The sequence below is a fragment of the Passer domesticus genome, chromosome 6 (assembly GCF_036417665.1).
Source record: "Passer domesticus isolate bPasDom1 chromosome 6, bPasDom1.hap1, whole genome shotgun sequence".
Lineage (NCBI taxonomy): Eukaryota > Metazoa > Chordata > Aves > Passeriformes > Passeridae > Passer > Passer domesticus.
In genome coordinates, this window is record NC_087479.1 from 3,331,594 (window position 1) to 3,402,016 (window position 70,423).

At 45.9% G+C, this 70,423-nt stretch overlaps 2 protein-coding genes and 2 long non-coding RNA genes across 10 annotated transcripts in view; 1 reads left to right on the forward strand and 3 right to left on the reverse strand.

Moving 5' to 3' along the window:
- Nucleotides 1–13,896: 13,896 nt before the first annotated feature.
- On the reverse strand, nt 13,897–19,266 carry LOC135302439 (inositol 1,4,5-trisphosphate receptor-interacting protein-like 1). 4 transcript variants are annotated; one of them, XM_064422869.1, is made up of 2 exons: nt 18,934–19,266; nt 13,897–15,821 (listed from the first exon to the last, which is right to left on the reverse strand). In XM_064422869.1, the coding sequence occupies exons 1-2, from the start codon at nt 19,192–19,194 to the stop codon at nt 14,385–14,387; spliced, it is 1,698 nt and encodes a 565-aa protein (XP_064278939.1). In that variant the 5' UTR covers nt 19,195–19,266; the 3' UTR covers nt 13,897–14,384. The 4 variants fall into 4 exon arrangements, 3 of the variants coding, with proteins under 3 accessions (XP_064278939.1, XP_064278941.1, XP_064278940.1); XM_064422871.1 differs by having other exon boundaries at nt 18,660–19,043; XM_064422870.1 differs by lacking the exon at nt 18,934–19,266 and adding an exon at nt 16,257–16,426.
- Nucleotides 19,267–19,344: 78 nt separating this feature from the next.
- Nucleotides 19,345–25,265, reverse strand: LOC135302441 (inositol 1,4,5-trisphosphate receptor-interacting protein-like 1). Of its 2 annotated transcripts, XM_064422872.1 has the most exons (3): nt 24,668–25,265; nt 24,157–24,259; nt 19,345–21,816 (listed from the first exon to the last, which is right to left on the reverse strand). In XM_064422872.1, the coding sequence occupies exons 2-3, from the start codon at nt 24,166–24,168 to the stop codon at nt 20,668–20,670; spliced, it is 1,161 nt and encodes a 386-aa protein (XP_064278942.1). In that variant the 5' UTR covers nt 24,169–24,259; nt 24,668–25,265; the 3' UTR covers nt 19,345–20,667. The 2 variants fall into 2 exon arrangements, with proteins under 2 accessions (XP_064278942.1, XP_064278943.1); XM_064422873.1 differs by lacking the exon at nt 24,157–24,259 and having other exon boundaries at nt 24,668–25,264.
- A 9,283-nt stretch (nt 25,266–34,548) lies between these two features.
- On the forward strand, nt 34,549–49,395 carry LOC135302024 (uncharacterized). Of its 3 annotated transcripts, none has more exons than XR_010363712.1 (4): nt 34,549–34,689; nt 35,788–35,992; nt 39,790–39,855; nt 49,192–49,395. It is a non-coding gene; the product is annotated as an uncharacterized LOC135302024 (long non-coding RNA). The 3 variants fall into 3 exon arrangements; XR_010363713.1 differs by lacking the exon at nt 49,192–49,395 and adding an exon at nt 41,607–41,952; XR_010363711.1 differs by lacking the exon at nt 49,192–49,395 and adding an exon at nt 40,933–41,596.
- A 17,366-nt stretch (nt 49,396–66,761) lies between these two features.
- Nucleotides 66,762–70,423, reverse strand: part of LOC135302442 (uncharacterized) — an 8,854-nt gene continuing 5,192 nt past the window's right edge. The window contains exons 2-3 of the long non-coding RNA XR_010364051.1: nt 69,866–70,098; nt 66,762–69,106 (exon numbers count right to left, since the gene is read on the reverse strand). This is a non-coding gene — a long non-coding RNA (uncharacterized LOC135302442). The remainder of the gene's footprint in view (nt 69,107–69,865; nt 70,099–70,423) is intronic.

Here is a 70,423-nt window from a genome sequence, read left to right on the forward strand (position 1 = left end):
GCGTAATGAGTTTGGCCAGTGTTGTTGAAGGAATAAAGTATCTGAGATTTACAAGTCAACACTGGAATGTTGGTGTACCCCTCCAATTTCTCAAGCTTGGCTGAGAAACCACAAGAGACCCAGCCAGATGTTCAATAGGCACAAAGCTGAGGATAGAAACACCTGCTTGGGGGCTGAAATAAGTAAAATCATTAACATTCAGAATCAATTTAATGGGAGAAGCCACAATAAACTCCAACATTAGGAAACCATTGGGGGTATATGCCTTGTGAAGTGTAAAAAACACTCCACAGGATGTTCCTTGGGGTTTCTCTTAGTCCTCTCTAAGGGGCACAACCTTCTAATCTGGGCCTGACCCACAACTCTTTTCCCATCACCTGTGGCAGGTGATTTTTTTCCATGCTGCACACGTCTAGCAGGACAGTACACTTGGTGTACATGGGCAAAGTCTTCTGTTTTGCAGTGTGATGGCAGCAAGTGCTGGACCTCCACTGGTGTACTAGAACAGAGTGGTTTTTTGCAGGCTTATAGTTGAGACTGCAGGCAATTAGCAACCTTCCTACAGCCCAAAAGGAATGTGTTTTATTAGTGTGGAAGGGTGCCCTGGGCTATAACTTTGCTCATCTCTGCCACAATGCAAAGAGAAAGAGAGTGGAGAAGGAGTATTCAGACAAGGTTCCTATTGAAATATCGATGGTTTTAAGCCATTGGTCCATGCTGATGGGAATACAGCCATAGCCTTCTGTCTCCCTAAAGTTAGTCACTCCTGGTTTACAATGATAAAATTTTCCTCAAGCCCATCTCTGCATAGTTCCTACACTGCCTCCCACTTTCCATGTTTCCACTGTTGCCCCTTGGAGCCACTTGCCCTGGCTTCTGCTGAGCATTGAGGCAAATGCTCATTCTTGCCCCTTGCTCACCTCCACCACTGAGATTCACTGCAGCTTCAGAGCACCAAACCTCCCTCCCACTGCCACTGATAACAGCCAGGAGCTGAGCTCTCTTTTCAGCACCAAGAGGATGCCACTTGCTCTGCTCTCGGAGGATCGGAGATAGCGAGTGTGTTACTGCTGCCTGCCATGCTCTGAGGTGGTTTTTCTAAACTTGTTCTGATTATTCACAAGCCACGTGCTCACATCTTTTGCATGCAATGGTTTACTTCTTCTGCTTAATGGAAGCTGATGCTTTACATGGAAAAGGGCCCTTTTATTTTGTGAATCATGCAGAGTGTTCAAGACACAATTTGCCTGTGAGAAATCCCGGAGTTAATGTGACCTGACAACAGAAAAGTTTGGTTCTTCATGCCTAGCTCCCAAAAATTTGCAAACATGAATGCTACTTTATGGCTAGTGTTGGTGCAATCCAGCCTTTGAAGAAAAAAATCAATTAGTTGACATAAACAGAAAACTCTAATTTATGTATTATCAAAGTAAGATGTTCTGGAGCTGGAAAAAGTTTGGTACTGCAGAGAGACAGCACTTTCCAGACCTGTGGCACTAATTCAGTGACAAAGAAGGGAGTGACATGAGCAGGCTGTAATTTCCCCACAGAACTTGTGTGGGAGTTCAGCTGCGTGCGTGCGTCTGTGTGTGTGAGAAAGAGAAAGGGACAGGCAGAGAGAGGAAGAAACTTGCTGCATTATGCATTAATTTGAATATATGTAGGCAGAGTACCAGCCAGAATTTTCTCTCTTGGGGGCTCTGAATGAGGTCCTAATTTCATGTCAAGGTGCTTATGTAGCAATGGTTCAAATGAATTTCCAGTTTGCAACAGCTGCCCACTGCTTTAATTATGATCATACTAAAACCACAGCATCCACTTGCATGGGTTAGTCCTCTTCTGGCTCTGAATGGCTTAGGATAGTAGAAAATTGTATTTTTATCCTTCAGCCCAAATTTGACCCAAGTCCTTTTTTTCTGACTCCTTTTCAGACACCAGAAAACTTGCAGCCCAGACAAGCACACAGACAAGCAAAACCCCAAACAGTCTTCCACCCCTCAATAGATCAGAAGATATATTTGGTTTACCTCCTACCAGGCAAGAAGAGGAATCTTATGAGGGCATGAACTCCCTTAACATGTCCAGCCTGGCTCTTTCCCCATGGGTGACAGGGAGGTTTAGACTCAGTCACCACCTTCTCTTGATAACAGAGCTGAGAAGTTCTCAGCACCGTGCAGCAGTGTGCCAGAGAGGAAGCCTGCTCAGACCCTCTCTACTCATCCCTCCTGGTTGTCAAAACTTGGGGCAGCAAAAGAAAACCCACAGAGGAATGAGACCCACTTTTGGCAGGTGGCAGTGGCTCACACTGACTCCTGGCAGGACTGTGTTCTGCACTCAGCCTCACAGGCTCCTAAAATCCCAGTTGAAGGGGAGTTTGCAGAAGGGCTCTTCCATGCCTTAAGAAGGCTGGCAAGGTTTCCAGAGCTGCTTGCCTTTAGTGGGATCTGGCTCTGAAGGCGGGGCCTCAGACATACTGTGAATTAGAAATATTTCATTAGAAAGCCCAGCTGTTGCTTCAGAGGCTCAGGCTGTGGCTGTGGCTGTGGCTCTGCTGTCCCTAGCCCAGCTGCCCTGCTCTGGACACAACCCTCCCATCGGGCAGCTCCAGCTTGTGTCCCACTGCAGCAGCTCTGCTCCAACTCTTCCCTGCCTCTCCAGCACATTGAGTGCTCCCAAACCCTCCTGCCAAGCCCCATTAAATTGTACAAGGGGCTTGACTTTTATGCAAATTGTCATAATTATATCCACAGCCTCTGAACTAAAAAAAAACCAATCCCCATCCGAAGCTTTCAACCTGACAGCTTCTCTTGAAATGACAGATCCTCCATGTGCCATGTCTCTAACACCCCAGCTGTATCTCTGTACAGCTCTGTCACCTCCTCTCAGGCTCACAAGACCCAGAGCCTGGTACTTTCACGGTTATCATTTTGCCAACCCCCATCTCCAGTGCTATCTCTACCACAGGGCCATGCTGATTATTTCTTTGATTCTCCTGCGTGCTCAAAACCACTTGCTCTTTTCTCTCTTGCTGTTTCTGATCTGGCTGCACCAGCTTTGAGAAGTGCTTAGATGCACACTTAATATGTCTTTTCCTGAAATAAGCTGATTTTCTGGGTCAAGGTCCCCTTCATCAAGACCATTCTTAAACAGTGTTTTTGAAGGAATTGGGCACTTAAATGTTCCACTTCCTAAATGGTTCTCCAGGGCAAATTAAGACAGCTTTTTGTCTTGCACCTTGAAGATGACAACAGTCTGCTACAGTTTAGTAGCTCCACTCCTGCTATTTTTGGAGAGGGAGAAACAAAATGGACTCAGAAAGGAGGAAGTTCCTTATTCACCAGAAGTAAAAACACTTGCTGTCATAGCCTGCATCACATACATCAAGTAGCCCTGGCCTATTCCAGTTCATCCACTTCTGAGCCATCCCAAAATACTGTGCCTACATACATCTGCACCTATTTGTGTGTTGTCATACACACAGGGGAGATTTAAGCCCTGCAGCATCACAATGCTAGTCACCTTTACAGAGGAAAAAGTAGGGCAGAGTTATGTTGTTTGTCATGATCATGAGGGGAATCCACAGACCTGAGACTGAAGGATTATCTCCAACCTGCTCCTTCAGAGCTGCCCCCCTTGTCTGTGTCTAACAGCTTTTCCTAGGGATGCTGAGTGTTTCATGATAACGACAAACAAAAATCTTCCATGGCACATTTTCTGTCTTTATGGTGATCGTATATTTACCACCTCTTGCCAGTATTCTTTTTTTCCTCTATTTTCTTCATCAACATTACTTTTTAAAAGGTGCAAGATGTTTCTTCACCCTTAAAAGTCACCTCAAATGCAATCAAGCCATAGCCCCAGATGACTTAAAATTTTCAATTATTTTCCTGGAATCCCCTTGTAAGTCAGTGCTGGGAGGGAAGATGGAGTACTTCAGTTTCTTCAAGAACCAGTGTCAAAACAATTCTATCAGCCCATGGCGCTAAATACGTTAATTACTGTTTCTTAATTTCAAGAGACAAAACTTCAATTGTAATAACAGAAACATCCATCAGAAAAGGCATCATTGCCACATGATTAGCAGCTGTCCTGACACAACTCTGAGTTCGACATATTTGCAGGACTATATGTTAAAAACATCGTCAGAGGGAGATGAGTGAAGACAGTGAGAGGAATATTTAGTGCTTTTCCTATTGCTGCAGGGTTGGTATGGAAATTAGGGACTCTTCTTGGCATGATAGCCCATAGCGTTTATGGGATTAGAGCAATGAATGTCTGGATTAGCCAGTATGATTCTTAGAATATTCTCCAAAATTCTGCCCCTGTAGCCACCATTTCAGCCTCTTTAATTACAGCAGCAGGCTGTGCAGACACAGGTCAGCTATTCAACCATTGTCAGAGCTGAGTGTTAGAAGTGGTGACACAAAAGCAGAGCAAATCTTGTACTAGAAGAGCTTCAAAGATCTGTACACATAGAAACAGACATTTTTATCACTAGCATAATAAGACTATTTTTATTTCCCCCTGGAGAAGCTCTGTGCACAGTCGTATATCCCTCTGCTTCGAAATTAGCTCTGTGCAAAACTGTTCCAGGGGTTGAAGACAGATCCAGTCCCTACTACACTCCAATTTTTTTTTTCCACTATATAGAGATACTTTGGCAAAATTCAGGCTTAGTTACTCTAGGAGCCATTGGCCAAACTTTGGTTCAGCTCTTGGTAATTCTGCTCCCTGCTACAGGGGAGTCTTGTAGCTGCACTTCCCCAGCCAATCACCAACCAAAAATATCCTGAGGAATCACTGTCAGACAGGTTTAAGCACTTGCTAAGTGAGGCAAGGCATTTCAAGAGGGACCTTCTGAACCTCTGACACATGACTTCACTGACGACTTTGCAAATTTAGACCACTGTGATCCCCACCTTTCTGCCTTGCCATAACAAACCTGTCTCATTTTTGAGGTCAAATGATTTAATTCCCAGCATGAACATTGTCACATTTGGAGGGGAGCAGTCCCCTTGCATCTGCATTGAAACATCATTTTTTGAAACACATGTTCAGCAGGTGGTGAAAAAGATGCTACCAATGTGTAACAGGGCAAGTAATCCAGAAATTAACACTGCAGCTCCTCAGCTCCATGTCTGGGGTGAACTCTGTGCAGAAAGCACAGGCAAAAGAGCAAACTGGACTGCTGGCCTGGGGCTGAAAATATCAGGATTCAGTTTTCTTCATTAACATGATGTTATTATACTATTGTACCTCATTGACCTTTACAGTAAACCCTTGTTGTAGCTTGGTTTTTAGTTATTGTTTGTAAGACGTCCCTATACAAGACTGAAGGGAATGTCTCAGGTCACTATCAAAACTTTGGGAATGAATGTAATTCATTCCAGTGCCAGCCTGACTGGGGAAATGAACAATTATTCAACCCTGTTGATAAATTTCCAAGTAAAAAATTAGTAATCATCAGTTATGGGCACATATTTAAGACCTAAGTGTTTCAAGCGTTGCAGGAATTTGTAGTTAATATGCCCAGGCTGATTAAATGCAGCAAAGGCGGCCCTGGCTGAACTCTCTGCAGCCAGGGAAGGATGTGAAGGATGGGAGTTTGTAATAATAGGAACAAAATACTAATCAAAGTCCTGTCTGAACAGAAACCTTTAATAATTTGCACAGTGCTCTAGCACTAAACTCTTTAACACTGGAGACAATTTCTGGGCCTGTGTGGCAAACCATTCTACCAGTGTAGCTAAATTTGAGAGATGATGGTCAAAAAAGCTTTTACCTACTCTTGTCTATCATCTCCCTTTGGCCTGTAGGCCCTGTTTCACTCACACGACCTGTGCAAGTAGTTTTGGACCTCATGACTGAGCAATAATTTGTTGTTATTAAAGCAAAGCTTTAACAGTCATAAGATCATAGGGGAGCAGGGCAGCAAGTCACCCTCGAGACACATTTGCTGTGTGAGACAGGGGACGGGATGTGGCTCCTGGAAAGGAGCCTGTTTAAAGGCTCTGAGCCATGAGATCCATCCCTTTCTCCCCAGCAAGTATTGCCTTTGCCTGCAGGGGACTGCAGTTCCCCAGTGCTGTGGCTTGAGACCCACAGAGGTGCAGCCCTGGTAAGACCTCACTTGATGCAGGGGAGAGCAAGGCACCAATGCTGCATCACACAGATCCATCCCCAGCACTCCTGAATCTACAGCTCAGACCTGGATGGAGGGACTCAATGAACTGCCCTCAGCTCGAGCCAGTGCTGGAGACCAAGAACAGCTCTACATAACAAACATTTCAGGAAAGATCAGAAATATAAGCCATCAGTGTAACCAAACATCCTTGCTGAAGAGGGTCTGGGCAGCTCCTTTTCTCTCTGTCCTGTAGAAAGTTAGGGTAATTAGGAAGATCACTTCAACCATTAAAAATCTGCAAAGATCCATCATCCCAGGCACACACCTGAAACCCCAGGACCTCGCTTTATCTCAGTAACTGACAGAGATAAGTGTGTGTTAATCATCTGAGCCTGTAAAAGTCCTTTCTTTGCTGAAAGCCAGAAGACTTTCCTCTCTCACAGTTTCATTAAATTTTAGAAATCAAACAACCAGCTTTGAACTGTCTGCTGGGACACACAGATTTGTGAACTTCCCACAAACAGGGGGATGCCCTCTTTGCATCTCTGTTACATGGGGATTAAATGTGTCTGTTTTCTAAGAGTGACAAGATTTTCAGTCTCTGCAGGCTGTGGTTTTGTAAGGGTCCTCACACCAGCATTGCCTCTCCTGTCACACTGACAGATCAGGATCAGCTTCCCAGGAGAACAGTGGGTGATGGCCTTGAAAGATCCTAGCCTTGGGAGTGTTATCAAAGAGCTGGAAAAGTGAAACAAATGGAAGAGACTCCTAGCAGAGCACAAGCTCCCCTGCTCCAGGCTCAGTCTCCCACCCAATGAAGTGCACGGCAGCTCCTGACTGAATCCAGAGGGAAGAAATGTTTTTCCCCGGTATCTGCAATGATCAATGAGGAACTGGAGCAGACTGCCTGCAGCTCTTGCTGAAGAAAGCAGACTGAACTGGACTATCAAGAACTGTTGGCTTTTATATGGGCTCAGCAAGGTCGTTCATCACCACTGCAGATGCTGACTGCTTTCAGCAGCATGGAAAAGAAATTAAAAGTAGGCGAAAAAACCATCTTGTTTAGCTGGAAGATAAGCAATAGATCAAAAATGTTTAAAATATTAACATATCACTGCAGCTCAGACACACACATGGGGGTTCCTGCAGTTTAACACATGGCAAAGTTGTCACCTGGGCTGTGGTGGCTGTGTTGGTGGATGGTTGCCAAGAGAAAAGTGTGGTCTCAGAATTAATTATTGTGAGTGTTCTCTGGTAGCTCTCTGCCATTGCCCCAGTGTCAAGCTCTTGTCCAAGCTCTAGAGCTGGCTAGGGAGAATAGCTATCCTGAGAGGTGGAACTGCTTTCCAGGTCAGTCTTCTAGTGGATTTGAGGGGGGTGTAGGCTCACTATAGTAAATATTGCCTTGAAAAGGTGGATCTGCTTTCCAGGACAGTGGATTTGAGGGGGTTTTAAGTTCACTACAGTAAATATTGCCATTCATGGAATATTAATTTTTTTTTCAGTATTGAGGCTATGCAGAGGATGTTTACATATTGAATAGAGCCACAATGCTCTCACTGCTGGCCAGGAAAAAGAGGGAGTAAGAAGCAGTCCCTGCTTACTATGACCAATTTCTACCATCAGAATGCTGCTTAGCTTATTCCACTTGCAAGGAAATCAAGCACTACATCAGGTCAAGAACTACAGAGATTAAAGTGAGTTCAGAGCAACCAAAGGAGACAAACTCAACACCATGTGTCTTCTCCAGCCAAGGTGCACCTGCAGCACTCAGCAGCAAGTCCCTGGTGTCACATATGGAGGTGTCAAGGCTGTTTGGAAAAGGAGCATTGCCCATGCCACAGTTCCAGTGAGACAGGCCCTTGCTGGTCTTGCACTGACCTTCTCCAATTCTTCTCACAAGGACTGAGCAGAAAAGCCAGTTTCACATTTGTGTGATGCTTTCACAGTTTTTTGAATTAAAGGTATTAAAAGATTACCAGATCCATGCAGCTGGCTGGAGCCAATGGAAAAGGAAATGCTATCTGGAGAGCTGCTTCTCTGTGGGCTGGTCTGTGCCCACAGGGCATCCTCTGATGTGCACCAAGGGGAGGCCATCACAGTAGCTATCTTCCACACTGGAACAGGGATACAAATAAAAATGTCCTTGTTTACATGTAACTGTTCTGTAACTGATCCCAAAGCTGAACTTCCATTTAAAAGCCATTTAGCCAAAAGCTTGCTATCAAAATTGTTACCAGTGTTTCCTCATCTGGCACATCATATCTCTGCGAAATTTTTCTCTCTGTGTGTGGGTATGGGCATAGAAAACCCCTCAAGACAGCAGATAAACAGGATTTTCAAATATGTCTCCACTCTGTAAGTCCATTTATTGCAGAGCAAGAAAAGGAGGGGATCTCCAACTCCTCATGATACACCTGATCTAAGTCAAATCCACTGCTGCAACCAGCACAGCTGAGCATGGGCTCAGGACTGATTTATTTCCCTACCCTTGTGGCAGCTGCTCACCATGCTCTCTTCTGCATGGACCCACTGCCAGCTGGGTTTGGGCGGGTATCATCTGAGCTGAGCTTGTTTATGTTCACCTGAACTGCAGTCACAGCAGTAACCACCTTGCAGAACCTCTCTTTCCTTAGCTGACTGCCAGCCTGCTAAATTCACGAAAATAAATAGTATTTGTACATAGAATGCACATCTATGCATAAACCAAATTGTCTGGGGAATGCAAGCTTTGAGGTTTATTGGTGAGTTGAGCTGTGACTCAGGGAGCACGTACAGACCTTGCAAAATTATCCTGTAAGTGCATCAAAGTGGCCAGAAAAGGGAAAAACAGCTGTGCATGTTTTTCTCTCTCCTCCTCTCACTTTGGGACTAAGCCTATAAAATAATAATATGCCTTTCCAGTATTATCATTTGTCTTGATTTTCTGTAGAGAATTGCATAACAGCAATAGCCCTATTAGCATTCAGCCCTCAGTTCTTTGCTTTGTGCTTTCTCCCTTTTTCCTTTTGCTTAATAAAATAATGAATTTTGCATTTGATGGATGCCCGACAGCTTGGGGGACTGGGCTGTCCTGTGTTTAGCCATTAAATAGGAAAACTTGGAACTCTCCTGCGTGACAGTCCCTTTGCAATGTGCCAGCTCTGTCCACACATTAGGGAGAATTCAGGTAAATTCAGATCACACTAAGCCAGTGATGCTGATGAGAACCTAATAGAGCAAGAGGGACTGAAAGTTATCACTGCCAGGGGCAATTAGTGACCAGATAGTCCCATTTGCAATTGCTAGGATATGAATAGGTTGATAAGTGCTGTGTGCAAGGGCTGCATGTGCAGGCTTAGAGCATTCTATAAGGCAATTGTACCTGGAGCTGTAACATATTAAGGCAAACAATACTTCCTCACCTGCATTTCTGATAATCTCCTTTCCTTCCCTGCAGGGGAAAACCCTCAGGAAGGTACCTGTCCAGAAGGAAAACATGGGACTGCCTCCCTAGAGTAGGGAAGGAGGAGCTGCTGCAATGCCTCACTGTGCTCTGGAGCCATCAGCTGAGAGAGTAAAGCTGGGCTGTGAGAGCCACAGGAGCAAAGCACACCTCAGTCCTTGATTCCCTGCCTGTCCCTAACCCACTGTGACGAGGTGCAGCTCCAGTGCTGCACCCAGGCCACAGCTCAGTGGTGCAGGGGGATGACCACAGCAAATGCAATCCTTGGGCAGCAGCAGGCACCAGGCCAGCGTGGCTGTCACACACAGCTGTGGTGCTTGCAGTGCACAGCTGCTGCTCAGGGGCCAGACTCTGCCTTGGTTGGAACAGAAAGAGGCAGCAATTCCCCTGCCATGAGTCAGCAGGGGATTTGAGTCCCAGGGATGTAGGTCTGTCTGTCCAGAGCAGCAGCTGCAGCAGAAACCAGCAAAAGCTTCATTTAATCTGGTTACACTGTTGTAAAGGTCACAGATGGGTCAGAAATGCTGCTCCAAGAGCGTGAAATCTGGCGTGGACTTGTGCCTCTCCCTCCCTCTTCAGGTAATGTTATGGCATAAAATATTTTTATTTGTAGAGCTGAGATAGAGGAAAGGCAAACTCTGATGTCTTTTCAAGGGAATGGTGGTGTTTATTGAACTTTCTGGCTCAGCCACTAGATGCCCCTGTTTTCTGATGACTGCTCCAGAGTGGGGCATCTGCCACGATGCAGCAGCCAGAGCCAGAATTTGGGGCTCACCCCATAGAGAAATCCTGACTGCTTTAGCCTCCTCTTCCCTAATGACCTTAGAGTTAGCTGAGTCTGTTGTTCTAGGTGTGGAATTTAGGAGAGAGAGTGCTGGTCACTAAGGGGGGTGTTGTCGTCCATCTGCCTTTTCTTGCTCCTGTTTTGTGATGGCTCTGGAGGAGGTGACACAAAGCTCAGCCACCTGTACCTGCAGGCCCGGTTCCTGTGACCACACAGCTCATTCCAAGCCGTGGAGCAGCCCTCTTGGACCCCACTGCCTCTTGGGGGTGAATCAATCCAAACCAGTCTCCTGGCAAAGCTGTTAACCCAGGCAAAAACATTTCCCAGATGAACCCTGAAGTGTTTCCTTGTGTACAGGTCCAGCAAGGAGACTGATTCAAATGGGAATGTGGCACTCGGTGAAGGCAAGGGAACTTTTGTGGCTGCTGAAATAGTTCTGCATCCAGAAGATTAATGCTAGCACCATGTGATTCCAGCCCCACAGGCACCCACAGTCAGCATAGAAAGTCACATTTTCTCCATCTGAAGTGATCTCTCCCCCAAAATGAACTTGGCTTAAGTAAGGATTTACTTGAGAGTCTCTTAAGATAAGCAGATGTTCCTGCTTCAGTTATTTCTTGACCAGGCTTTATGGGGCCTGCAGAGTCCACTTACCAAAGTCCATACTAGGCCCTAAGGTAAGTGTGTGATAAATATTGCGGTCAGATACCCAACTCAGAACTCCTGTGGAACACAGCAGTGATTTATGGATTTGGAGTAAAAAGTCCTTGTTTGTGTCTGGGCATTCACTCTCAGGAACACAGGAAATGTTAAGACATCTTGCTTGAGTTTTTTTCTTAACAAGGTGAGTAAAGAGATGGGAAACCTTTAGAAGAGAAAAGAGAGTGGGCTCTCAGGATGAGAACATTTATAAAGGGCTTCTGCTATCTAATTCTTCCTGTTTCCAGGAGTAAGGGGCCTAAGTAGCACTCCTGAGTGTGATGTGAGCTTAGATCTCTGAGTCATCTGGGTAGAAGTACTTTTTCAGTTGTCACTGCTGGAGAATCTGAGGAGCTCCAAGGAAGAAGCACTAGAAATTCCTAGTGACCTAGTATCACAAAAATTTCTTGTGTCTAAAATACCTTTGCAGACACTTAGAAACTAGTATTTACTCCATCCATCACCTACTAAAATGAAAAGTTCTTCCTGCTTCCCTTCAGGATTCTGGGTTAGGATGTAAAACTCATGACTCATGTAAAACTCATCCTGCTGGCAGTACCTATTTAGAGAGGTTTGATCCACTAGGTTTTGGCTATGAGACATAAAAGCCTGGTAACCAGCCTTAGGTTTACAGGAATGTATCAGGTTTACAGGAATGTAAACCAGGAAGGTTTACAGAGATGTATCCCACAGCATGTAGCACAGGCAACCCTGGAGCTGGTGTTCCCCAAGACTGACACTCTGCAGGCCAAGCCACTTCTCTGGAAGCCACACACCATCTGCCATTTTTTCATAAATTTAAAAAAAACCCAAGGTCTCAAACATACAATAGCAAATGAAGCCTGGATTAACTGATATCTCTCTTCTCTCAGTGATTTCCTTGTGTTTTCCCTTGGGCCTGTGCTGCTCTGTAGGATTATGGCATTCCAGAGTCATTGGCATAATGATAACATGACTAAGAAATATGGAGACTCCCCTCTCCACATTAATCTGTGCCAAGAGAATACTGAAGGAAACAGATAAAGGAGTCACTAACGCTGAGTTACATTTTGCTTCTAAGAATTGCCTTCCAGAGGCTGTAGCCATTTTGCAACCTCTTTAATTTTCAGAGAAAATGCCTCCTGTGCCATAATTAAGAGTTTAATATGCCACAGGGTCCTGTTTATCATGATAACGTATTTTGCTAGAGAACAGACAGACTTTTTGTATGTAGGTCCTTCCAATATCTTTCAGCCAGTCCATTAGATGGGGCTGTGATACTGGGATTTTAATCACAGATATTCATTATTCAGTTATTATTCATTCATTTTAATAAGAAAGATGCATATTTCCTTTGTTCCACGGGCAGCAAGATATGGTGAGGGAATTCAAAGTGTGGAATAGTTTGGTTATCTTCAGTGTTGGCTAGCTACACCCACAAATTTGCAGGGAGAACATCAGGCCCACCTTTTTCTTCTCCTCTTACAGAAGGCAGGGGCATCCAAGGCAAAGACACCTGTAAATGTGGCAATCATCAGAAGATGTATGGGAAGCAGTCTTTTATCATGTGATGAGTAATAGCATGTTTCCAGCTGGAACATAGTTTGAGACCTCTATGCAGTTCTTCAGTAGGAAAAACAAAAAGATCTGTGTAATTTTTTTAATAATGGTGTGCAGAAGGCCCTAGAAATGGAACACAGCATCAGCATACCATCCCATTAAGACAGGACATCAGATGTTCTGGCAAAAAGTCAGATTGCTCTAGTGCCTACCTGATGCAGGAAGATTCAAAGGGCAAAAGTAACTTCTCTGCAAACTGCTTTGCCTCAAGCAAGAGGAAATGCTGTATGTTGAGCAGAGATTATCACATACAGTATGTATGTGTTAGCATATTTTAATATATAGTGACGGCTCCTTTGACAAAAATAGTACTTAAATCATGGAGTTGTTAAGGTTGGAAATGATCTTTAAGATCACCAAGTCCAACAACCAGCCCAGTGCCATCACCTTGGTCACTACTAACCAATGTCCTCAAGTGCTACATCCAGGCACTTGAAGCATCTCTTAAAAATTTCCAGGGATGGTGACTCCACCACTTCCCTGGGGTGCCTGTTCCTACGCTTGGCAACCCTTTCCAGGAAGAAACCTTTCCCAAACAGCTCATCTAAACCATGCCCCCATGTAACTTGAGGCCATTTCCTCTTGTCCTGTAACTTATTACCTGGGAGAAAGGGCCAACCCTTACCTTGCTACCACCTTTCAGGGAGTTGTTGAGAGCAATGAGGTTCCCTAGACCCTCCTTTTCTCCAGGCTACACACCCCCAGCACCCTCAGATTTGTGTTGCAGAGCCTTCCCCAGCTCCTCTGTGCATGGCTGTGCACAGGCAGCCTTTGGAACCCCTGAACCAGCTGCCCCAGGATGCTGAACCCCACAGAAACAGGCTCCCCTCCTGCTCCTGTTTCAGGCCCATGTCCAAAGACACCATACAAGATCACAGAATCCTGGAGTGGTTGGGAAGGGAGGGACCTTAAAGTTCATGGGCAGGGACACCTTCCACCACACCAGGTTGCTCAAATCCCCATCCAACCTGTCCTTGAACACTCCCAGGGACGGGGCAGCCACAGCTGCTCTGGGCAGCCTGTGCCAGGGCCTCAGCAGCATGACAGTAAAAAGCTTCTTTCTAACATGTAATCTAAATCTCCTCTTTTAGTACAAAACTGCCTTGTCCTACACTATTCTGACAGTGTAAAAAGTCACTCTCTTTTGGATTTTTGTAAGATCCTTTCCAAGTACTGGAAGGCTTCAATGAGGTTTCCCTGAAGCCTTCTCTTCTCCAGAATGAACAGGGAGACTCACAGATGAAGTATTTTCTCAAATATATTATTTATTGCCATCTTTGTACCCAGTAAAACTCACAGGAGGAGTGGACTCTCTCAAAAAGGGCATTTGCAGGAGCTGCTGGAAGGCAGCAACATTAAATACCACTTGGCAGCAAGCACAGCTGTGGAGGGTGACCAATTATTCTTATTTCTCCAGTGCAGGAGCATGGACAGTGGGGGAGTGGTAGCCAGGGAATCAGAGAAACCAGAGCCTACCGCCTCAGGTCTTATACCAAATAATCTCCAATCTGTGGTAGCTGAGCAGCCGCATTCCATGCCAAGGTGATGCATGGACGCCCAGAGATCCAGTGTTCATTCAAACACATAACTTGTTGTAAACTACATCAACTAAAGCTCCCAGAAGGTCAAAGTACCATTAGGATGATATTGGAAGTATTTTCCTATAAACCTAACAATTCTACTTTTCTACAGTACTACAATTCTATGATTCAGTGATTCTACAGTTGTCTCACTCAGAACCCAAAGTAGAAGTGATATTGCCGGTCATCAAACTTCTTCAAAGTCTCAGCGTGAGCAGCTGGATCCTGTTCCAGGTGCTGGAAGAGGTTCCAGGGCTGTGCCCCTTGGAAGGCTGGGGGCAAGGAAATCTCTTGGGGCATGTCCTCGTTGTCAAAGAAGAAGTGCACGAGGCGTTTCTCCTCTAGGCAACAGTGCAGGTAGTGCATGGTGTCATCCACCCGCATCAGGAGATACTTGCTCTGCCATTCTGACAGAGGGATCAAGGTCAGGAGGTGCATGACCGCGGTTTTCAAGGCATAGATGGAAAAGCCTGAGCCCTCCAGAAGGCGAGCACAGAGCCTCAGGCATTTGAGGTGGCAGCTGCGGGGTGGGGCCTGCATGGCGACATGCCTGAAGAACTTTGCCTCTGCCACGGCATAGCTCTCCAGCCATGTCGTGCTTGGAGGGAGCTGGGACTCTGGAGGCTGGCTGCTCAGGAAGATGTCCGAGTCACCTTGCTGCACACTAAAAACCGTCTCCACAAAGAGGCTTCTCCCAGAGGCTTTCACCAGCTTCATCTTGCAGGAGCGGCAGGAGGGCAGCACCTTCATGCTGTAGCGACGGGACTGAGGCACCGCCGACCAGGCTGAGATCACAAACGTCTGGAACCAGAGGGCAATTTTCTCCCCATCGAGGTAAGAGCCAGTGCAAAGGGTGTGTAGAAGGCTGGCCACCTGATTTCTCTTCAGCTCCTCCTCAGAGTGGTGGAGGAAGCACAGCATGTTCTGGTCAGGCTGTGCCCCGGTGCAAGTGCACACCAGCTCCACGCGGATGCGCATGCTCGTTTGTGGCATCTCCCCCGTGGGGTCTGGTTCCAGGTGGAAGGCATGCCCACGGGGGGGCTTCAGGGGCACAAACATGCAGTAGACAACGTCCTCCTCCTTATGGGGACTCCATCCTTCACAGGCACAGCCCACCCCAATGACTGGTTCCAGCACCGGGAAGAAGCTGTCTGAAAACAGACTGTGGGAGACTCGGAGAAGGTCACTCAGCAGCTCCTGCACCACCCGTCTCCTAGAAGCCAGCTTCGGCACTGACAGCTGGAAGCGTCGCGAAAAGATCCAGGTCATATTCATCTCAGGAGGATTTTCTTCCTCACTTTCTTCACTCTCTGAATCCCTTCTGTTGTCCACCTCAAGGACCTCTTTCCTGAGCCACCAGTAGAGTGCCAAGAGCACCATCAGGCCTCCAGCAAGGGACCAGAACAGGCATTTCTGCATGACACTCCAGAGCACGGCTTCCCAGGACCCAACACTCTGCTCCATGGTCCTGTAGGCCAACTCCTGCAACATCTCAGTCCTCTGCTGGTCAAGGTCCTCATCCAGATACATATTGAAGTAATGGCGGATGCATTGCTCAAGCCAGAGGAGGAATAGTATGAGCATTATGACCTGCAAGAGAGGGGAGAGGAGTGCAGCAGTGCTGAGAGGGGAGGGAAGGAAGAAAAGAGAAATGAAGGGTGCTGGCAGTGAGGGAAGAAGGGATGAGAGACAGCAGGCAGGAAGGAGAGGGGGCTAGGCAGCTGGCAGGCAACAAAGCCTGTGCCCAGTCCCAGTGGTGGCACTGTGCCCTTTGCAAGGTGTGCCTGGAAGGGGCTGGGCCCTGGATGCAGGGTCGGAAGCACTCTCTTGGGTGCCCGTGTTTGGGGTCCTGCCCTCATCCAGTGCAGCATCTAGCTGTGTGTGCACACTTGATGTCATCCAGGCTGCCCTGGGGCAGTGCTGCTTCCTGCTCTCATTCATACCTGCCCCTCATTGTGACATCCCTTGTGATGTCACTCATACCAGTGACATCACAGCTAGGCCAGCCCCGCCCTTCATGCTCACCTCTTGCTTCGACAAGAACCCCTTGTGTGAGGACACGAGGCTTGACTCCATTTTCATCAGAAGGCTGATTTATTATGTTATATATTATATTAAAATACTACATTAAAACTGTACTAAAAGAACAGAGAGAAGAAGATCAGAAGGCTGCAAAGACAAGAATAGAATAGGAATCAATAACAAAAATCCTGTGACTGCTCACAGCCTTGGCACAGGTGGCTGTGATTGGTCACTGATTGTGGACAAATGGAAGATGCACCTGTGGCACTCTACAGCAGCAGATAGTTATCGTTTACATTTCTTTCCTGAGGCTCTCAGCTCCTCAGGACAGGAAAAATCCTAGCAGAGGCTTTTTCACTAAAATATCATGGCTACACTCACCCCAGCTCAGACCCTTATGATGGCCCCAAGAAACCCACCAAACACAGACCCACTGCTCCTCTGAGCCCATTCCAACAGCTCCACATCTTTCTTGGGCTGAGGAGCCCAGGCCTGGATGCTGGGCTCCAGGTGGGGCCTCCTGAGGGCAGAAGCATCTCCCTCAACCTGCTGCCCAGGTTTCTTTGGAAGCAGCCCAGGATTTCACTGGCTTTCTGGGCTGTGAGTGCTCACTGTTAGCTCATGGCCAGTTTTTCATCCACAGAAACCCCCAAGTCCTTCTCTGCACCCCACACACAGGGATGTCACAAAGGCCCCAAGAGCATTCCCACATGGACAGAAATGAGTGCCAAGGGAACTGATCCCATCTCACCACAAGGGATCTCAAGGAAAAAAGCACCCAGGAATTGTATCATCCAATTTTATGTTTGCCAAGGGTTCAGGGGAGCTTTGTCCTGCTTTGTAAAGGGAGGCTCTGGGGGCCATTCCAGAGCAGTGGGTCTGCATTTGTTGGATGTCGGGACTCAGGTTTCTTGGGGCCATTGTGAGGGTCTGTCATGGTTTGACCCTGGCACAGTGCCAGTGCCTCCATGAAAATACACTTTTTCTAGTGGCTTTGGTGAGATGTGATCAGGAACAGAGCAAAGCAGGCTCCAACTTAGGAATAAAGGAAACAAACTTTATTAATTACAATATCTAAAAAGGAACTAACACAAAACTAAGAATGAAAACCCTCAAAATACATTCCTCCTCCTCCCCTCCATTTTCTCCACAGAATGAAATAACACCATAGATTCCCACCCCGTCATCATCTCTCACATAATCAACTTTCAGTCCATCATCACCCCTCAAATAATCAACCCTCAAATCCATCGGGGAGAGAGGAGTCCTCTCTTGCACCATAGGCTTCCCCCAGAAACACAATTGAAACCTCCTGTGCTTCCGTGTCACTCATGGCACTGCCCAGAGAACATCGGTTCTCCTGACTTCTCCCCCCGCCTCCATGTCCAGTGCTCTCACCACTGGACACGGGCCAGGACTGCTTTTAGGGTTCCCCATTTAAAGATGCTCCACCCAGTTCCAAAAGCAGCAGTCTCTCAACTTCGGGACACCAATCCCCCCCCCACATTTCACCCCCTGGGGCCGAGGGGCCTCATGAACAGAGATCTCAAATCCTCTCTGAAGACAGAGGGCATTTCACACCCTTCTCACCCATCTCTGTTCTCGCCACTGTTTCACCTCTCAACTTCAGGACACCAGTCCCCCCCAGATTTCACCCCCTGGGGCCGAGGGGCCTCATGAACAGAGATCTTCCTCTTCGTAGAGACAGAGGGCATCTCACACCCTCCTCAGCTGCCTCTGTTCACTCTACTGCTTCACTCTTGACTCCAAGGCATTGCCTCCCCCTAAATACAATCTCTGAGTCACAGGGAAAAACACGGGTCTGTCCATGGCCATACAAGAAAGAGTCCAGCCCAAGGCCACTCCATCATCTCTTCCCACCTAGGATTCTTCTCACCTCTTCTGACATCTCTCACATGCACCATCTTTCCTCACACTTGCCCATTTCGTCATGCTTCATCTTTCTCTCCTCATTCTGATTCAGGAAGGTTTCCATTATTCTAAAAAGGGGTTAAAATCTTCACCTCTGTCTGCCCAGAACTCCCACAGCTCCCGGGCACTTTCTCCCCACATCTCCCACTTCTGGCCGGCCCTGCTGCCAGTCCATGATATCAAATTCCAAGGCAGCACAGGCACTGGCTCTCTCTCTATCTCCTGGGGGGTAGGGGTGGGGGAACAGGGGCCCGATGCTTCTCAGGGCTCCTCCACCCTTCCATCTTGCAAGGCCTTCACCCCCTGCTCTGCCCAAGGCTCCGGCCTACCTCACCCGGCCGAATGGCTTCCCCCAGCCAGCCCCAGCTGGGCAGGGGAGCTCTGAGCTCCTTTACAGACTGAAACTAAGAGAGAGTTCTGCTGGGAGTTCTTGCTTTTAACCCACTGTGTTCTCCACAGTTAAAAGGTCCATACCTTCAGTGGCCAAACCAGGTGCCAATATTCAAATCCAAGCACTGATTGGTTTGACCACAACCTCCCAAAAAACTCACTTCCTTCTTAACCTACGGGCATGAAGGGCAGGGCTGGGGTGGGCATGAAGGGCAGGGCTGGCCTGGCTGTGATGTCTCTGGTGTCAGTGACATCACAAGGGACATCACAATGAGGGGCCAGGTATAAATAAGAGCAGCACGCAGTGCTGTCCACAGGCCGGAGACTGCGGTGGATCAGAGAATCAGAGGTGCCAAACCTTTCTCTCTGTCCTCGTGAAGGCTGTGTCTGTCCTGATGTGGCTGGTCACGCTGGTGAAGACCATCGTCCAGAAGGCGAAGAGGGTCAACGATGAGCTGGATGAGGACACGCGGCAGCGCATGCAGCGCCGTTCTGAGTTCCTCAGCCAGCAGATGACTCGGATGCTGGAGGAGCTGGAGCACAAGGCTATGGAGCAGACTGGCGGATCGTGGGGATCTATGCTCTGGGCTGCCTTGCTACAGTGGCAGTTCTGGGCCATTGCTGGAATCTTGGTGCTGCTCGTGGCGCTCTGCTGGCAGCTCAGGAAAAGAGGCTATGAGGTGCTGCCCAGCTGGCGACTGAGCACTTCAAAGCTTGTTGCCCCCACACCCCATGCTCCCACACGCCGTACCCCCATCCCCACCCCCAGACGCCTAAACCCCGTTACTTTACGACTGGAGTTGACAGTGAGGTTGAACTCTAAGTGTAGACTAGTAAGATTAGATAAGAATAGGTTAATAATTGAAAGTAGTAGGTAGATTAGAAGAATTTATAAGATTGAAGAATAAAAAAATAAAAAAACAAACTGTGCATAATTCAGTTGATCGCCACATGCTGACCAATGTCAAACCCTTTCCCAAACACCCATCAGCTCTCCTTCCAGGTAACTCTCCCATTTGATAAACTGGCCATCACCGTGTATGGGATATTCCTTTGGCCAGTTTGGGCCACCTTCCCAACTATGCTCCTCCCTCACAGCTTTTTGGGTTTGTGTTTTTTGTACCTCCTCACTGGCAGAGCATGAGGCACAAAAAAGTCCTTGATTTTGGATAAACATGACACTTGGCATCAACCAGAACATCAGTGTGTTACCAACATCATTGTCATACTGAATCCAAAACGCAGCACTGCACCAGCTACTGGCAAGAAATTAAACGTATCCCAGCTGAAACCAGAACAATATCCACTCCTTAACCCACAGCATTTACATCATGGCAAGTCTCCCACTTCCCAATGCTTTATCAGCTTCCCCATTTATCTGGCAGACATACAGACAGCCATCACACCCTTAGTCTGTGGAACACCTCTGTCAAATGTCCATACAATTGCCAGCAAAACCTTGACCATGCATGTTGCTGACTATTTCCCTGTCCCTGTCTTTCAGCTCAGGGGTCTGGGTACCCACAGAACAACTGGTCTTAGTATTAAAGACTGAGGCAAAAGACATCAAGAACCTCAACCTTTTCCTCATCTTTTGTCATTATGTCTCCCCATACATCCAGTGAAGGATGAAGATTTTCCTTAGCTCTGCTTTTGTTCTTGTAGAAACATCTTTTATTGCTCGTGACTGTAGTAGCCAAATTAAATTTCAGTTAGGCTTTTTCTATTTCTGATGCTTTTCTAACTTCAATTCTAATTTTGACCCTGATAACCTCGTGATATCACTGTAGTCTTCCTGAATTGCCTGTCCCTTCTTCAAAAGGTCATGAACTCTTTTATTTTTTTCCTGAGTTTCAGCCAGCTTTCAGCTCCTAGAGTTAGCATACTCCTGCACCTTTAGGATTTCCTTCTTGAGGAATCTCCAGCCTTCCTGAACTCCTTTGCCCTTTCTGAACTCCTTGGCACTGCTTCCCAAAGGACTCTGTGAATTGATCTCTTAAACAGGAAAAAAAATCTGCTGCCTGGAAGTCCAGGATAGCAGTTCTGCTAGCTACCGTCCTTACTTCTCCAAAAAAACAAAAACTCTATCATTTTATAATTTTATAAATTTTATAATTTTATAAATTTTATAAATTTTATCATTTTTATGCCTCAGGCATTTGAGGTGGCAGCTGCGGGGTGGGGCCTGCATGGCGACATGCCTGAAGAACTTTGCCTCTGCCACGGCATAGCTCTCCAGCCATGTCGTGCTTGGAGGGAGCTGGGCCTCTGGAGGCTGGCTGCTCAGGAAGATGTCCGAGTCACCTTGCTGCACACTAAAAACCGTCTCCACAAAGAGGCTTCTCCCAGAGGCTTTCACCAGCTTCATCTTGCAGGAGCGGCAGGAGGGCAGCACCTTCATGCTGTAGCGACGGGACTGAGGCACCGCCGACCAGGCTGAGATCACAAACGTCTGGAACCAGAGGGCAATTTTCTCCCCATCGAGGTAAGAGCCAGTGCAAAGGGTGTGTAGAAGGCTGGCCACCTGATTTCTCTTCAGCTCCTCCTCAGAGTGGTGGAGGAAGCACAGCATGTTCTGGTCAGGCTGTGCCCCGGTGCAAGTGCACACCAGCTCCACGCGGATGCGCATGCTCGTTTGTGGCATCTCCCCCGTGGGGTCTGGTTCCAGGTGGAAGGCATGCCCACGGGGGGGCTTCAGGGGCACAAACATGCAGTAGACAACGTCCTCCTCCTTATGGGGACTCCATCCTTCACAGGCACAGCCCACCCCAATGACTGGTTCCAGCACCGGGAAGAAGCTGTCTGAAAACAGACTGTGGGAGACTCGGAGCAGGTCACTCAGCAGCTCCTGCACCACCCGTCTCCTAGAAGCCAGCTTCGGCACTGACAGCTGGAAGCGTCTCGAAAAGATCCAGGTCATATTCATCTCAGGAGGATTTTCTTCCTCACTTTCTTCACTCTCTGAATCCCTTCTGTTGTCCACCTCAAGGACCTCTTTCCTGAGCCACCAGTAGAGTGCCAAGAGCACCATCAGGCCTCCAGCAAGGGACCAGAACAGGCATTTCTGCATGACACTCCAGAGCACGGCTTCCCAGGACCCAACACTCTGCTCCATGGTCCTGTAGGCCAACTCCTGCAACATCTCAGTCCTCTGCTGGTCGAGGTCCTCATCCAGATACATATTGAAGTAATGGCGGATGCATTGCTCAAGCCAGAGGAGGAATAGTATGAGCATTATGACCTGCAAGAGAGGGGAGAGGAGTGCAGCAGTGCTGAGAGGGGAGGGAAGGAAGAAAAGAGAAATGAAGGGTGCTAGCAGTGAGGGAAGAAGGGATGAGAGACAGCAGGCAGGAAGGAGAGGGGGCTAGGCAGCTGGCAGGCAACAAAGCCTGTGCCCAGTCCCAGTGGTGGCACTGTGCCCTTTGCAAGGTGTGCCTGGAAGGGGCTGGGTCCTGGATGCAGGGTCGGAAGCACTCTCTTGGGTGCCCGTGTTTGTGGTCCTGCCCTCATCCAGTGCAGCATCTAGCTGTGTGTGCACACTTGATGTCATCCAGGCTGCCCTGGGGCAGTGCTGCTTCCTGCTCTCATTCATACCTGCCCCTCATTGTGACATCCCTTGTGATGTCACTCATACCAGTGACATCACAGCTAGGCCAGCCCCGCCCTTCATGCTCACCTCTTGCTTCGACAAGAACCACTTGTGTGAGGACACGAGGCTTGACTCCATTTTCATCAGAAGGCTGATTTATTATGTTATATATTATATTAAAATACTACATTAAAACTATAATAAAAGAACAGAGAGAAGAAGATCAGAAGGCTACAAAGACAAGAATAGAATAGGAATCAATAACAAAAATCCTGTGACTGCTCACAGCCTTGGCACAGGTGGCTGTGATTGGTCACTGATTGAAAACAATCCACAAGGACCAATGGAAGGTGCACCTGTGGCATTCCACAGCAGCAGATAGTTATCGTTTACATTTCTTTCCTGAGGCTCTCAGCTCCTCAGGACAGGAAAAATCCTAGCAGAGGCTTTTTCACTAAAATATCATGGCTACACTCACCCCAGCTCAGACCCTCATGATGGCCCCAAGAAACCCACCAAACACAGACCCACTGCTCCTCTGGGCCCATTCCAACAGCTCCACATCTTTCTTGGGCTGAGGAGCCCAGGCCTGGATGCTGGGCTCCAGGTGGGGCCTCCTGAGGGCAGAAGCATCTCCCTCAACCTGCTGCCCAGGTTTCTTTGGAAGCAGCCCAGGATTTCACTGGCTTTCTGGGCTGTGAGTGCTCACTGTTAGCTCATGGCCAGTTTTTCATCCACAAAAACCCCCAAGTCCTTCTCTGCACCCCACACACAGGGATGTCACAAAGGCCCCAAGAGCATTCCCACATGGACAGAAATGAGTGCCAAGGGAACTGATCCCATCTCACCACAAGGGATCTCAAGGAAAAAAGCACCCAGGAATTGTATCATCCAATTTTATGTTTGCCAAGGGTTCAGGGGAGCTTTGTCCTGCTTTGTAAAGGGAGGCTCTGGGGGCCATTCCAGAGCAGTGGGTCTGCATTTGTTGGGTGTCGGGACTCAGGTTTCTTGGGGCCATTGTGAGGGTCTGTCATGGTTTGACCCTGGCACAGTGCCAGTGCCTCCATGAAAATACACTTTTTCTAGTGGCTTTGGTGAGATGTGATCAGGAACAGAGCAAAGCAGGCTCCAACTTAGGAATAAAGGAAACAAACTTTATTAATTACAATATCTAAAAAGGAACTAACACAAAACTAAGAATGAAAACCCTCAAAATACATTCCTCCTCCTCCCCTCCATTTTCTCCACAGAATGAAATAACACCATAGATTCCCACCCCGTCATCATCTCTCACATAATCAACTTTCAGTCCATCATCACCCCTCAAATAATCAACCCTCAAATCCATCGGGGAGAGAGGAGTCCTCTCTTGCACCATAGGCTTCCCCCAGAAACACAATTGAAACCTCCTGTGCTTCCGTGTCACTCATGGCACTGCCCAGAGAACATCGGTTCTCCTGACTTCTCCCCCCGCCTCCATGTCCAGTGCTCTCACCACTGGACACGGGCCAGGACTGCTTTTAGGGTTCCCCATTTAAAGATGCTCCACCCAGTTCCAAAAGCAGCAGTCTCTCAACTTCGGGACACCAATCCCCCCCCCACATTTCACCCCCTGGGGCCGAGGGTCCTCATGAACAGAGATCTTCCTCCCCACGGAGACAGAGGGCCTCCCACACCCTCCTCAGCTGTCTCTGTTCTCACCACTGTTTCACCTCTCAACTTCAGGACACCAGTCCCCCCCAGATTTCACCCCCTGGGGCCAAGGGGCCTCATGAACAGAGATCTTCCTCTTCGTAGAGACAGAGGGCATCTCACACCCTCCTCAGCTGCCTCTGTTCACTCTACTGCTTCTCTCTTGACTCCAAGGCATTGCCTCCCCCTAAATACAATCTCTGAGTCACAGGGAAAAACACGGGTCTGTCCATGGCCATACAAGAAAGAGTCCAGCCCAAGGCCACTCCATCATCTCTTCCCACCTAGGATTCTTCTCACCTCTTCTGACATCTCTCACATGCACCATCTTTCCTCACACTTGCCCATTTCGTCATGCTTCATCTTTCTCTCCTCATTCTGATTCAGGAAGGTTTCCATTATTCTAAAAAGGGGTTAAAATCTTCACCTCTGTCTGCCCAGAACTCCCACAGCTCCTGGGCACCTTCTCTCCCCACATCTCCCACTTCTGGCCGGCCGTGCTGCCAGTCCATGATATCAAATTCCAAGGCAGCACAGGCACTGGCTCTCTCTTTATCTCCTGGGGGGTAGGGGTGGGGGAACAGGGGCCCGATGCTTCTCAGGGCTCCTCCACCCTTCCATCTTGCAAGGCCTTCACCCCCTGCTCTGCCCAAGGCTCCGGCCTACCTCACCCGGCCGAATGGCTTCCCCCAGCCAGCCCCAGCTGGGCAGGGGAGCTCTGAGCTCCTTTACAGACTGAAACTAAGAGAGAGTTCTGCTGGGAGTTCTTGCTTTTAACCCACTGTGTTCTCCACAGTTAAAAGGTCCATACCTTCAGTGGCCAAACCAGGTGCCAATATTCAAATCCAAGCACTGATTGGTTTGACCACAACCTCCCAAAAAACTCACTTCCTTCTTAACCTACGGGCATGAAGGGCAGGGCTGGGGTGGGCATGAAGGGCAGGGCTGGCCTGGCTGTGATGTCTCTGGTGTCAGTGACATCACAAGGGACATCACAATGAGGGGCCAGGTATAAGTAAGAGCAGCACGCAGTGCTGTCCACAGGCCGGAGACTGCGGTGGATCGGAGAATCAGAGGTGCCAAACCTTTCTCTCTGTCCTCGTGAAGGCTGTGTCTGTCCTGATGTGGCTGGTCACGCTGGTGAAGACCATCGTCCAGAAGGCGAAGAGGGTCAACGATGAGCTGGATGAGGACACGCGGCAGCGCATGCAGCGCCGTTCTGAGTTCCTCAGCCAGCAGATGACTCGGATGCTGGAGGAGCTGGAGCACAAGGCTATGGAGCAGACTGGCGGATCGTGGGGATCTATGCTCTGGGCTGCCTTGCTACAGTGGCAGTTCTGGGCCATTGCTGGAATCTTGGTGCTGCTCGTGGCGCTCTGCTGGCAGCTCAGGAAAAGAGGCTATGAGGTGCTGCCCAGCTGGCGACTGAGCACTTCAAAGCTTGTTGCCCCCACACCCCATGCTCCCACACGCCGTACCCCCATCCCCACCCCCAGACGCCTAAACCCCGTTACTTTACGACTGGAGTTGACAGTGAGGTTGAACTCTAAGTGTAGACTGTTAAGATTAGATAAGAATAGGTTAATAATTGAAAGTAGTAGGTAGATTAGAAGAATTTATAAGATTGAAGAATAAAAAAATAAAAAAACAAACTGTGCATAATTCAGTTGATCGCCACATGCTGACCAATGTCAGACCCTTTCCCAAACACCCATCAGCTCTCCTTCCAGGTAACTCTCCCATTTGATAAACTGGCCATCACCGTGTATGGGATATTCCTTTGGCCAGTTTGGGCCACCTTCCCAACTATGCTCCTCCCTCACAGCTTTTTGGGTTTGTGTTTTTTGTACCTCCTCACTGGCAGAGCATGAGGCACAAAAAAGTCCTTGATTTTGGATAAACATGACACTTGGCATCAACCAGAACATCAATGTGTTACCAACATCATTGTCATACTGAATCCAAAACACAGCACTGCACCAGCTACTGGCAAGAAATTAAATGTATCCCAGCTGAAACCAGAACAATATCCACTCCTTAACCCACAGCATTTACATCATGGCAAGTCTCCCACTTCCCAATGCTTTATCAGCTTCCCCATTTATCTGGCAGACATACAGACAGCCATCACACCCTTAGTCTGTGGAACACCTCTGTCAAATGTCCATACAATTGCCAGCAAAACCTTGACCATGCATGTTGCTGACTATTTCCCTGTCCCTGTCTTTCAGCTCAGGGGTCTGGGTACCCACAGAACAACTGGTCTTAGTATTAAAGACTGAGGCAAAAGACATCAAGAACCTCAACCTTTTCCTCATCTTTTGTCATTATGTCTCCCCATACATCCAGTGAAGGATGAAGATTTTCCTTAGCTCTGCTTTTGTACTTGTAGAAACATCTTTTATTGCTCGTGACTGTAGTAGCCAAATTAAATTTCAGTTAGGCTTTTTCTATTTCTGATGCTTTTCTAACTTCAATTCTAATTTTGACCCTCATAACCTCATGATATCACTGTAGTCTTCCTGAATTGCCTGTCCCTTCTTCAAAAGGTCATGAACTCTTTTATTTTTTTCCTGAGTTTCAGCCAGCTTTCAGCTCCTAGAGTTAGCATATTCCTGCACCTTTAAGATTTCCTTCTTGAGGAATCTCCAGCCTTTCTGAACTCCTTGGCACTGCTTCCCAAAGGACTCTGTGAATTGATCTCTTAAACAGGAAAAAAAATCTGCTGCCTGGAAGTCCAGGATGGGAGTACTGCTAGCCACCATCCTTACTTCTCCAAGAACCAAAAACTCTATCATTTTATGATTTTTATGCCCAAGACTTTATTGCCAAGAAAGGATGCTACCTTGTAACAGAGGAGGGAAATCAGGCTTCCTTATTTCTATAAACTTAAAAAAAGACATTAAGTCTGTGTGAAACAAATATGTATACCCCAGCTAAGCAAGGCAAAGTTACCCTTAAGCGACAGCACAAAAGTTCAGTGAGATAATCACATTAGCATTACTGAGTTAGCCATGCATGTGAAGCACAATACAGCTCCTATTTCCTATTTGTCTGCATTATGAATCTAAAATATTCATATTTTATTGTCTTGTGTTGACAGCAAACTGTTAGAACAGAAGAACGGCTGGTTTTGTGTTTGGAACTTCATGTCTTATTTAGTGCAAGATTGAATGGCAAGCAGAATTAATCAGGTTCTCAAATGCACTTTGTCCAAGGTTGTTCACACTAGCAGTCCTTAAACAAGCTGGGAATGGGAATCTGGTGTCCTTTCCATTGGCTGGGGTATGTATATTCCACGTGCTCAAAAATCCTAAGGGAACTGAGCACTCAACTTGTCAGCAATTTTAAGTAAGATTTTAAGATTTAACCCAGTTAATGCCTCTCTGAAAAGCCAGAATATGCATGTGGCTGAAGCCTGCTGTGATCTGACAGCGCCCTTCAGCTCTGTGCTGGTGCTGCTGGCACCTGTGGAAACAGAGATGCAGCCTTTGCCCAGTGCTGTGGGGAAGAGGCAGTGGGGAATACCAGCTTGGAACAAAGCACCAAACGGGTCTGAAGCACTATTCATGCTTGAACAACCTTGGGTATTTCCCTGCAGTTTTGTAAAGGACTCCCAGCTAAAGACTAGAGGTACAATATGGTCTTTGTGCAACATCCTGGTCTGTGGGCCTGATGGAAAACCTGGGGGAACTTTTATGGTGTCGTGCTGGGTTTTGACTGGGGAAGAAGGAGTTTCCCCTGCCCCTGCTCCCCAAGTAGCAGCTTCTGTGGCTCCCTGTCAGCGCCGAGGAGAAAAGCTGTGTGTGCTCTCCACAGGAACGGTTTCCCTGGCATGCTGCATGCCAGTCCCCGAGCACAGGTGGCCACAAGGAGCCTGGCAGCTGCCTCCTTTAGGGAATCACAGAAAGCAGCTTTGCCTCAAGAGCTGAGCATGGCGAAGGGCCCAGAGCAACCTGTCGTGCTGCCTGTCACACCTGTCAGAAGGAAGCTGTAATGAAAACAAGCAACTTTCAATAAAGCCTCTGCATTGACTTGGAAATAATGAAAACAAGCATGAAGCAGCCAAGGAGCCCTTCTTGGGCTGTGTGTCACTGCTCCCTGTAGTCACACTGTCACCAGCCTGCCCTGGAGCAGGGTCCACTCGGCCATAATATCCTGCTGCAAACTGTTATTGGTCCCACAAAGAGCTGAGGGCTAAAGGACCCTCCTAACATAAATTATTATTTTTTTTAAAAAGTATGGAATGATTTAGCAATTGTTTTTCCATTTTTAAAATTGATTTTGGAAGCTGCTTTTCCTACAGGACTTTGCAGAGCCCTTGCTTATTGCAGTGAGGAGGAAACTCCCTTCTTTGGTGGTCTTCATGGATCACCAGCCAGTCTCCATCCCCTCTGACTCCTCCACAAAAGCAGGAGTGCCATGGGCTCTTCATCCCATGTTTTCCATGGGAGTTTCTGCCCACTGACTCTGCTAGGATCAGGCTGCACACTTGTTACACAACTTCAGTGTGTAGTCATGCAGTCATGGCTATCAGCAAATGTCTTCACCCCACAGTTTTCACTGTTCTTTCTTTATCTCTTCTTAGTTTGCAAGAGGGAAGAAGAACAAAAAAATATTTCTGTGGAGGTCTCTAAGTTACCTAATGACTTTGTATGTCATGTTGCTAGGAAAATGCAGCCTCTGAAGAGCCATACTCTATGGCCCTGAAGGTTTTCACCACTTTTCAAATAAACCTGATTGACATTTCATGGGGACTGTGACACCCCTGACTACTCCAATAGCAGGTTTTAATGACAACATAAAATCATTAATTATTTTTTTAGAGAGCATTTCACAAACTCAGCTCTCTTACTACAACACAGCAAAGCAAAACTCTCTCTGACTTGTGTTGGTTGCTCATTTTCATACTTCTCAGAAAATCTTGTTGAATCCCCACATGACACATTATGTGTTTAAATTAGTACTTAAGGAGACTACTGCAAGTTTACTGCTCTTATCTTTGTCATTCACTGGGTGTGCCTGTCCCTTCCTCCTTTTTGTCTGCTGAATGAAACTGTCAGAAACAGCTTTGCCACTGCAGGGCATTTGCAACGGCAGCAAAAGAATAAAAGAAGCATTTTTTTCCTAATCTTTCTGTGCACTTCGTCATCCTCCATCACTGTAAGCCTACAAATTTTAGGTTTAGAAGTGCATCCTATAACAATTTCTTCCTACAGCACAAACCCAAACTATTTAGGCAAACTAGTGATTATTCTTCCACACTAACATCAACATAAAGCAGATTAGAAGAATTAAATGCACAAGAGTGCACTTCTTTTATGATTATGCACCCTTAATCTTCAGAAGATGGTTAATTACATTTTAAGCAGCATAAGAGCCCTAACATATTTGTATGTTAATAAAAATTCTCACCAGGGGTTTAAATCTAACATGTATTCACAGGTATAACTAATGGCATTTTTCAGTAATGCTGTGAAAAAATATGCCTGTAAGTTAGTACCTTCACACAGGAAACTGCTGGGAGTTTTTAATTTACTCTCTAACTATTCTCCTAATCATTCTCTTATCATGCTGGGATGGCTAAATGCATACAGATTATAATGATGGCATGCACCCACCACAGCAGTGTCAGTGCTGACATTTGCCAGTGCTTGAAGTCAGGCTGCTGCAATCAGAGCTCTGCAGCAGAGGGAAGCAGGGAAGGAACAGGGATGACACTGCAGACCTGTGGTTTCACAAGGACTCATGTTTGATGGTTTAAGGCTTATTCCAGTTCAGAAAGGGATTAGTCTCCACCTAGGACAGGCCCAAACATCTCTGTGATTCAGAGGTTTTAGGGCTAAATGTTAATTATGTCATTGTTAGGAAACTGTTAGGAAAAAAATTCTCATGGAAAGGGTGATTAGGCATTGGAACAGGCTCCCCAGGGAAGTGGTGAAGTCACCTTCCCTGGAAGCATTTGAAAAACAAGTAGGCATGGCTGTTTGTGATATGATTTTTGAGCATGGTAGCATTCAGTCATAGGTTGGACTCAATGACCTAGAGGCCTTTTCCAACTTTATTTATTCTATGTTTCATACTCAGAAATGTTGAAGGTTCAAAAAGTCTTCTTTCCTACAAATCCTCCTAAGTGAAGACAACACCTGTCATTTAGCTTTGCTTCCACCCTCCAAGGAGCCAGAGCACTGGCATTCAGAGTGGAATCAGCATTCTTTCTCCAAATCTGCTCTTTGGAAATTTCAACTTTAGACAGTCCAGAATTTACGCTAGGGTGAGACCCAGCCTGATTCAGGGTCAACATCCTCACTGTTTTCAACCCAAGGCAGCTTCAGTAAAGCAGAAGGTGTGAACCTCGAGAGGGGAAGAGGCAGTGTAGCAGAATGGGAAGCACGATCTTTCCTCCTGGATTCACCCACTAGAGGGACCCGTTTCATTCCCTGAACGAGAGCAAAACGGAGCAAGCTCAGGGGAATAAGTACCATGGGGAAAGGGAAAAAGCAGGTGCTGTTGATGCTTCCTGCAAGTGCTGAGTTCAGTGGCCACAGGAATCGTCCTTCCTGGGATTTGTTTGTTCTGCTGGCTGCCCAGCATCATGACAGTTTCCTCTGGAGGGACCACCTGAGTTTCAGCAAAAAGAAACTTTACAGCTCGACTTTATTTTTCTCTGCTGTTTGGTCATTTCTTTCCACAGTGGATTTTCTTCATGTCTACATCCCAAAGCAGACACTGCCATTCCAAAATAACCCCAGGGCATAAAAGATAATTTGAAAAAGGAGGAAAGAGCTGAACTTTTGAAATATGCTGCCTAATTATTAGTATTCTTCATTCCGAGCCTTATTTGTGGCAAGGATGACTCATTGCCCTTGAACACCCACTGCCTATCTATTTCCTCTAATGTTGCTTTCCTTTTTGATTTTCCGGATACAGAGAGCTGACTGCTTATCTATTCCTACTGTTAAAATGATGCATAACTTCTGCATTTTGCGGATGGAAACATTACGGACACTGAAATGTCATCACAGCCCCATTTGCTCATCTGCTGTTATTTACTTTCCAGCAGACAATATTTAGTACAAGGCACACACAATGCAGAAGTCAGCACAACATTCATCATATTGATACCCGGACATACAATGCATGCTGCCACGGATCAACAGAAACAGGCTGGGCTGAAGGATTTACAGAGCTCCCCAACTCCCTTCAGGCTCTGTACAAATTTTCCCTGGCTGAGATGCTGTAGTTCTGGAAAGGAGCCAAGGCATGGCTATGTGCCAGTGGGAGGGGTTCTCCAAAGAGGAAGATGTAGGGGTCTACTGTCAGAGTGACCTTCCTTCTTGTCTGGTGGATACAACCCTGCACTGGTTTCCTCCAAAGCTTGCAAGAGCCACCCCTGCACACTGTGCTCCCTGGCAGGTTTGCACAGAACTCCCTGTGTCATTACACTGGAGAGGCTTTTTGTGGATGCAGGTGAAGCTCTGTTCAAAATAAGACGTCTCTGGAAAAGCATTCTGAGGTCCTGCTAAACCATCAGGTCTCATGGAGCAAATGCCCATCTCCCCAAAAGCATGTCCCAGGGAAATCAACAGTCTAACAGGAATGGTTTAGAACACTTCAGTCCTTCAAAGCAGCAGCCTCAATGCCTTACACCTGTGCATGATCATGTGCTTTGACCTTTATAAACACCCCACAGAAACTGCCCCTTAGTAGAAGAGTTTCCTGTTCAGTGAGGGAATTCAGCAAATAAATGCCACCCCTGGAGAGCTTTCAGGAACAATAAGACCCATTACAGTGGTTTTGAGGACAATGAAACAGGCTCCCCAGGGAAGCAGTGGTGTCACCATTCCTGGTGGTGTTTAAAAATCATGTAGATGTGGCACTTGGGGACATGGTTTAGTGGTGAATGTGGCAGTCCTGGGTTAACAGTTGGACTTGATGATATTGGAGGTCTTTTCCAACCTAAATGATTCTATGATTTTTTATAATACTCAGCCAAAGGATGAGTCTTCCTTGATAATGAACTAGCAATAATGGAGATGAGGATTCTGTCCTTGGGTTCTATGGGGACTGTTTCTGTGCTTCTGTGAGAATCTCCAAAAGAATGGATTGATCATCTCTTGAAGGCAGGTGGTGGGGACTGTACCTCACGGGGCTTTAGTTCTCTGGAGGTTGGGAGATTGTCAGTGCATACCTGATTCCATCTTATTGCTTATGTGGCACCCACTCTCGGCCACTTTTTGAGAAAAAACCCTGCATTAGCTGAACCTTTGGTGACCATTCTGATGTACTTATTGCCAGATATTTCTAGGAGAAGCCAAAGGAAAATCTCATCTATCAGAGGACGATGAAAAGCAAATTTTGTAGTGTGATGGAACTCTTCTGTCTCACATTTCTTTCTTCTTACTGATTCAGCTTTCTTTCAGTCAGCATGTGTGGAAACTTCTGGCTTCACATTTACATCAAGATGCTTCTCAGTGCCATCAGAAAACTATCTTGGAGTGCTGAAAAAGAGCAAAACAACCACAAAAAGCTGTGGGGATGATAGCAAACAAACAGAGCTGCTTGGAGATCATGGGGAATGGGTGCAATGTGAAGGGATCTGGGACAAAATCCTCAGCCAGTGCCAGACTAGGCCTCAGCCTTGCTGCTCCCCTCAAGCCAGATCTGCTCCAAATAATTGTTTCCTTTTCCTTCCACGTGGTTCTGAATGTTTTACTATTTTCCTTTTGATGCCCTTTTCAAAGAAAGACTTTTGCCATATGGAAATCTGCAATTAAACCAGCTCTTGGTTGCCTCATATCTGCCACATAAAACAAAGCCGGTCATTTTCGACATCTGAAGGCAGCTGGCTGGAGTGGTTGGATCCAGCTTCAAACAGCATTCACATTTGTTGGGCTTGTCCTCCAACCCCAGTTTGAAGATCTGCTTTTCCATAAAAAGAATGACGATTTTGTAAGTTTTACAAGAGTGGCTTCAAAGCAGGACTGAGGAATGATTTGCCAGGTCACATCAGAGGTGTGTCCTGCATCAGTCCCTCTGTCCTCCAACTTGGCCCAGGGCTGCCAGACACAGAAGGAAGAGGATACAGACATTGCCATATTTCCTCAGCATCTGCTATTTGAGATTTAGTAATTCCATCAACTGTACATTAATTTACTGTGGCTGAAGGGTGTGAGTTGTTCATGCAGAGGCACTACAAATTTCTGATAGTGTATGCATTCAAGAGCAGCATTTAAAAATCTTCTGTCTCTTTGTTGCCCAGAGAAGTGGTGGATGGCCCATCTCTGGAAGTGTTCAAGGCAAGGTTGGATGGGGCATTGGGCAACCTGGTCTAGTGGAAAGTGTCCCTGCCCTGGAAGTGCCCCTGGAATTGGATGATCTTTAAGTTTTCTTCCAACCCAATGGTTCTATGATTCTAAATCAACAGCTGCTGTCCTGATCCCCGGTCAGAGCCACATGTTTTCAACATGTTTTCAAGCACTTTACCAGCTAAGGTGAGAAGGGAAAGAGGAGATCTCCATATTTAGAGTCAAGAGAAGAGAAATATTCTCAGATGTGAGGGGCTGTGGGTACCAATGGGAATCCTGATTCAGCATGCATGCTGTGAATCACCACTGGGCTAAGAGGCAGGAGCAAGAGTGGAAAAAGTGATGGCCATGGATTCAAATGCTCAAGCTGGCTTTTCTGCCTGCTCTTCATCTCCTGCTTCAGGGACTGCACCTGTTTCTCTTGATTGCAAATAACTTGCTTTTGGAGCACCCCATGTGGAGTCTTTTTGGATATAGATGCACACAGAGGATGGGAAATAAAAATTATGGAAATATAAGATGTTTGCAAAACATTTCAAATTGAATACCAGTTTTGTTAATCTTAATGTTGGATTGCTGGTGTTCAAGGTGACATGTCACAATGACCTAAAACAACTTCTCCCCTTTTGCAGACACAGTGTAAGTATTTTCAGTTGTGTAAAAACTTCATCTGAGTGCAAGCTGTGGTCTGGAAATCTCTGTTCCACACAAGGAAGGGATTTGATTGTGACACCTAGAGAGCAAGAGGTCGCAGATTTCCCATTTGCATCCCCCAACCCCCTTCCAGTTGGATGTAAATAATTCTTTCCTTTTCCTCAGGGTCCTTTCACTCTCACCTTCCTTTCACAGCCCTTTGACTGAGACAAAGGCAAAAGCTGTTACCTGAAAATTTACAAAAACAAAGAGTCTTGCATGGGGTCAGCATCAGTCTTGCCAGAGATTTGCCATGACTGTGAGCAGGTCACTTAATCTTGTCTCAGCACCACAAGTGATAAAGACCTCACTGATATCATATTAATCTGTAATCAAATCTTCACTTAAGGATTACAGTATTAAACTACTGCAGAAATGTAATATTCTTCATCTTGATGACCCCTTTGTTCCAAGAACTATGTGTATTATTGTCATTTTCACATCTGTTTATCACTTGGAGAAAATGTCTTTTGTCTTTTACTAAGCTCAAGCATATATTTCCTGTGTCACTCTCCCCCACACTATTATTTTAAAATCTAAATACATTTTCTAAAGGTTAGGACATGTATAATTAAAATCAAGTTGGCAGCAAAGAACTATTTCATTCACTCCATATAATCCTTCAGTTGGAAAGTGGGTGGGGAATTTGAGCTGATGTCACACTTACTGGCAACAGCAAGGCTGAGGTCACAGACACGACTAGTGTCACTGACTGTTCATTGTGACATCTGTTACGGGAGCTTAATTGTTCAGAAGTTTCATTCAGTACTTTCCAAAAGCAAGGATTTGTAAGGTAATTCCAAGGAGCATCGCAGAAACACAAATCACTTCTGTAAGTCATGACTCTTGCACTCACACTGGGAATTGCACATTGTAAGAAGTGTAGATACTGCTCAGCACTTCTACTGCTCATCATTTTTCTTTTCAGCATTTTAACGTCCTTCAGTTATATATGAAGTAGGTCCGTTCTCCTTGCAGACTCCTACCCAATATCTTGTAAAAGTAAATGAACTTTAAAATTGGAGGTAGTTCTCCAGAGAAGTAATTCAGCAATAATTTAGCCTATAGAAGTTCCCAAGTCCGTAATTTATTGATTTAGTTAACAGTTTGTACTGACTAGATAACAGTTTCCTATCTTATTACTCTCTGTTTTCATTATATCCCACCTGTCTGGTAGAAGGAATATCAATCTTTGGAAGCTTACAATTGCTAAAAGTAGCTGTTAAATATCTCAAAACTTGCCTTTACTTCATTTTGGAGTTTCAAAGTTTCTTATTTGGAGGATTGGCAAATCGTTAAAAAGATTTACTTTTCTTCACAAGGAAAACAAAAAAAAAGAAAAAGTAATTGTTCAGTTGAGTCTCCAAAAGGGAGGCAGACAGCTCTGCACTTCTGGTACTTGCGCTACTCCTCAGCTGTAGTTCCCATCCAGCCTGCAGAAAGTGCTGGTCACATCACCCCACTCTCTCTGCAGCAATAAATGCAGATGAGGTGTGGTTGCCTAGAGGATGGAACAGCAGAAGGTATTAATGCACTTTATGATGCTTGGCAGGAAAGACAGACTACATTGTACAGCTTTTTTGAGACAGACTAGAAGTTGATCGCTGACACTTGTGGCTGAGAAAAGGTTCCACAAGGTCAAAGCTGCTAAAATTGAACTCGTAAAGAGGAAAATGTGAGGACAGTGAGGATAATAGAAAGCAAATGTTGGGTACATTTGGGTTTGTGAAACGGCTTTGTTTCAACAATACTTACAAACTCTTCGTTCTTGGTTTTGGAGGATATTAGAATGATTAGGTAGATAAAAGTCTTGTGAAAGTGGCTGTCTAAATTGTAAATGAAAAAAAAATCCAAACAGGTATTGAAGTCAGAGTCCACAGCATGTTGCAATAATGAGACACTCATCAGGAATGCTCTTGTGCTCCCACAGAAATGCCTGCTCCATGCTACAGGAACTGGAAAACACCCCTCACTCAGCTGATCAGTCACACCTCAAAAAATGCTGAGGAAGCTTTCAAAGCTTACATTTTTAGGCAAGAACAATAAACAAGCCCTTCTTCAATTCATCAATTACTGCAAGTTAGATTCTTACCACAGTTTGAGTTCAGAGATGGCTGATGGTGAACAGAAAGAAGGTAATGGCACAATTTTCAGCAGATTTTTAGGGACCAATTGTCCCATTTGGTTAATGCCTGCAGTAGTAAGCCCTTCTTCACAGCAAGGAGAACACAAGACTTACACTATAAATCTCATAAGAAAGTTTCCAAGCTTTCCATTGTACCTGTTGGAGAACCAGTTCTTCATCTAGCTCTGTATGCAACCAAGAGCAGTTTCTTCTTCATTAAGACAATGGCATTATTCTGTCACAAATACACCAAAGCAGAGCAATGCCATCTCCTGATAGAACTACCTGCCCAAACTGGCCTGATTTTTCCCAAGACAAGCCTATGTATTCTATTCTAACCTACCTTTAAACAGAACACATTGCTAGAGCTGAGGCTTTGCCCTCCTGCAGGCTCTGGCTCTACCATTGCTCACATCTCACCCTCAGAGCAGACCTCTTGGGTTCTTGTATTTTGGGATGGTTCTCATGAATTAGAAGGCCACATAGGGGTCTGCACAGATGCTCTACACTATGCTATCCACTCATCAAAGCCCAAATACCAGTATCATCTTCTCTGGCCTCTCTTCTATTTAGCCCTCTGGACTAAAACCCACACAATGCTTTTTAACTTCCCAGTGTGCCAAAAGAAAGAAAATAGGTTCCTCCATCTACTCCTCCATTTCCTGACATGTGTGATGATCAAGTGACTGTTCTGCTCCTTCTGCCATAATTTTGAGACTGGGGACCACAGGAGTCCAGACACATTAGCAAGCTGATGTTGAGCTGACAGACTCCATCCATTAGTGCAGTAGTTTCAGCCCCATACCTTCTCCTAAACTGTAGCACTGACAAACTTTAAGATGTGTCAGAGATTCCTCACTCAGAAAACGGACCAGTGTGTGTTGTCCCCGGCCTTTTTTGCAGGACTTTCACTTCTTTCCAAGATGACCTCTTTGTTGTGAGTCTGTAGGGTTTTAGTGAGGCTCTTGACGTATCTCAATATTTCCTTCTTCCAAGTTGATGTCCCCAAGCAGAGTAAAGCTGATTCCCTTTGCATGGCAGAGCACATACTCAGACAATAAGCAACACACTTCTCTGAGCACCAGCCAACTCATAAACCAGTCCCTGGGAGCTTTGTCTGCTTCTTTCCCTTCTGAAGCAATCAGAGAGGATGAGTGTTCACAGCCCCACTGCCTGCACACCCAGCAGCACAGGAGCACAGCTCTGGCTGAGGCAGCCTGTGTGACTCAGCTCTGCCTGAAAATGTGACAACCTTTGTTAGGAAGAAAACCTAGGGGTTTGGTACCAAAATAAACTCAGCCCTGAGTGCAGCTGAACTGCCTGACATTATCAGACAGGCTGCGTAGAGCAGTTCCAGCTCTCCTCTACCAAGCTTTTTCTTAACTGTCTAGCTTAACACCCCCAAAGCCCTCTGGCCAGCATATTCCCAGGTATGAACCGAGAAGTCTGAGCTGTGCTCTATCTTTTTCTCCTGAAAAATGCCCTAGTTTGAACTTTCCAGCCAGTTATTCCAAGCTGTGGTAGCATTAATCAAACTAATGATATCTGGTTATCTGCAGGAAAATCAATATTGTATGGCACAAAAAAGAATCCCACAATTAATAGTGTACTGTACAGTGTCTGTGTTCCTGTGCTACTCTGAACATTTTATAAATTACTTATCTTTTTTTTCATTCTTTTTTTTTTCTGTCTACTCCCTGGAGGAGAGTGTGGTATAATGAGGGTTATTGGGACCCTGCAGCTGTCCAAGGATAAGATAGCTTAGCTGTTGGCTTTGCTGCATTACTCATGCAAGGTTATTATGGTCATGGATGCCAGTGACAGCCTCGGGTCTCTGTTCTGCCCAGACACTTCGTGCAAACTGTTTGTATTGAAATAACAACTCCTAGGATAAAGCCCTGGAGAAAAAGAGATTGCAGATCTAAATGAAACCACAGTGACCTGTGGTTTGGGGAACACCAAATCAGCTGCATCAGGAAGGGGAACATCCATCACCTCAGTCTGCTCTTTTACTTCAGAAAAGAAAAAGAGAGCATGGGGCTCTTCTCCAAACAATGCCATGGTCAGGAACTGATTTATCTTAAATCTGTCTGCAATGCCTGCTGCTGGGTTTATGATTGTGATTTTTCAGCCATCCAGCAGCAATAAGAATAATTTAGTGACCAAAAATTGTCTTTGCATCCCAGTTAAGGTGTTACCTGTGAGTTTTGAGTCAACTGCTGAAGCCATGATTTAACACTTTTCTGTACTGCCAAGAAAAAATGCTGTTTGATATGAGATATCCCAACCCTTCCCTTTCTTTTCCAGCAAAAGACAATGTTGACCAACTAAGATAGTAAAAAAGATGCTAAAACTTGGGTAAACTCAAGAGCAGGATACTGGCTAAGAAGACACTGAACATGTCAGCTGTTCTTAATTAGACACTTTGATTCAGGAGCTTTGTAAAGGAGGCTCATTGCTGATGACAGGGACTCTGCAGTGACTTCAGTGACACATCCAGACTTTTTTCTCCATTCTCCTTCTAGTTTTACTGGTGTCTTGGAAACAAGGACATAGTATGATAGAATCATGATGTCCTTTTCCACTGCAGTGATGTTTTTCTCTAAGTTTGTTTGCTCTGGGCTCCCTCCAGGGGCCCTCAGAGGGGTATCTTCAATCTGTTTACTTGGGTCAAACAGACAAACCTTTGGTGCTGTGACCCAGACGTCTCTGAGCAGTGGTGGGAAATAGACCTGCAATCAGAGAAACCTCCCCTGCTGCAGCATGTGTTCAGAGCCACAAGAATCCTTCATATTTCCTCTCTCTGCTGGGAAAAGCCTTTGGTGAAGATGGGATGTGTTGTGGTTTTAAGCTCAGCTGGAAATGAGGCACCACACACCTGCTTGCTCAAACCCCCCTCTCTTCCCCCCTCCACCCTGGTGGAATGGGAAGGAGAATCAAAGTGAAATCTGTATGTTGAGATAAAAGCTGTGTAATTATTGAGAATAAAGTAAAATACAGCAATAATGGTAAATGATAATGATACCAAAAAGGGAGAAAACAAGTGATGTATGATGCAATTGCTCACCACCTGCTGATCAATGCCAGAACTGATTCCTGAATCCAGACTGGATGCTTTTCCAGGAAACTTCCCTAGTTTATATACTGGGCATGACATTCTGTGTTGTGGAATATCCCTTTGGTCAGTTGAGGTCACCTGAGTCCCAGCTACACTTCCTCCCAGTGTTTTCTGTGAACCTCCTCACTGTCAGAGCCAAATCCATGAGACCAGGGAAAAGCCCTAAGTCCATGGCTTAGGATAAACACAATTTAGCAAAAAACCAAAACATCAGTGTGCTATCAACACCATTCTTATTCTGACTCCAAAACACAGCACTGTGAGCACTACTGAGAAGAAATTAACTCTGTCCTCGCTGAAACCAGGACAGGGTGACAGCTGGAAGTGCCCTCTGCCAACACATGGGTCAAGGGAACGGGGCAGGTGGCATCCAGACCCAGCCACATCTGGACCCTGTTCACAGTGTGTCTAAGGGGGGAGGCAGGAGAACAGAGAAGCAAGTGCTGCAGACTGCTTTAGGAGGCAGCTCTGCTTAGATCCTCTGCTTCCCTTGTCATGTGGTTTCCATTTGTCTTTTTTTTTTCATGTGGAAATACTGCTTTTAAAGCCATCAGCAGGGATGAGTGTAGTGGCCATGACATCATTGCCAGCATGCTTCTCCCACCTGCAACTTGGCAGCTTTTGACAAAGTGGGAAATCCCAGGGGGACTGTTGCATCTTTGGCAGGTTTGTTCTGTTCTTGCTTGCAGGCAGTCTCAGTAAACAGCAGGCAAAGGTGTCAGGAAGGAGGAAGCAGTAGAAGGACTTGGAAAAAGGTAAGTTAATTAGAAAGAGGCAGCATCAATTACTGTGACATTTAATATCAGTTTTTTCCTTTTAATAGAGAGCACACTGATTCCTTTGGGGAAATCTGCTATCAGCTTTGAGCCAAATGCCCAACAAACATGAACTAGCACAAGCCCTCTGCAAGTCCATTATACCCTGTGAAATTTTCCCTGCTGAAGACCTGGCCTTGTCAGTGCTCCACAGCCCTGTGGCTGCCTTGGCACACCCCTCTGAAAGCACAACCCAGACACCTTGCAACTTCATTAGACAGGTTTAGTGCTTACTGTAGGATCCTTTGGTTTTATTCAGACCTTCATTAGGGCTTGTCATAGAAAGGCTATGTGTTAAAAAAAAAAAAAAAAAAAAAAAAAACAACCAGAAACAAGGACAAAGCTTTCCTGCTACTGAGTCTACTAATGAGATCTGAGCAGATAAATAAGAGACAAAGCCAAGCAAAGGACTCAGATGTATTTCTACTGCACTGTACCCAGGAACAGTGTTTGGAGCAGGGGTGGAAATACTCCCCCTGATATTCCTGCAGCTGTGCCAAAGAAGCAATGCAGGTTCAGTCATGACCCCTTGGGAACCTCCAGAACCCCAGGGATTCAGAAGCTGCTTCACATTGCAATTCAACCTGTTTGTTCCCTGTTGTCAAGTTCCTGACCAAAACCTTGTCTAGAGATGTCTGCACACACTGTCACCACCCCTGTGGCTGCAGGGTCCTCAGACAGCTATGGCCAACTGGGTGTCCAAGTCCCAAAAGGGTGGTCCCACACTCCTACATTTCAGGCTGTCCATCCTTTGTGCACTTTGAGAGTGCTGCATTCAGATGGATTAGTTTGCAAAGATATGTTTTTGTCTGATTGTTTGCAAACTAAGAAGGAAACTCACTGTTGTTTAGGTCATAATTCTGATTCCTCTTGAAGCTCTTTGCTGCCTGCACAGGGGCATTGTCTCTGGCTCAGAGCTCTCACTGGCCAGTCAGTAACAAAGTAATTTGTACGGATGGCAGAGTTGCAGATGATCTCCTGGGCATTTATTAATTCTGCATTTCCACTTCTAAACAGGCCAAGAAGCATTTCCTCCTCTTCATTTTCCACCTAAATGCTTCAGCTGCTGGAATGAGAGGTCAAACTAGAAGCATTTGTACCCAGCTGTGGGCAGCTCTCTCCTGCCCACATGCTGTTCTTCCCTGTCATCCCAGGAGATGAACATTGTGTGGCATCCTTGGCCATTAGCAAAACCTTGCCAAGGAGATTTCCCATGGAGAATCGACTGATTCAGCTGTCACTTTCTCACAGCATCTGCAGCAAGAGCTCTGGTTGAAAAAGAGATATTTTTAGCCTGGAGGTACTTGGCCAACTGGCATGGGGCTGTCCCCGTTGCCTGAGGATATAAAAAGCAAAGCAGAGGTCTAGAGTTCCCAGTACCATCTGTATTTTGGAAACTGCAGCTGATGTCCTCTGCAAGGAAAGGGTATTCTCTTCTTTGTGAGCCAAGGTCATGTCAGTCAAAACTGCCCCTTTTGAAAATGTATGCACTGTGCTCAGTGAATGTGTTCTGAGCCTTTCTAAGGGGTAAAATATGTATCAAATAACATCCCACAGTACCCCAGGGAAATGGAAGAGAGTGGAGCTGCCCTGGTATACATTCTGTTAGGTGTGCCTGGCATGCACAGGCATAGTATAGAGCCAGTCCTTGGATTCTTCCTTGCTTTCTGCTGCTTCTTATTATCTTGAAGGAGAAATGCTCTAAGTGGCTCAGGGAGTCAGAGACAGCTACTGCAGCCATCATCAGCTCCAAATCAATAATGGATACCATCCAGAGATGCTTCAGGATGAGAGGCATTCCACTTTCAGAAAACCAATTCTTGAAGTGAAGCAGCTGGCATTGTTAAAAAGACAATGAAACAGCAGAGTGGGGTAAAAAGTATTAAGAAAAGAATGTTCATCAAAAAAGTTACTGGTCACTTCATAAAGAGGAGAAAATAAAAGGCCAGCTTCTTAACTAATTAAGGCCTGTGCATAAAATTTCTGGCCATAAAGGTCTCCACCGCCTCAAATGCAGGGCCCAGTTTAACAAGTGAGTCTTTGGAGTTGCCAAGGGTGGTCCCAGTGCTCACTCTCACACTCTCAGGTACACACACAGGGTGCTGACCACGTCCAAGAAAGAAGACTTTTCTGCCTTTTGCTGAGTTAATCTGAAGCCACATCATCCCTGGCCCTGGGTGCTGACAGGGTGGCACAGGGAAGGACAGTGAGGAGCCAGGACAAACTGAGATCTTCTGCTCCCAGAAGAGCTGTTCTGCTCCCAGATAGGTCCTTGGCTTCTTGCACCTGTCCAGTCCTGAGCTGTGTCACTGGTACCTCCTTCTAAAAACTCGATAACTGATGTTTAAGCTCCAGTGCAGTTGTAAGGAGCACATGCAGAATAGGGTTTAAATGTGGGTTTCATTCAGTTGTATGCCAGTTAATTACTAGGCAAGGACTGTGTTTATGTACAATGAGCTGCACCTTGCTGATCACTCTTTATATTTGTGTGTGCTGATGGCGTGGAAGTTTTTTACTGTGTATCTAAGAATTAAGGATTTATCTCCATGAAAGCAGCAGCTGATCCAGTGAGGGATGAGCCACAAGGGCTGATCCAGTGGCTTTGCCTCTGCCTGACTCAGAGAGGAGATCCAGGGACAACCCCTGATTGGGACACTGGCCCTGGTCTGCCCTGCACAACTCTAGGAAAATCTCCTCAGGCTGTTATGGCATGAACAGACTTTCTGTCAAATGGGATAATATTGTCTCCTTTGAATAGGAAAAAGCTTTACCACGGTTAGCAATGCTGGGTCACCTGCTCTTGATCTTGGGAGCCTAAGGAAAAATTACTGTATACAAACAGCTCCAATAACTACTTTTGTAAATTCAGTAAACAGAGTGGTTAAAAATTATACCCTCAGTGAGTATCCAACAGTGTACCCTTTTAAGATTGGAAATGAGTTCTGGATTGTCTGAGTAAAAACAGCTTTTAACTAACAGGATGGAGACTAATGAGAGATCAGTGTCTATTGTGGGAGAATTATCCTCCTCCCCAGGAAGTCAAAGGAGACATTTGCCACTGTAGAGAGTGCTGAGATTTGGGAAGTAGGCAGGGGAAAAGAAAAGGCTTGATTTTTGGTTATCATCACCACTCTGCAGCCCAACAGGAAACTTACTCCAAGACCAAACCTATTTCAGATCCTGATTTCAGCATTCAGCCATTCTATAAGATTTTAATTAAATGTACAGTGCATATTAACATAAAAGCTAATAAAACACAATGAAACCCAAATAACAATCATTCCTGAGGGAGTCTGCAGGAGCCTCCCTAGGCAGGCTTGAGGCAGAGCTGTCGTGTCAGTGGGAGCTGCACATCCCTGCATGTGGCAGAGCAGCTGTAAAAGGATGAGTGAAGTCCAAAGTTGAGGACTTTGTGACCCCACGTCAGTACTGCAAGCTCCACATATATAAAGCTAGATATTTAAAAAAAATAAAAATAAAAAAAAAGGTCTCCTCTCCTAACTACATTCATCAAAGCAAAACAGGTGGAATGTGGAAGGCTCCAGCCTGATCATTGGGTATTTCTAAATGAAAGAACCAAGTCTTTGCAAGGAGAAAATGTGTAAGTGCACCACATCTTGTAACAACACTGGGGAAGGATTCTGTAGAGAATCATCAGTTTCCAGCTGTGCAGGCAGCTGTAAATTACAGCCAAAGGCCAATTTTGCTATTGACCTAACTGGCTATTGGGTGAGATCACCTATTGCATTGATGAGTTATGGTGGTTAATTCTCCTGGTTATGAAGTTGTTTCATCCTGTTAGGCATCTACAAAGAAATAAACAATATAACCTTCATCACATTAAATTGCCAGTGAGTGAATAGGAAATACCTGGGGAATAAATCTGCAGTGAACTGTTTGTGGGAGGAGAAAGGCACTGAATGTGCTCATGTGTGCAGAGGGTGATTGATGGGAAAACATGCACCTTTCTTCAAACCTTTTCTTGGATGACATACTTCACACAAGCAATCACTAAACTTTTGCACTTCTCTGGGAAAATTCCTGAACATGGTGATTTGTTCAGAACACAATGCAGGGATAAAAAGGCAGAAGATTAAAATTCTTGTACAGCTTTAGGCTTGCCTTCCTCCAGGCTTGGCCTCTCTTCACCATCCTGGTTTACAGGCCCACCAGGGACAGCTAGGTTAATTGTTTTACAAATCAGTTCTGGTGGGGTAAAGAAGCTTAATTTTACTTTAAAGAGAATCAAGTTTTGCACATGAAATGGGAATGGGAAGACAGATTCAGTGGCTTTTTTAAGCCACTTTCCCAGCTCTGTTGTCAAAAATTTGTTTGACCTTCCTTCCGAGGAAGCAGCAGTGGGGGTGAATGGCTACAAAGAGGGGCAGCAGCTTGTGCTCTTCTTGCAGGGTCATTTTTGTGTTCTGATTATCCATCTAAGTGCTTCCATGCCTTTCAGAAGAGTAGCATCCCAGCCATTTCTACCCAGATGTGTGACAATGAAATGCATCACCATTACCTGCATTACCTGCTCATGTTCCTCGAGTAGTTCTGCTCTATAAGGTGTTGGTAATGCTGTACTCTCCTCCTTAATGCATTTGTTTCCAACCCCCTGCATTAACTGTATATTCAATTATGTTGGAAGAAAATCTCATTCTGAAACTGGAAACCTCCCCACGCACAGCTTCTCTGCTGCTGACCTTCTTCAAAGTCATGAAGACAGTCTGTGTCCTTTAGGGATTTCTCCTCATCTGGAATTAATAGCTTTCTTCCCAGAATAATCAAATCTCTTGCTCCTCGTCATATATTTCCTAAAAATGTTGGTCCACCCAGGTTTGGAGCCTTTTCCTAGGCTTGGAGCACCCACTGTGAAAGTCCTTTTGTCTCACAGCTGGCACCACTTTCAGCAGGAGATCTCTGCTGGAGGCACTAAGGGCTTCCTGAGATCACTTCCAACATGAAGTTTTTTTCAAATTCCATGATGCTGCCCTTTATCTGGGAAAGCCCAAATGGTGCATGTCACATATGGGGAGTCTAGCAGCTGCCTGCTAAACTCCATGTACTGGTTCCCTGCAGATCCCTTTAGCCTCTTACCACCTCTCAGGGTGTTAACTCAGATTTGCCAGGATGCCAACCAGCTCCAGTCTGGGAATCAGCCTGACTCAATGAAGGAGCCTGATGGAGAAACAGGAATGATAAATCCTTCAGGACCCCAGAGCTGTATGACTTCCCTGACCTGAGCTGTGGCACTGCCCAGTGCAGGCCCTGTAACTCCTTCATCCCAACAAACCCAAGGAATCTCTCTCAGATGGAGCAACACTGAGTTCCATCATGATGACTGGAGCTGAATCACCAAATGACTGGCCAAGGTCACCTTGGCTGGGTCAAGCAGCTCCCCAGGACTGCAGCAGGGAATCAGAACTGGCAGCAGACACAAGAAGGACACAGCCCTGTGCCAGGTCCCACTGTCCCCAGGGCTCTCCCAGAAGCCAGGCAGCAGTCCACATGTCCAAGGGCAAGAAGGGTCTAGGATTGCTCATACTTTCAGTGACAAGTAGGAGCTCCTTGCACCTCTTTCCCTCACTCTGTGCATTCACACACATTATTTATAGCCCCATTTCTTTCCTAGGGCTATCCATAAAACAGAAATGTCAGATTCTCATGCTGTCAGGAGGGAACTCGGCATCCTATTTTGGACTAAAGCATATATTAGCATCTAAGCCTGAAATCTTTGACACTTGATTTGTCATAGCTGAGTTTTCTACTCCCTGAAAACTTCTAACTCAGGCCTCCAGGAGGAATCCATCCTGTGAGTTTTCCCCACAATGGTCTACAGTCACTTTATGCCCCTGTTAAGTCTCTGCAAGAAGTGCAAACAATTGTTTTCCTTTGAATTCCTGGGGTGTCTTCCATACATATCATGATGGAGGCATTATTTTGCAAAAAAAACTCATATGTTCTTCACCTAGGTTTTTTGAGTTGGTTTGGGGTTTCTTGTGTTTTTTGTTTTTTTAAGTAAGATTTAGGCCAGAAACTGCAAAGCAACACAAAAGATCAAAATTTGTAGTTTCCCACAGAATGGGGAAAGAGGAATGCAATGAAATCATAATTTAATCTCCTGTAAACAACTTTGTGGATAAATGCAGTGAGATGTATCCTGCATATGAATACTGCCAGTCAGCCCTTTATAGATCTTAAGCTTGTATTGATCTGTGCATCCATAAAAGCTCTTATTTGTCAGGCATAAGAGAACAGACTCAGTATGCATGACCACACATGCCAATGTCAATGGAGCTATAAAGCTGCACCCTCAGAAAAATAAATTGTAAGTCAGATTTTAGTTCAAAAGAATGGAAATCTGTGACATTAAGAATTAAAAATCAAAGCCTCCTGACCCAGATTAACTTTCTTTGCTCAATCACCCGTACATAACATGCTCTAAATCAGCTCCTGGAGATGTCCTTTTGCATGTTTTTCATGATTAATTGAATTAGCAATTGATTTGTATAATATGACTCACTTAGAAATAAAGACACACCAAACTGACAGCATGCACACCATTCAGGTAGCAACAAATCACAGGTCCTGCAGTTAATCTCACCCCAGGCCTCCGGGGCAATGCAGATTTGCTGTCTCCTCTCCAGAGCACAGACTCCCAGTGCCTGTGCAGGCTCTGTGTGTGTGCAAACCAAACAAACATGCACACGCATGCCCTGCAAACTCACAAAGAGCTTCAGTCATTGCAGCAGTGATTCTTTCTGTGGCTGATCTATAGATGCTCTGCTGAGCCCTAATTTGGGGCTTGTAGGGCTTGGAAAAAGGGTGAGAAAACAACTAAAGATGGGTTTCTCTGAAGTCAGGCAGGAACAGGGCAAAGCATCTAAATTATTAAAATTGGGAGTGGGTGTTTTGTGATCCCTGGCCTAGGGTTAGAGTAGGACTTCACATTGTCCTGGGTTTGGGTCACATTTTGGCCTTTACTAGCAAGATGTAGTTTTAAGGCCCATAGGTTTATCTGGACAGAGCTGGAAAGGTGGACTTGACGGGATAAAGATCATGCAGCAGTATGTGGGGTTCCTCAGAGTCAAACTGTGTGAGTGCTGAGACATGCAGAGGGGGATAAAGCAGAATGAAGCTGACAGGAGCCCCCAGAGACCCACGTTGGGAGTCAGTGATGAGGAGTGCACTCACCTTGCTCTTCAGGTTTGGCTTGGAGGGTCTCCAGAAGAGGACAAAGCTGAAGATCAAATGTTTGACTGAGCTGAGGCCAACAAATGGCTGAGTGAGATCCTCAGATCAGCTTTTGACACAAGCAACCAAGTCTTGCTGGCTGCACCAGAGCCCAGCACAGGACAGGTAGCTCCCAGCTGGGTGCATGAAGGATGTCCAGCAGCACGGGGCAGCCTACATTTTCCAGCTTCCTGCAGACACCAGCAGGCTCCCAGCCCCCTTCCCAGGATGATTCTGGTCTTACCAGCAATGTGAATCCTTCCATGGTGCTAAAAGCTATTGCAAGAGCCCTGAGCTGCCAGGGAAGGTGGATGGTTAACAGCAGTGGGAAGGGATGACCTTTCCTTGGCCCAATTATTTTGATATTTAAAATGTGGATCCAGAAATAAGAGTTCATAATTTCCTTTGCCCGAGATCATTATGCAGTGAGAAATGGGCAATACTGTGAATTATTATAAACTGGCATCAGACCAAGACTGCTCTTTTCTTTTCCCCTTTCTTTTGCTTTCCCAAGAAACATCCCCATTTGTGTATTGAAGCAGCAGCTTTTCATGAGAAAATAACATTTTTATGCCTGTCAAAATTTCCTTTCATTTATGCCAAGAAGTCACGACTGATGCCATGTCTCCTTTTCTCCTGGGTGTGAATCTCTTTCCCAGCACCAGCTAAGTGGAGGCAAGAGTGAACTTTATCTTTCCTGTCAGCTTGGCTAGACATTACTGGGAATGGGAACAGGCAAGATCCCATTTTCTTTCCTGTCATATTAACCCTGAAATTCCTGATGCTTGAATGGGTATTGTTTAATCCCAGGCTAAGCAGTGGCCATTTCCAGGGGACTGGGGTAGTTTCCCCTTCCACATTTAGGAAAAGCAATTCTGACTTGTTAAAAACAACATCTCCATGTGTAAGAAGAATGAGGTTTATTCCGATAAGCCACTGAAATATTTTCAAATCCACTGAAAAAATACCTCCCCTCCAGTTTCTTGGGCAAATTCTTTGGATTGCAATTTTTAGGTGGCAGGCAGAGCTTTGCTGATGTAAAGAGCCTGGGATTTGGCTCGTCAGTCATCAATCTGCATAAACACGCAGCAGCTATGTGGTCATTACCATAGTAATTCCCCCCCTTTATAATTTCTCTGCTATACAGGCTGGGGGAAAGAGAATCATTTTGTTCTCTGCAGCTACATCATGACATTAAAGCAGTGTCCCTGCTGGCCTCGGGTCCTGCTTGAATAGAGCTGCTCAAGAAAGTTGTGTAGTGCTTTGTTTTGCTCGAAAACGCTGATATGCAGAAATGAAAACTGGCTTTGTGGGAAATGGTCAGTTTTGATGCATTTTTCAGCTTTTTTATTCTCCCCTCCCTTTTTTTCCCCCTTTACAGAAGGAGGTTTTGAAACACTGAATTACCAGCAGCATATTAAAACAAAAAAATATGCGGGTTGCTCTTTCTCTCTAGAAAATTAATTACTCTAGTGAGACTAAAGTTATTTTAAAACTAGGGATGTTTCAAGTCAAAGGGAAATATTTCTGAGATGGTACTGACTTTTTCAGGTTTTCATTTCTTATATATATTTTGGTTTTACCCTCTTTAGGTCTGGATTATTTTTTAATCTAAAAAACAAAAAGATAAATATTTGCAGGATGGGGAAATTACCTCCTGCTCAGCAAGACCCTACAGTGGATGTTTCAGTACACATGACAAATGTTACAAAGTGAGTCAGTGTTCTCATCTCTTCCTGGGGGACCTGGTACTAGTATCTTATTGTTGTCATCTCTTTGGAAGACAAGTAATCTAGACTAAAAAAAATTTTGTTTTTTATGTTCAGGGAAAAGGGGAAAAAAAAAAACAAAACCCTGAAACCTACAAACTTGGGTTTGATTCATCTCTCAGCATTATTTTTATTTTTGGTCTATTGAACAAGGAGTGGAGTTTAAATCAAGTGCTGTGATCTGATGCCAGCTGCTGTTCCAGAGCTGTAGAGTCTGAGTTAGAGAGTTCAGCAGTCACAGGGAAGACACTAACTCTGCTGTTATTATTTTTTACAGGTATGGTCTAGGCAGAACAAAAAACCATAGATTTAGAATTGATCTGCTTGAAAGAAGTAGTAAAATAACATCCATGCACCTTCAAGCTGAAGAATAACAGAATATCAATAACTGACATTGTACCAACTCTGAGCCAAATTCATCTCCCATGGACCAGGTGTGACTGAATCCATACCAGCACCACTTTTGGTGTGAATAGACCTCAGCTGGGGGACAATAAATTTGAATTTCCCCAAGCAAAAGGCAGACACAAGTGATTAAAAAACCCAGCAACAAACATCAGGATTTTGGTTGAAGTTCAAGGCTGTTTGGAACATCTCTGCACTCTCAACCTGAAAAATCCTGCAATATTTTTCTAGCAAGACTTTTTTTCTTGTGGTCTCCCTGCATGCACGTGCACACCCTCTCTGAGCCGGAGAGCACTCCTGGTGGGAGAGTCCAGGCTGGCAAAACTTCCCCACAAAAATACTCCAGCTCACACCTTTGCTACAGGCTACATAAACAGCAGGTGAAAACATTGCTGTGCTGCAAAGATCTTCCTACCAGCTGGCAGACAATTTACAGAGGGATTAACTCTTCAGGGGTCAGCAAGAATTCTGTTTTTCCTCAGGTGTTTTATGTTTTCAGGGGCACTCTGAGGTAAAGGCTAAATAAAAAAGAGCATTGGTTGGGAGCTTTTAGTAGGCACAATGTACCTAAGAGCTTGAAGAGTGTTTTTAGAGCTAGGCTACAGAAAACACTGTCAAATCCTCATCTGGGTATAAGCAGCCATCATAATTGCTTTGGTAAGTCATTCCAGTATGGCTTTACTGTAGCAACTGGTTCCAGCTCTTGCAGCCTTATGCAGGAGCTGATGTTTGGCCATGACCAGAAGTAGGCCACCAGGATGGCTTTGCACAAGCACTCTCCTGTGTTACAGAAATGCCCTAATACAGAAATTTGGGCCTACCCTGACCTGACCCAAATTTTCAGTTTAGCAGAGGTACCAGGATCACAACAAAAGGCAGCTGGCAATACCTCAGGTTTGGAAAAAGGGGCTGCTCTTCTCATCTGAGCAAAGAGATAAAGAGGGGCATGATCAGGGAAGTGCTGAGAAACTCTTGCATCTTCCCAATAAAAGTGCCTTGAATGTTTTGATCCTCTGGATAGTCCACAATTTCTGGGATTTTCTTTGTTTTTAAACTAACCTTTGGTGATAACATTGGAAACACAGTAATTATGTGGGATCTGTCATTCTTGGTTTTGCTGGCAACCCGCCTTGCCCTAATGTGCCCACTCTGCCTCACAAGCCAGCTTCACACACATCCCTAGAAGAAGTCAGTGCCAAAATATGCTTGTCAAATGTTGCTCCCTCATGAAGTTTAGGCTCAGGTTTGAAAACTGGTTTTCATCTGTTTGAAAGTAGGTTTTCATCTGTTGAAACCTTAGAGTCAGCACCAGCTGCAAAGATCTCAAAAATTATAATGGGACTTGGAGAAGTCAAGAGTGAAGGTTATATTTAATTTGGGTGCTTAGCATAAAGCTAAGCATTTTGCAAATTCTATAAAGGTATCTTTTCTTTTTTATTTAATCTTTTTTTTTTTTTTTTCTTGGAGAGGTTGTGTCCCAGCCATCAGGAGCGAGGAGATTAATGCACATTCAGCACAAGCATCATGGGGTGTGTGTCAGAGCAGGGCAGTCCTGTGGTGGCAGGACTCAGGGCTAATTAAAGCCCAACAATGTGTCCCCAATTCATACCAACACTAGAAACAGTGGCTGATAGGGAAATTCAGGCACAGCAGCTGCTCTTTTCACAGCAGTACAATAACTATCTCTTTAATGAGGAGGGGTGTGGGGGAGGGATGCAGCCCAATAACAGCACCTGCCTGCTTATGCCACACCGAAAATCACAACAGCTAATCCTCCTTGCCTGTCATGTTAATTGTTGTGAAGCTCCTTTTGATATCAAACTATTTGTCCTTTGACTGAAATAAATCAGGCCTTAAGCACCACATTTATCTCGCTATGATACAGGAGCAGAGGTGAGCACTGTGGGGAGATTTATACAATGGGAGCAGCATACAGCACACCAGGGTGATATTTATGGGCTCGGGATCTTTTCCTCAGGAAAAGCAGTCTGTTGACATTGTTCACTACACAGGAGAAGTTCAAATGCTGTATATTACACTACAGCCCTAATGCACCATTTCACATGAGCAGGAGGTAAACAAAGCAAGAGACAGGGGGAAGTGCCTGGCTGGCTTTAGCACACGCTGGTGTTTTCAGCTAGTTCAGCAGCATATTTAAGATTTTTACACAACTATGGGGCCCAGTAGCTTCATTCAGACTGTTTGTACATTTGATGTCGGGGAGGTATTTAATGGCATTTGCTGGTACTGGTTCACATTATGGAAAATGCCCTTCTGCAGAGCCTGTGGAATGCACAGACACAGCTCTTCAGGCACAGAGGGAAAGGTAAACTCACAAGGGCTGAAATCACAATCACAATCTCCTTGCCCTTCCCACTTGTTAGCCACTGTGGCAAACCCTCAGTGAAAGAACTGGGAGAAGATGCTCAGAGAAAGGTGCATGCAAAAGTCTTCCAGACTCCCAGAGCTGGGAATCTCGAGGGTGGGAACTGGGAAGATACATCTTTAACATGTCTTACAAGCATGTTTTGTCACACAGATCATCACCTTTTCTTAAAGGGGACTAAAAACTCTTTTGGGGATCCCAGATGAAGGGCTGAACTCACACAGGAGTTTGGTATTTTCCTGTTTATTTGTTCTACCAGGGCTCAGTTGCTCATGCTGAGGTCCTTCATCCCCCATGCAATTCCTCCCACAGAGATCCTGTGCTAATTGCTCCTGAGAGTTTGCAAAATGTCTCTGGAAGGAGAACCTGGATCCACTGGGCAAAGGAGAGGGTTATTTGCTGTAATTCCTCTTTGCCTGCAGGGAGTGCAGGCACAGCAGGCACAAACCTGCCTGAGCTTCACTAAGCACCAGTAAATGCTATTGAAAATTTTCCTATATTCTTTGGTGAAGGAAAGAAAAAGCAGATAGCCTACAGTGACAGCATCATCCACAATCCAAGAAAATCCCGTTAATCTTTCACACCTCCTAAGAAACACCTGTCCTCTATTTTTACTGCTTATGTTACTAATGGAAACCAAGCAGTTTAACTTTGTTTGTGAAAACGTGCTGCTCTGGAGAGATGTTGCCAGGAAAAAAAAAAAAATCTGTGAGAGACAAACAGGAAAAACAGCAACTCCCTTTCCCTCCTGTTGGTGTTACTGGGAGAAAGAACTTGGGGCTTTCTGATGGGGCAAGTTCAAGAGCAGTGTAGAAAATTTTTACACAGTTTTGTCTGTTGGGGTGAAAGAGAGTTTGCACTGATTAAATGAGATTCCCTGGTCTCTTCAGTGTGGAGGTCTCTCTTTCTCCAGAGAATGACTTATGGGTTTCAGTGGCTTCTCCATGACTCCCCAGATATGGGCAGTGGTGGGGAGACCCTCCTGCCTCCCTGACAGAGGGCTCTGAACTCCCACTCCTGTGCTGCTTTATAGAGAGATGCAAAATGAAGAGCAAGAATTGTGTCTTCCCACAGACCTTAAGCAGGTTCCCAGGCCCACAAATTACTTTACCCTCTCTGGCAGTGCAAATACTGCCTAAAAATAATAAAGCCAAGTGCTCTGGGCAGCATCAGATCTCCCTGGTTCATGTATCTTTGTCCTGAGATCTTCCACATTCCCCTCTCCAGGAAGGAGCAGACTGGAAAATTTGCCTCAATTTACAAGGTGCACATAAAACTGTTTGTCAGGGAATCCAGTCTTCAGGGGATTCACTGAAATAGACTTTACTATGTGGCAGACAGTTCCAGAGCATGGCAGTAAACAAGGCATGTATGTTTAGGGATGGTTTCACCCTGTTTAAAGCCAGGGACATCTTTCTGTTCTTTGAGGCTGTTGGTTTGAGATGGTTGTGCTCTTCTCTTGAGCCTGGGATGCATCAGGGTTCCCCCAGCCTGATACATGACAAGAGCAACATGATTATGGGCAAAGTCAATGCCTTACTTATTATGTCTGCCAGCCAGTTCCCTCTTCCTAATAAATCCTGAAACCCAGGATTTTAATCAGATCTCCCAGAGCAGCAGAGGTCCCAGTGATTTTACACTCCATTTCTCACGAAAATAAGCAGCCACCGCAGGAGAGGAGAACCTGTTAGCACCATCACCAAAGGGGAGTATGAGCCATGAGCTTAATTAGACACAGGGGAGTTTGTAGCAGCAGACATGTCCCAACAGCTGGAAAACCTTCTCTCATGGCTTGTAGCCTTGTTAGACAGCAGAGAGTCCATGCTGGAGGCAGACAGGCAGGATGCTGTTGTGTTCTACTCATGCAACTGCTGGTTCTGCAGCCCAGCCCAGCTGCCTTCAGCATTGCATGAAATTAAGGTCTTGGATTAAAAGCACATATATTTTTTTAATCGTGTCAATCATTGTAAAATGCTATGTAAATCAATGTAAAAAAACATGTGCCCATCCTTTTCTGAGGGATTTGTCACACCATGTGTGTGGCACAAGGTGATGTGCACCATTCCTGATGGCACTAAATGGAGTTAACACGCAGGTCCCACACCTGACTCCAGCTGTGCTTGGAACACCTTTTGCTGCAGGCAGGGAAAATAACTCTGGAGAGACACCACTCCCTGATGGCTGCAGGCAGCTGGGTTTCACCTCCAGCCAATGCAGCTCCTCATATGGGGCTGGGAATTTTGTTACAAACAGGGCTGCACCACCACTAATGGAGCACGCAGTTCCCAGGGAGGATTCTCACCTCAGTGCATGGCATTGCAACCTGGAGAAAGCTGTGGATTATTTTGAGTTAAATTTACTTACTTTGGGGCCTTTCTTTTGCATACAACCTACACAAGGTTTGGGTGCTGTTGTTTTTGCTGTTCTGTTTTTAACAGGTTTTTGCAGTGAAAGACACAGTTTCTGTGAGGATTGCTGAGGCTGTGTTCACAGTGGTAGGGAGTTTTGAATTTTTATTTCTTAATGACACTCTTTCTGGCTGCTGGACTTCCTGGCTCCACTATTTGCTTTCTGCTATTGTTTCTGTTAAAACTTGCAATTAAGAGCCTCGCTATGGGAAAAGAAAGCCATGATACCAGCACTGTAACCTGGGCTGGGTCACTGGAACACATCCATCTGTCTGTCCATGCCCATCAGCGTTTCTCTAAGGCCCATTTGCCTTATTTCTACTCCTTCCTCTTTGAAGGCGCCTCTCCACTCCCTCATTAATTTTCGTTCAGTGTCACCAGCAGGTCTAATTTCTCATCAAAATGCAGAAATTCAGCCCCTTCCCCACCCGAGGAGCAGTACCTGCAGCCCACCTGAGCCAGGGGAGCGGGGCTGCTTCGCCTCCCACGTGTCTGCAAAGGTTTCTTTGCTGTTTACAAACACGTTAGATTTGCCCGACAGTCCCTGCTCTGCTTTTCATGTTCTGTGCATGGCAAATAGCACTGATCCCTGCCTTGATCTGTAGTCAGCAAAATCACTTGCTTGCATTTGCTACATCAAAGCAGGGAGGGGAGGGGGGGAGAAGCCATCTGGTGAATTAGCTCTAATAAAAATAAAAGGGGTCTCTTTGCATAATAGAGTATTAGGGGATGATACTGTGGGGTTGTTGGGACAAATGGCTCTAAAGGGTTTTGACAGCTCACAGGCATCTTGGCTTATGTTGCAATACAAACATCGTGAAAGCAGAGCTCCATTAGTCGGTGGCAACTTGTCTATTGATTGCAATGAGGCTGTGATTTCTTCCCCATATAAATGTCTTGGTCAGCTGAATCTCATTACAACAATGTGCAAAGCATTTATTCAATATGCTTCAGCTTCATGGCTTGTTTGTTTCTTCTGCTGTTCCTATAAAGCTGCTTTAACATTTCCACTCTTCACTGCTCACACAAGTTGTTCTGCTGCTCAGGGTCTTGTGGTGGCACGTACAAGCTTTTTCAAGATGTGTGAAAAGCAGTCCTTATTTGTTACTTGTCTAATTTATCTTTGCAGGAGAGCAATTTTCCTGGGTAAGAAGGGAATCATCCTCCAAGGAAGGATGACAGGAAGGGGCCACAGCCCCCAGCCCGTGGTTAAATTAGCCCTGTTTAATTCAAAATGGTGGCTTTTAATACCCACATCTTATGGGACACTCTGGGTGAAAGAAGATTGTACTCAAGAAGACAGATGAGGATGACTTGCAGGCAGTGGGATTTTATTTTTAAAGTGGGTACAGTTTGCAAGCAGCTGGCATCATCTCAGATTTCATTTGGAAACTATCTGCTCCAATTTTCTCTACACAGAAAAGAGATTAGGATTCTATTTTTGTTTGGGTCTGGTCAGACCTTTCCCTTCCACCATGCACACATCCAGATGAAGATGCACACACGTACACACCTGCCCACATGAGTTAGCCTCTCATTTCAAACATATTTAAGGGTCAGGCTCTGCTAAAGAGTCAACACACATTCATTATTTGGTGGATAAATAGAAGATTGATTGGCTGGAAAAGACTTTCACTGATGAGGAAATGGCTGCAGGTGCCCTGCTGCAGGGAAAGCACACCTGAAAACACAGCTGATGAGTGGTTACAGCAAATCTTGCCAGAGGTGAAGTCCTAATTCTGTTTTTTGCTGAGTTACTCATACAGTGGAAAGTAACTGCAGCCATGTTCCTTTGCAGGATTTTTCTGGTTTTGAGTTGTACATAGTACCTCACTATGCTATGGATCATGGTAGATACAGATCTAAAAATCATTTGTATCCCAGAGATCTCCTCATTGACACGGACAGGATCATAGCCAGGCAAGGAAAACAGAGAAAAATATTTACAGCCAGCTGTTGGTGCCAATTCAGAGAAAGTACAACCAGTGTGGTGTGGCTGTGCTGGTACTCTGTGTGTGTTCACAGAGGTCTTGGCCAGAAGGGGCCTCTCAAGGTCTCTATCCCACCTCCCACCTGGAACAGAACTGTGGCCAGCACTGGATCAAGTTAGCCATGGCTTTTTCTAGGAGAGCTGTGGAAATCTCCAGGGACAGAGGCTGGAGCAGGCTGTTCCAGGGCTGCAGAATCCTCCTTGCAAAGCATTTTCTCTCTCTGTTCACACTGAACTGCCCAAACCACAGCCAAGGCCATTGCCCTGCGCTTGAGAATGGCTTGGCTCCTTTGTTGCTGTACCCATGCTTCCTGTAGGCTGCTGTCAGATTAGTCCTTAGCTTCCTCTGTTCAGGAAAACCCAGTCCAGCTGCCTTGCATCTCCTCATGGGGGCCAAGGCCCATCTCCACAGGACCCTGTCAAGATCCTCTACACCACCTTGAACCAGGACACCTCAACCTGGCATAATATTCCATATGAATTCCATAGGAGAGGAGGGAGGAAACTTCACACCAGGTGGCCACATTCCAGCTCACGTAGCCTGGTGCATGGTTTGCCTTATCTGAGGTGGCTGGCTGGAGTCTGATGTGGCAACCTCAGTCATTTTTGGCAGAGCTGCTGGTCAGGGGGTCATGCCACAGTCTGACTGGGGTTATTGCAGCACATCTCACAGACTCCTGGCCTCTCCTCCTTTTATAGCTACAGTTATACATATAAATATGTATATATGTATACAGAAGAACAGTTATGAGGAGTACAATACCAGCTGGGATCTAGGAAGTAAAATCCATGAAAAAAAAGCTGCTGTGGCAACAGCTATTGTGCAACTGAAATTATCCTCATGAGTGAGAGGACACACTAATTAAATGATCCAGAACTACTACAAAAGACCTGAGCTGTAAAAGTGTTTCCAATACAGAGAAACTTAAAACTTCCCTTTTTAACCTGTAATTAGGTTTGTGTCAACATCCTTTCCCTTAACTTCACCTTGCACAGGAGCAGACCTGGCTCCTTGCTCAGCCAAGCTGTAACCCTCAGCAATGCACAAACCCTGCCCAGGGCAGCTCAGCTGGTTTCTTACCCCCACCACACCTGGGCTGCTTCCAGCAGTTGCAGCAAAGAGCAGTGAAAGGCTGATGGTGGTGTCAGGTGAGTACAGATCAAACAGGAGATGAAGAAAAGCTCCTCCTGCCTCTCTCAGCTCCTCCTGGCCTGGGTACAATGGTTTCTGGACAGAGACAGGTAAGCAGGTGATTTAGGGCAGTAAAATACCCATAGGTTTGGAGAGCTGAATTCACCAAGTCACTCTGTACTCCCCCTCCCAACAGCCTGATGCTAAAATTGGGTACATCCCACCTGTGTACACCTGATGTGTAGCCAGAGCAGGCACTGTAGGATGGTGCAGGCTGAAGGACAGAGTCTTTTATCCCTTTGTTTCATGGTAAATGTTTAAACACTCAAGGCTGTTGCTTTCTGTGTTAATCATCTGCCACTAAGATTGTGCCCTCTTCAAGCTGCGCCTCCCTTTTAAGCAGTGGGCAGGTCAAACATCTGCTCCAAGCACCTGAATTGCATCATCATGACTTTTTTTAGCTGTGCTGCAAACTTTTAAGTCTCCAGCCTCCTCTTTGTCTCAGTGCTGCTGCCCACCAGTGCTTCCACCAAGGGGCAGATAGTGTTTCATGTTGTTTCTCTGGCTCAGGAATTAATAATAATTGCAAAGCAGAGTAAGTCCCCTATATGTGGAAACAGCATTTGGCTCTAATAGGAACCAAGTGTCAGTGTGAGAGCACTGAAGGAGGGGGAAAGGGGCAAGAAGCACAAAGCAAGCACAAATCTCTCCTTTCCCTTACAATATTGGTAGGGTTTCAAGATTTTTCCAGTTCATATTCTCCTGAAGTATAGCACCCAACAGCTTTTCAAAAGCAAAAAACCCTCAATCTGCTCCAACAACACCATTTCTAGAAGCACTGAGCATGGGGGGAGGTAATTTCCTTGTGACAGAGCTGTCAACAAAGCAGCTGTTTGTAACATCACAGCCTGGCAAGCCTCCTCCTATTTAAGTGCTTTCCCTTTTGGCTTTGCTCTGTACTTCCCAGCTTCAGAGTGCTAGAGCAAAAACTTCCCTTGTGCTCGAGTGTTGTTTTGAATGGGCATGAAAGGGGGAACAATTATCAGCCAGAAGGTAATTACAGGTGGCCACTGGTGCAAGAGCCATGGTGGCACTACACACAAAAGCTGGGAGAGGCAGCTGGGTGATGGTCTGAAGTGCTGATACCCAAAGGAGACCAACAGGACTGCCTGACACTCAATGCCTGCTGCATTGTAAAACATGTAAGAACCTCATATATTCTGCTAATGTAAAGTGCCTGTGAGTGGTGGTGTGCTGGGCTGGAAATGGGGATGAGAGGAGCTGCACACAGAGTGACTTCTTCAAAAAATGCCTGCATGCAGCTGCTGCATTATGCAGACATGGTCTTGCATGATGCTGATCAGGTAGAAATTCAGACAATAGATTCTCAAAGAGTATTTTTTTGGCTGTGAGTGATTCCCAAACACCACATTGCTGAGTGAGCAATCTTAGCATGTTTATCCTATATTTTGCCTTACCAAAATAAAATTCTAAAAGAGCTGGTCGTTCCAAAGAATCTGAGATGGGGCCTGGTGCAGCTTTAACAAAGCTTTTACCCCCCATTCCCTGCATCCCCACGTGTATCCATCCTCCACAGCCTCTTCACTTTCAGCTGTGGTTTCCAGAGCAGCGCCTTTCTGCCAACCCAGCACTCAGCTGGCACAGCCAGCAGGGCTCTGGTGCAGCAGGATAACCAAAAGCAGGACAGAGGTGTTGCCTACCTACTTTGGGATTCACCTCACCTAACCTGGAGCAAGTCACCCCCTCCTCCCCCTGCAGTTAGTCAAGCAGAGGCCAGCAGAGGCTGACTGGTCTCGCTCCAGAGCAGATGTCAGGAGGAGATCAGGTGTATCACACCTTGGACGTGCCTGCTTTCCATTCAGTGTGGAAGGAACATGACAGCTCACCCCAGTGAGAGGCTTGGAGCTCAGCCTGGCCCAGGGGCTCCCACAGGCAGCCCAGATCTTGCTATGGTAGAATCAATATCATCCCATGGGCTCACATTAGCATGTGTCTGCTCCTGTTCCCAGCAGCATTCTGCCCTCAGGTGTCAGGGACAAGTCTCACCAGAGTCCCACACCAACAGGGCAAGGGGAGAAGGGGAAATGCCAGGACCCAGCGTGAGCAACGCGCAGAGATGTTCCAGCACAGCAAAGTGCCTCCACTGGGGCTGCAGTGCCTGCAGCACTGACACCCTCCACCCTCTGCTGAAGGAGTCCTGGGTTGTTCCAGTAAAGCAGACAGGACTCAGCTTCTTCATGCAGGGAAAAAATTCTTTATTCACAAAGCTCATATTTATAGGAAGTATCAGAAGGCACTGTGTTAGACCTAGCTGGCTAACACTGACACTCAGTTTATTGGTTGGTAAATGGCCAGGTGTACGTCTGTCAAATCTCTCTGGTTTTGGTTAGTTTACATGTTTTGTTCATTGATTCCCATGGGACAGATTCCTTCTTTATTACAGGTGCAAACCAGAATAGTTTGTTGTGCTAACTGCTTCCATTCTTATGATTTTTCACATGGGAAGTTCCAAGCTAACTGCTAGCTTAGCTAGAGTAACAGGGCCTAAACCATATTTCATAAGGCCTTTTTTTCTGTAATATTTCTATTTGTACACAGCACTGGGTACCTGGTGGCAGGAGAGTGGCTGACTGTGTGATGCCAGTGGAATCATCCTGCCACGGGGCTGTCTGGGATTTTTGTCACTGCTGAAATCCTGCCTGCCCAGCAGCCTGCTGAGCACCACCAGAGGGACATCACCTTCCCAAGGAAAGGCTAAATGGTGTGGCACAAAAACCCCAGTAGAAAGCAGAAACAGTAGAAAGAGGGCTCTCCTTGCTTGCAGCTGAATCACGAGCCTCAGGCTGCTGTGTGGATCTGAAGGGTCGGATGGGCAGCAGTGCTGACACTTCCCTGGGAAGCCACTGCTGGCCTGTCACTCCACATATTCAGCATTTTCTCACAAGCCAGGGTTTTGCCAGGACACACAAGCAGATTTCGTCATGATTTGAGAGTGAGACATCAGGGTCAGGGAAGGCTGTGCTTCGTGTGAGCTGGTTTGAACCCCTGCTAGATACCCCAGCTCTCAGAATGGGCATCTTTTCCCCATTATTGCTGCCCCATTTGGAAGTCCTGCGGTGTTTATTAAATCTAATGAGATCAGGCTTGTCTGAGGCCAGTCACTGCTCCTGTCCTGCAGGAATCAGTCTCCTGAGAGCAGAGAGAGCACTGTCAGCTGGCAAGGTGTGCTGGACTCCAGGACCAGCAGTGTCCTCACCCTCTCAGCATCCAAACCTCGGCCACCAGTCCCTGCAGTAGAGCCTGGAAGTACATTTTTTCTTTCTAACTCCTGCAAATGGCTCTGGGCAACATGCTTTTCCACACTGGGCATTACAAATACCATGTATGATGAGGTCTAAAGAAGAGCTTTCTGCTCAGAGGCTCTGCTGCCAAGTGCAGGGGGTGGTGGCAGTGTCCCTTTCCCAGGGACATCAAGCAGACATTTGCTTAGCCCAGAGATGCTGCAGCATTTTACCCAGATGTAGGTGAGCACTGTGGTGGGTTGAGCCTGGCTGGAGGCCAGGTGCCCATCAAAGCTGCTCTGTCACTCCCCTACTCATCAGGGGAGTGGAAAATAGCAAAAGACAGGTAGAAATAAAGGTAAGGAAATCACTCACCAGTTATCATCGGGGCAAAACAGATCCAACTCGGGGAAAATTAATATAAATTAGTGTCAGTCAAATCAGTGTAGAATAATGAGAAATAAAAACTAAATTTAAAACACCTTTCTCCCCCTCTCCTTTTCAATCCAGGCTTAGCTTTACTTCCAAATTTTCTACCTCCTCCCCCACAGCAGTGCAGGCGGAGAGGGAATGGGGGCTGCACTCAGCTGATCACACACTTTCCCTGATGCTCCTTCCTCCTCAGGGGGAGGACTTCTCACACTCTTCCTGGCACCAGGGTGGGGTCTCTCGCACAGGAGAAAATCCTCCATGAACTTCTCCAAGGTGAGTCCTTCCCACAGGCTGCAGTTACTCACAACCTGCTCCAGTTCCTGCATGGTTCCTTCCATGGGGTCATGGGTCCTACCAGCAAACCTGCTTCAGCACGGGTTTGCCATGGGATTACAATCTTTTTGGGCATCCTCCTGCTCCAGTGTGGGTCTTCTCCAGGGGCTGTGGGTGGATCTCTGCATCCCCATGGATCTCTGCAGGGCACAGCTGCCTCACCATGGGCTCCATCTCTGCTCTGGCAACTCCTCCTCTCCTTCTGCACTCACCTTGGGACTTGCAGAGTTGTTTCTCTTGTTCTCAGTCCTCTCTCCAGCTCCATTTCCATTTGTTGTTTGGGGTTTTTTCCCCCTATAAATATATTATCCCAGAAGTGCTACCACAGTCACTGATGGGCTCAGCTTTGTCCTGCAGTGGTTCCCTCCTGGAGCCAGCTGGCATTGGCTCTGTTGGACAGGAGGGAAGCTTCCAGCAGCTTCTCACAGAAGCCACCCCTGTAGCCTCCCTGTACCAAAACCTTGCCATACAATCCCAATACAAGCATTCAGCCCAGCAAAAATTGCTGATCTTACTGGTGGTTTTAATAACTTCCATAAAAAGCACTCGTGGAAATGAAAGGAAGCAAGTAAACAATGTGTTGAAGAACACAAACTTTCAAAAAGTCATTCATGTCATTAGCTCTTCATTTTTTCACTTCCTGTATTCGAGTGCCAATTGAACACATGCAGGAGAAATCAGCCTGCCATGCTTGGTTTCTGGCACTGTTTATAACTGCCAGCTAATTGTATTGAATGATACATCTACTTGATGTATTTCATATTCAAATAAAAAACAGAACATAAGACGATCATCATGAAAATGTCTTGCATGCGTCAAAAGACTGTGAGAGGGATTAATTTATTAATATTTAATGAGTGATTTGAAAAGGTGAAGTGTCTAAAAATGAAAAGCACTGTGAGAAGTCTGTTAATGAGGAAAAATGCTGGATATATTTTATTTATGCACTTTGACTACATAACAGCCAAAAAAATGCAAGTCCAAACAAGGATGAAGAGACAAACACTGCAATGGAGAATTTGTCTCATGAGGCATGCCCTGGGTCCTCTAAATGAACAGCTTTCCTCTCTGGGGCAGTGATAGCTCTGTGCTGGGACATGGCCTTCCCTTCCTCTGTGTGTGATGTGAGATGCTTACACCTCACCCATGCCCCCAGACTTGGACCTCACCCATCTCCTGCTCCCTCCTCTGGCTCCCTGATTCAACAGGTGGAGACACTGATGTGAGCATCCACATCCAGGCATTTGTTGTTCAGGTTTGGGCTTGTGTAGGGCGACTTACACAATGTCTTGGGTCAGGACCTCCACAAGGCTGTTCTGCTGTCAGGCACAGCTTTGAGCTGTTTTGTGTAGTGTAGGCTGAAAAGTCTGTGCTGTGCATGCCTTGGTAATAAATACATACATAAAAATAGATTTGCGTGCACCTCATGTACCACAAACATTTGAACATAAATCAGATTGCCCGCAGGCGACGCGCTTAGCGAATGCACACCCATCTGAGGTGTGAGCAAGAAACAACCTTCAAAGCTATCAAAGGCAGCTGTTTGCTTGGGTTGGGAGGCCAAGTGAAGGCAAAACCTTCTCTCTGATTGCCTTGTACTGACTTCACTTTGATATAATCTCAGCTGCACTTATATCATCTTTTGCACATGCAAATACCTTCCCCACCTTGGTCTCTTTCAATTTCCACTGGTTTCACTACGGGAAAATATTGACAAAGTCTTGTTGCATTTTCTTCCTTTCCTAAACTCTCCTGACAAATTCTTATGCAGAAAACTACAAACTACATAGAAAAAAAAATATATTGAAAAAAAAAGATTTCATATTGAATGGTTGAAATGAGCACAAACACAGGATTATCAATGTATTTATTGTCTCTTGAATGTAGTGATGATAATCATTGAGCATCCACATGGGATGGAGGTGAAGTCCCTTAATCCTCCCAGCTGACCCAGAACCTCTTGCCCCTGTCCTGAATATATCTTCCTCTTTCCCCAAAGATAGAGACAGTGTTTCCTGTAGTAAAAAAGCACCAATGATTCTCTGATGGGTTCAAGTTGGATTTTGCTGCAGATTCTGCATGAGCTGGGACAAGATGCATCTTCTAAACACTCTCAACTTGCTTTAGCAGGGAGAAGAGGGTCTCTTATTTTTCCATATTGCTTTATTTATATCATTAGAGTCAGAAGGCTTATTAAATATGGGTGCAAAGTGCCTGAAATGGGGCCTTTTGGTGTTAATATTGTCACTGTAAAAGAGCATGCTTGCACAAATGTGTAGTCTTGCACACACACAGACAAGTACTTTAGTGTGGTTTCCTGAAGGAAAAGAAGTCCCTAAGCATCATCACTGGAGAACAGGCTGTGACCTCAGCCCAGCACAGAGGAAAATAAGGAAAGAAGAGCTTCTAGGGGAAGATGATGGACCCTGCTGATCCCAAGAGTTATCCCTGCCCTGGTGACTCACCTGCATCCTTACTTGGATGTCATTCCTATAACAGGAATTAATATAGCTTGTGTCCACCCTCACATTTTCAAAATTGCAAGGCAGGCTGGAATAATTTGGTCCTTCTCCATCATCCTTAAAATACAACTGTAAGTAAGTTTCCTCAGACCAGCTGGATCCTGGGTCATATTTTTGTTGGGTTTGGGCTACAGAACCTTCTTCATCATTTATCATTCATGCCACATATCATTTAAATTCTCTTTCAGCAGCTACAGGTTCATTCCTTTTTCTCTAAACTTAGATGTGAACTCTCTATTACTCGTATATTCACTAAATGATATCTCTTAATAGGTTCTCTTTGCCTCTACCACATTTCCATAACTTGTTCTTTAATCTTCCTTTGATCCTGAATACCAGAGAGATTTATGAGCAATTTATTCTTACGTTGTTGTACTTGTTTAATCTTTCATTTTCAGTTGGATTCATTTTCAAACAGGAGTGCTTGTTACAGGTTCAGATTACTGTTGACAGTTGGGACCTACCTGCTTTTTCTGAGACAGGTTTCCATTGCTGTGTTTCATCTTTATCAGTTTCCTCTCAACATGCATTTCACTCAAGGGCTCCAAGCAATTCCATGGAACTCCTTTCTGCCTTCAGATGGAGACTGGGGCTTTCCCTTTCTTTGGCACGTGTTTGACTAGACCTTCTTTCTCTGAAGGCAAAAACACGACATCCCTTTTTCCAACTCAGGCAGCTGGCTGATGATCCTTAATACCAGCTCCATTCCTTTTCCCATTGCTTTGATCAATGAATGCAGCTCTCTTTTATCTAATACTTTTTTGTTTTCTTGCAGAGCAAGTTATCAACACATTTTTTGCCTTGGGAGCACTTTGTGCTGGTAGGTTTAAGAGATGACAAGGAGTGTCTGCATCCATCTCTAGCAGAGGTACCCCAGTTAAAGCCTCCAGCTGCCCTCACAGCTGAGCAGTTTATTGAAGGAACCAATTTGCTCCCTGGGAAGATCTTTTCCATCTGTCCACCTGATTCTTCAAAACAGAAGAAGGAAGAGCAGGCATCTGGTCACCCCCACAATGTGATGCAGGCCAGATAAACCACCGAGGGTGCCACAGAAGGTGATCCATGAGTGAACAGTTTCCCAGAGTTTGTTTTGGAAGAAGATTTTCTTTGGGAAGAAGCTGTGGTAAATGAAGCAAAACAGCAAAGGCCTCCCCAGCTGAGAGATGGAGACAGCCCACACCTTTTTAAACTATATCATTCCCTAAAGAGCCTTAGGTTTACTTTGATATCTGAGAACAGCCCAGACTTTGCCATCAAAATCAGGCTTGTAAAAAAAAAAAAAGAAGAAGAAGAAAAGAAAAAGCAACCAAACCTTCTAGTTCACTTCAGAGCAAATAATTTGTGAATATTACATAGCCCAAGACCTTCTGAACAGATACCCTGTGGATGTATGGCCTTGTGATGGCCACCCTGAAAACCATGGTGCTGCACCCCCAGGTCACACGCTGTGTCCTGGGAAACTGAGGCAGGGCTGGAGGGGCAGCTTGGGCACGGAGCTGCAGCAGGCACGGGCAGTGCCATTCCCAGACACTGCAGGGACACAGCCCTCCAAAGCAGCACAGCCAGAGCCAGCACTGCCAGGGCTCTCAGCCACCCCGTGCTGCCTCTGTGACTCAGAGCTGCTGTGAATGCAGCTCAGCAAGATGGAGCTCCCTGGCAGCTTCAGAAGCCTGGTGAATCAACTCTCCAGCAACCCTGCTGATGCAGGAAATATTAAATACTTTTTTTTTGGGAAAGAAACCTGAAAGGCAGAAATTCTCAGGAAAAAGAAACTGTCAGCATGAAGCTGAAATGGAGGGAGTGTATCGGTAATTTAGGTACAAAAAGAAGTTTTGCAATACTCTCAGTTTATTTTCCCTGCACAGAATATTGATTTCTTGCAAACAAAAAATCACAACCGAGGCAACTTTTAAAAAAATAAAATTCCTCTGCATTGTAATGGCGCCATGAGGAAAAAAACATGGGAGAAAAAAGCCCATCTAATGTCTCATTAAAATAGATTTAATCTCATCTCAGACCAAAGATGCTAAAATGATTTCATCATAATTGTATTGTTATGGAATGACTGTTCTCTGTAATCTTCACTCTGAATTTCTCAGTGTTGTAATGTTTGATTATGAGGAGAAGGAGGCTCAGCATTAATTTTTCCATTCAACATTGAAGAGGTCTAAGTAGGTAACAGAGAAAGGGATGTCTAATGGCAATACGTGCAACTTTTGTAAAGCTGGAGACATTTTAGAAAGCAATTTGGTAGCAGACTGGATGTTTTACAGCCTTTTAGTCTTTTATTTTGTTTTCCAAAGTGGAGAGAAAGAAAAAAAATAAATCTTCTCTTTCAGACCTGCACTCCATTCCAAACTCAGCTGAGCTCCTGCAGAGCCTCCTGGGGTGTCCCTGAGGCACCAGGGCAGGCTCAGGGGAAAAGCCCAACACAGCTCTCATCTGAGCTCAAATTAGGGCTTCACAGCCTATTCACAGTCCAGCTGCAGACCCTGAAAAGACTTATCAGCTCTCACAAATGCAGATTTTTATTGAAAATAGGAAGGCAGCACTCTAGGCCACAGGAGCTCCAGCAGGGAGCTGGGAGGGGGGATCAGCTCCTCTGTCAGTGGGGAGGGAGCACAAGGGGCTCTCAGCACTCCAGCACAGCCAGGCATCCTGGGACTCTGCATCTCTGGCTTGCTTAAGGCTGCTCTGGGTTAGGATCATCCCCGAGCAGGAATTGCAGCTCCTCCCCCAAATCCTATATCAGCACATCAGAGTGAAATCTGTCTGAAGATAACCGGGGAGCTAAAGGGCATTCAGCTGTGCTCCTCCTTATCTGGACTTGCACAGGGAGGCCAAAACCAAATGAGACCCTCGGTGTATAATTAAGTTGTTCTGTCAGCAGCAAAAACAATTAAACCTGGATTCCTACAGATTTGCCTCTGGAGCCTCCCACAGAAAGACATCAGATCTCCTCCTACAGCACCTTCTACACAGAACCTCCTTCCCTGGGGTGTCTCCTGATCACCTTCATGTCCTCTGTACTTTTCCCCCCTCAGCATTCCGTGGTGATGCTCTGATCATGTGCTCTGCCTTTTGGACAAAGCTCAGGACACACAGCAGCCAGGAGCTTTGTGGGGGCATACATTTGTGTGGGCATTGACTCAGCCCACCACCCTCAATGCAGTCTCCTGCTTTCATGAAACTTGCAGGAATTTCATAGCTCCCTGACTGTAGCCATGATATTTTAGTGAAAAATCCTCTGCTAGGATTTTTCCTGTCCTGAGGAGCTGAGGGCCTCAGGAAAGAAATGTAAACGATAACTATCTGCTGCTGTGGAATGCCACAGGTGCATCTTCCATTGGTCCTTGTGGATTGTTTTCAATTGGTGACCACTCACAGCCACCCGTGCCAAGGCTGTGAGCAGTCACAGGATTTTTGTTATTCATTCCTATTCTATTCTTGTCTTGGTAGCCTTCTGATCTTCTTCTCTCTGTTCTTTTAGTATAGTTGTAATGTAGTATTTTAATATAATATATAACATAATAAATCAGCCTTCTGATGAAAATGGAGTCGAGCCTCGTGTCCTCGCACAAGGGGTCTCAGCCTAAACAAGACCCTGTCAAAGTTTGTTGACATTGGCCAACAGATTGAGAAAGGCAGGGGGCAGGGGCAGAAGGGTGCTTCAGTGGCAGAACCTTTCTTGTCTCCAGGCCTCGGGCTTATAACCAAGTTATTGGAGAGAAAAATCAGCTGTTTCCTCAGGATGTGTGACTTGCACAGGAGTCAGGTGGGCTGTGAATGAAGGGGAGGGGAGGCATCCAGCTCTGGCACGGGGCAGCCGGGAGGGCTCGTGCATTCCTACAGGGGCTTTGTGCTGTCCTTTATCCCTTCTCACTGCAACCAGCAGCACTTTGGAGTGTTGAACAATAAACACTCAAAATGCTGACAGAAGGAGAACAGCTTGATCAGAGCCTGCTGCAGCCACTAATCTGCCTGCTGCAACTTCTGTTGTTGCTATTTTGGCTGCTGCTTCTTCCATACTGTCTCTTGCAGTGTGTCCAAGAAAGCCAGGCTATTGATCCCAAACTCAGATGTACCAGCCTCAAGACCCAACAGAGAAACACCAGCACAGGGTTTAAGTGTGAAAAAAGTCTATTCCCAGGTGCCTACTTTGGTTGCTGTCATTCAGGACAGTCCATATCCACAGTGCCATGACTTAATATAGTTCATGCAGAACTAAACCAAGAAAGTTCAGGTCGCTATCTTTCATTTTCCAGGCTTTGAGGAGCTGTGCAAAGGGAGAAAAGCCCTTGATACTTTCTCCCAGAGGCAATAGAAATTGTTCCTTACTGTCTTCTTTGCAAATCCAGGAGCAATTTTGTACCTTAAAAGTCAGGCTCTGCTCTGCCTTTCAAATACAGAAAGGGTTATTTTCTGACAGATTTCAGACAGCCCTGAATCAGCAACGTTCTCAAAGCCTGCCACATGAAGATACCAGAGCTATTTTTTTCTCTACATTGTGTAGTTGGTTTTTTTTAACCAGGCTTCTTGTACTTTCTCACAAAAGCTCTGCCTTTCCCCCTCCCTTTCCAGATCTCCATTGCAAAACCCCTGACATGGACAACATGCACATCTGCTCTGAAGCTACAGTCATCTGTTGTTCTCTGTGAGGCCACTGCATGCATGGGGCCATTGTGCAGAGAAATGGGGCATTATTTGTGTGTCAGGAGCAATTTCTGCACAATTCCAGGGAACCACAGAGTCCTTGGGGCTCCTTCAGCTGTGGCACCACCACAGCAGTGGGTCCAGGAGGTGCTTTTCCAGGGGGAGGGGGAATAAGCATCAGCAGTGATGAGCTTTGCTGGAAAACAAGTTCTAAGGAGGAATGAGAACTGTTGCCCTCTAAGTCAGGAGATTCAAGACAACTGTATTTTCAAGGGGCTTAAACTTACACAGTCCAGCAAGAGCAGCTGTAGGGAGCTCACTGATGCTTGGATGGTAAATTCACCCCTCTACTCTTTCCATTTGCATCTATCAACCTTCACATTGTGCCACCACTGCAATTCCCAGCAGAACCCTGTTAGGAACAAGCCTGAGGATGCATCAGGGACAGACTCCAGCCTGGGAGAAAGCCCCACGGAGGATTTTGGTGATGGGAGGCTGGAGGAGGCACAGCAGCAGTGAGACATCATATCCTGACACGCTGTGATGGAGAGCAGGCAGCCACCAGGCTTTGGAGCACTGCAAAGGACAAACAGCTTGGGCCAGATGAAGCAAAAAGGTGCCACCAGGAGCTGTGAAAAGGGAAGGGAGAGAAGCTGTGGGGTAGGGAACAGAGAAGGCTTTGCAGAATTAATGTCTAAATTTGGAGGAAAGAGGGCAGAGATCCAAAGGTTTATTGACAGTTAAATAGCATTCTCCTCAGTTAATTAGTTTCATAGCTACTCTTAATAATATATCAAGTGAGCTGAAAAGCTTGCCAAAAATACTAGGAAGTGCATGGAAAATGTTCTAAGCAGGCAGTCTGACTGAAAAACTGTGTGGTAAGTGTCCATCTGATAAATCCCTGTCATGCATCTGGTCAGCTGCACAGTTCAAGTGTGAAAAAAGTGGTCCAGGGGAGCTGCTTTCCCTCGTTTGAAAAGCATAGGGACGTTTTTATGTCAGAAGAAAATGAGGGTCAGATGGTAGGATTCATGTCTAGGTGCTTATGAAGCTTGCCCCAAGACGCAGCTCCTCTCTTGAATCCTTCCCCAGGCTCATTCTTTATCTGGGAGGGCAGTCTCTTGTGCTTGGCCTGGCTCTGTGACCTTTAAACCAACAGAATACTGAGGTTATGGCCAAGGCCTCTCCCAAGTGTGAGGCGTCTCACCAGATCTGAACAGTAACACCCTCAACAGCCCACTCTCACAAATACTCAACCAGTGCCATCCAAACCACTTCAGAAAATCTTGGCTCGTGGGGATGGTTTTGTCAGAGCATTGCCATTTAAAAGAACAGAGAAGGAAAAAATCTGTAAAAATGTATTTTGGGAATAGCTTATAGACACCCACCTTAGTCTTAAGTAAGACTGATGAGGTGATGCATTTCTGGGATAATCTGTGCTGCTCTGTGGTAAGAACTGCTGAGGCTCCAAAAGCAAAAGGGGGAGGACAAATTCCCAGAGTCAGGTGCAACCTTCGCTTCTCCAAGCGATTAGTGCTTTTCACTCAGGACCAACACTGGAGAATGACTCTGGAAATGTCGTTTTCCTCTAATACCTTCCTGGCTGCCCGTTCCTGGACACCTGCAGAGGGAAGTGTGTGGTGCTGACACACCATATGGCCATCGCTGCTGCACATCAGCCGTGACACTGACACGGAGCCCAGCCTCGGGGCGTTTTCCAGCAGGACTCTGCCTGATTCTTGTGCAACCCCAGAGCACATCTCGGGTTTCTCTGCTGCCTCTTGCCTCGGGATCTGTAAGGGAACTGCTCACTGCAGCAGATGAGTGACGCTCACGGAAACCCAGCAGATGATACGGTGTGATCACAGTGGATTCCAGCTGCCTGCACTGCCTGACACTCACAGTCCTCCCACCTGTCTGTTTTCGGTGTGACCACTGCCTTTCCC

What these genes read in the sequence shown, in the direction of transcription:
- LOC135302439 (XM_064422869.1), bottom strand. Translation starts at nt 19,194, where the DNA reads ATGGCCCAGAACTGCCACTGTAGCAAGGCAGCCCAGAGCATAGATCCC. An exon ending in TCACGAGGACAGAGAGAAAG is followed by an intron (nt 15,822 to 18,933) that starts GTTTGGCACCTC and finishes CCTCTCTTGCAG; the next exon opens with GTCATAATGCTCATACTATT.